This window comes from Venturia canescens, chromosome 2 (assembly GCF_019457755.1).
Source record: "Venturia canescens isolate UGA chromosome 2, ASM1945775v1, whole genome shotgun sequence".
In the NCBI taxonomy this organism is placed as follows: domain Eukaryota; kingdom Metazoa; phylum Arthropoda; class Insecta; order Hymenoptera; family Ichneumonidae; genus Venturia; species Venturia canescens.
The window spans coordinates 28645198-28717286 of record NC_057422.1 but is presented as its reverse complement, the minus strand read 5'-3'; the positions used below and the strand labels follow the sequence as shown (position 1 = coordinate 28717286).

Genomic DNA, 72089 nt, shown 5'->3' with positions numbered 1-72089 from the left:
ACCCAATGATCCAATTTATGCAGGATCGGGCGGCGGTACATACGTCTCGTGAGACGATGGCATGGTTTAACGAACACCCGGACGTTACCATTATAAATTGGCCAAGCAAATCTCCAGATATGAACCCCATCGAGAACTTGTGGGGTAGGTTTTCTCAGAATTTACTCCTATGTTTCTAGTCACTTGTGGAGGGGACGTTAAATATACGGATCTTGTTATTTATATTGTGAGAAAGGCTTCCTTAAATTTTTCTTTTTTTTCTTTTTTAAGCCGTCACCCGGCGCGGCCAGGGTCAGAGGCTGCCAGGGCTCATCCAGATATACTAGTACTTTCGATTTAATTTTAGGGCGCCAACTCGTTTGAGAGAACGAGTACTCTATATGTAATATGTTAAAGAAGCTAGCCCCGGTAGAAAGAGGGGAGGTTCGATTGAAACGACCCTATTAATTAATGTAACTTAGCGGGAATAAGGGGTCCAAGAGAAGCAAAATATAAGCCACACGGAAAGGAGAGAAAATACTCGCTGACAGACTTACATGTATTTCCTGTTAACCCACTTTATTCCGGAATGCACTATTTTTTCACAATGTTAACTGCACAAGACGCGACAGTTGCTGACAATAATCACTACTTATCAAGAGCACAATTCCTCGCTCGCGGACCCTACCCTCGGTCTTTACAAACAATAATTCGAGTCGAGATCCGGGGCAAAAGTGTCCTTTCGTATCGGTCCTCCGGGTAATCAGGCCGCAACGGAGAAGGATTATCCCTTCCCGTTTAGTACTAAAATTTATATACGCGCTGTCTCTTGTTTTCGCGCCCGAGGAATTGGTGCCTGTGTTGACGTCGAGGAAGAGCATTTCTCGACTGATTTCCTGTCACATTCTCCCCCTTCTGGCCTTGACGTCAACAGTAATGCATGAGTAGATTTTGATACGTTACCTGTCAGCTGATAGTCTCTCCCCCGGGAAATTGCTTAAATAAATTTTACATGAACATGGCATATTTATGCTTCTCTTGGATTCAAAGGTGAGCGGCCAGGGGTAAGACTTGTGTGTAGTTACTCGCTATCCTTTGTGATTAATAAATCAAATATGTACGCCAAAAAAGGTACTCCGCTGGCGTACTCAAGCTATTGCACGCCTAATTTTACTACCTAAGCTAAATTTTGTACATGCATAATTCTCGCGAGGTCATGCTCGTGAGGGTTTCTTGATTCTCTTTTTCTTCTCATTATTATTACTTATTACTATTATAACTGTTGTTATTATCAATTCTGTTTATTTATTTGTTAATTCATTTATTTATTATTATTATTATTATTGTTATTATATATATATTCACTGCTTTTACATGCATATATATATATAAGTATGAGTAGGAACGAATTCATGAAAGTCCGCTTCACAAGTTAACACATTTTTGTAAGAAAGTTCGACTATAGCTCTCGGTGGTTCGCAATTAACATGCGGTGGTATCACTGTAGTCTGGTGATGGCGGAAATGTGCGTTTGGTTGAACTGGACTGTTGTTTTCGTTCTCGGGCCTTGAGCTTGGTTTTCGTCTTACTTCCTACCACATACACACGGTGGGATTAATGAGTTTCCCTCCGAGTTTGGCGAGAGTAACAATCTTGCTTATCTAATTGGATGGATCGTCTCGTAATTGTTCTGATACAGGTCTTCCAAAATCGACGGGTTTAAGAATTCTTAACTGGAGGAAGACCTACAACAAAGTGCGCTGGGGCGGGTTGGTGTTTCTTCGAGTCGTCTGCTGACTTCATTTTATTTGTGCTCCAGAATTGCTTAGTGAACCAGTAGTGTTTCCGACTTTTTCTGCGTAGACCATAGACCTGCGTTGTTGTGACTGTGTTCGCATTGACAACACCAGCTGCGAAGCGGGCAGGATGATAGTTTCCGAAGATGAATAATAGTTGCTACGTGTCAGACAACGTCGTTGTCACCGGGGGATGCTCGATGTATTTTTCATTCCCTCCGTTGATATTTTTATATTATTGAGACTAAGATCCAGATTTAATCCCCGGGCCTTCGTATGTGTTAGGAAGTATTTAGCTTGTTGTGTATGTCCGGCTTCGCGTTGATGCATTCTTCTTCAGTTAGCGTTTGAACAGGGATGCGGATTGCGTTTTGTACAGTTCTGGCGTTGTGCTTGGGTTACTTACATCTAAGGCTTCTTCGTGGTATTTTGAGATCGGTGATATAATATTTTCCGACAGTTTTGTTATTTTTATCCGCTAGTTCTACAACCATTGGCCCATGGGTTTTTTTTACAAAGGCTGGGCCTAGATAACGGTGACCTAGCTTAGCTGAATAACCTTCGGATTTTTTGCTTAATTTTTTATTCGGGTAGTAAACTTCTGTGCCTATTTCAATTTCGACTTGGTGGGGTTTATCCGCATTGACTTTGGCAAGACGATTTGACGAGTACCTCTGTAGGCGTTTTTCTACCTCATGACGTAGTTCGATAATTTGATCAATCCGCTTTATCCAATCGTTTAACGCTTCATCCTGTGTCACCGTTTCAGTTCCGCCGTAACCCCGTGAAATATTTTTAAAGATCGCTTCTCTGCCATGATTTAAAAAGAATGGAGAAATCCTACTACCGGCATGCGGCACGGTGTTGTACGCTAATTGAAGCTTTGATAAATTTTTATCCCATTCATTATGTTTATCATTAATAAATGAGGCTATCATAGGCTTTATAGTTCTATTGGTCCGTTCGACCGGATTAGCCTGGGGATGCGCGAGCGGGGTGGTGATATGCGTAATATTTCTTGCAGTCAGGAGACTTTTGACATCTTTATTAATGTACTCAGTTCCATTATCTGTAACGATTGATTTCGCAGCTCCCCATCTATCGAAGACTTGATCGAGGCTTCCGGCAACTAGTCTACCTGTTTGTTTTTTTACTGGGAATATTTCAATATATTTTGTGTATAGATCCTGAATTATGATCGCGTGAGTATTACCCCTTTTCGAGCGCGCGAACGGGCCTATTGTGTCTACCGACAGTTGTGCCCAAGGTCGTATGAGTAGTCTACTTGACATTGGTCCCTTTAACGGTCGTTGGTTGTATTTAACTTTCACGCAGATTTCGCAGTCTTCAACGAAAGATTTTATGTCTTGTGACATACCGAGCCAATAGTAGTTCTGACGGATACGATCGTACGTTTTATCTCTACCTAAATGACCGGCTGCTGGGGATTCATGGTTTTCAGTGATAATTTCCATGATCTCTTCGGGTCTAACTACCTTTTTCCAGGGGTTTTCGTCGTCAATTAATGCTTTCGCGTAATCTGGTCTAAAATAGAATAATTCGCCACCCTCTATCTTCCATTCTTCGAATCTCTCCGGGTTTTTCTTTACGAGCTCGTACTTCTTACTATACCAATCTGAGTCACAAATTGTATTCAGTTGGATTCGGCTTTGGATCGCCTCTTCTATTGTTTTTTCCCACCCGAGGGGGTCGACATCTACGTCGAACATTCTCGACAACGCATCGGGTGCTTCATTTTGTGTTCCTCGCCTATGCTCTACGGTTACATTATGTTGTAGTAAATAGATAGCCCACCTCGCGAGGCGTCCTACCGGGTTTTTCAGACCATGTAACCAACGTAGAGCTTGGTGGTCGGTGACGACGGTAAACGGCATGCCTTCTAGGTAACATCGTAATTTTTCGACCGACCAAACGACTGCGAGACACTCTTTCTCTGTAGTTGTGTAATATAACTCCGCTCCTCTGAGCGGGCGACTGAGGGCTTCTATCAAGTGTTCCTTATCCGAATAGGGATCTTTTTGGACTAAGATCGCTCCAAGACCGAAATCACTCGCGTCAGTATAGAGAACAAATGGTTGTTTCGGTATCGGGGTGTATAACCGTGGTGCGTCAGCCAGCGCAGTTTTTACTTTTTCAAATGCCTCTTGTTCAATCTCGGTCCATCGCCACGGGACTTTTACGCTCGTCAGCTTGTTCAAGGGACCCTGTATTCTAGCGACATTTTTTAGATGGCGGTGGTACCAATTCACCAGTCCATTGAACTGTCGTAACTGACTTCTATCTTTTGGGACTGGATAATTTAGAATAGGCTCAATTTTTTCGGGGTTGGGTCGCATTCCCTTTTCATCTATTATGTATCCCAGAAATTTGACCTCCTTGCAAGCGAAGTGACTTTTTTCACGGTTAATGATTAATTTTGCTTCACGTAGTACTTCGAATAGTAGCATTAAAATAGATAGGTGTTCGTCTAGATCCTGGCTTACGACGATCCAGTCATCCAAATAGACAAAAACCTGATCAATCCATTTATTAGGCAACTTTCGTTCAATGAGTAGTTCGTTTATTCTCCGTTTCAACGAGTCCATCAGACGCTGGAATGTAGAGGGAGCTCCCGTTAGCCCGTAAGGCATTCTGAGCCACTCCAGCAGCCCTTTCCCCTCCACGACAAACGCTGTAAACTTCCTACTCTTTTCGTCCATGGGGATTTGGTGGAATGCCTCGCTCATATCTAAGGTTGATATTATTTTCGCTTGACCGAGCTGAGACAAAATCGAACCCATTTGTGGCAACGGGTAAGCTGGTTTCTTAGTTTTTTTATTGACTACCCGATAGTCGATACAGAACCGCAGGCCTCCATTCGCCTTTGGTGCAACTACGGGCGAACTTGCCCACTCGCTATTGCTCCAGGTGACGTATTTTTTTTTTAATAAACGCTCTACTTCTTCATTGATGAATTCACGAACCGCCTCACTACGCCGGTATAGTTTTTGGCGGTGGGGGGTTGGGTCGTCTAGTTCTATTATGTGTCTAATCCGGTCTGTCATGCCTGAAGAATCCCGATCTAGTTTTGCAAATTCTTCGTCCAAGAATTTCCTCAGCTTTTCAGATTGATCTATTGACAGAGCTCTCAATTCGCTCGGGAGAACAAATCTATGTGAACATGGGTACGACTCTCTGCTGTTCGCCAGACTCCACGTCCCAGAAATGGGGTCGACTTTTACCTTAAAAGCTAACCAGAAGTCCATACCGAGGATTACTTCGCTTGATAGACCCGGAAAGATACTAAACCATTGCGGTCCATAGACTTCCCCGATATCTATTATAAAACACGTCCCGCCTAAACTCTTCACGATAGACCTGTCACCCAATCGTACCCCATTCCTCGTCGAAGAATCTGGTATCAAGTCTCGTATTTGCAGTTCTCTGACGCGTTCATAAGCTGATTCGCTCAGGTAGGATCTTTCGCTTCCGCTATCTATTATTCCCTGAATTCGTTGCCCAAAAATACAAATTTCGATTGGTATTCTAGAGAATTTTTCTGGTTCTTTAGCTCCATTACCCGGGCAATAAACCCGACGTCGTGTTAGCCGGTGGACGAAGCATGGAGGGATAGAAACTGGCTGCCAATTCCTCAATGCTTCGTTATCTAAGTCGTCTTGTCCAACTTTACTGGCATTGTTTGATGTATTGCTGCTTATCATGTTTAATCCAGGGAGGCTCTCTGAGGCTAAGGATTGTAGGGGGTCACCTATTTCATCGTCTGACATCTCGAATTCATCGTCAGTTTCATCGACGACATCCAGTTTGAAGGAGGAAACGGTCCCGTCGGTCGTTAAATCGGCATCTAGTTGAGAAAAAGGGGTATTATGTGTACTAGAAGAGGGTTTATCTAAATCAAGTACTTGTGCGATTTTAAATTTTCCACTATCCTCGGGTAACCTATTGTTTTTGTTCTTTTTTAGTTCTTCGTCTTTGCCCTCCATGGCAGTAACTGGAAGCGAAGCTACTGCGGGCTTTTCTCGTTTCCCGGCCGATGCACCAATCCCTGTTCACAGTGTGGCCTAAATGCTCGGAGCTGGCTCGTTAACTCTTGAGGATTTTCCGTCACCTCGTTGGGTATAGTGAATTGACTTGATGTCTGATTATCCGGTACCCGACGATTTAGGGATTCAGCGCCCATCTCATCGGTATTCTCTATGTTTATAACACCAGTATTAAGTCCCGCTCGGTTTCTCCCTTCAGACGCTGGGTCTACCTGAGACGTGACGGTGCTAATATTGATACCCTGACTACCTTGTGTAGGGGGGGTTTTCTCTTTACTTTGCGTTAATTGTTCAATTGTTCCTTCGAGGGCTTCGACTCTAGCTAATCTCGTATTTATGTTATCGAATGCCTGGATCAAGTGATCGAGTTTCTTTTCAATTTCCGACTCTATCCCTCCCGGGTGAGTCGGAGTTGGTGTTGATCGCCTGCCTCTTCCCCTCCACATAATTGTTCCACCCGGTGAAGGCGTTACTATTGTATCTGTACGCAATGTCGACACAGAATGAGCCACGGAGGTTTGAGGGCCCGATATCTCCACCTCTTCTCGCGAATCCCCCAAATCAATCGCGGTTCGCGGACCAACCGGTTCAAGAAATTGTACACCGGTTAAAGAATCACCCACCCCTTGATCTCCCGGAATATTTAACGGGACGGCCGAACCGCCAGTGACAGGCGGATTTGTCGTTTTTGGTTTGTTTTTACTATCGCTCCTCGTCACCATTTTTTGTTGTGTTGGGAGAACCATAGGAGCTAAGATCTAGCGCGGGGTCGTGCCAAAATCACTCGGATATGTATATTTTCACATATGACATTCAAACGATTATACACTAACAGGACGAGATAAATAACTAGATAAGTAAGTAAATATCGGGCAGTCGATTAAATATCTTTACGAAACGACCGGCTACCTCTTATGAATAGTTTGTAACGTGTATAAATGTACGGCGATAAACGTTCACGAAAACGAAGATATTTGACGAACGTATAATGATGGAATGAATCATCTCAGGTAATGAATATATTTTCAAGAGCTCACCACCTTATCTGTGAAGTATAAGTGTTATGTGTAAGAGTATGCGGTATAGCATGTCTTGACCAAGCTCCGGTTTACATCGGACTCGCGAACACGCTGTTTTCATTTATGATGGTCAGTCACGGGCACAATAGGTTTTATGGCCCTCTCGATACTTTCATATCATCGACGGTTCATTCCCGAAGATTTCATGTTTTATTTAAACAAAATTTTCAACTTGCCCCACGTCGGGCGCCAAATGAGAAAGGCTTCCTTAAATTTTTCTTTTTTTTCTTTTTTAAGCCGTCACCCGGCGCGGCCAGGGTCAGAGGCTGCCAGGGCTCATCCAGATATACTAGTACTTTCGATTTAATTTTAGGGCGCCAACTCGTTTGAGAGAACGAGTACTCTATATGTAATATGTTAAAGAAGCTAGCCCCGGTAGAAAGAGGGGAGGTTCGATTGAAACGACCCTATTAATTAATGTAACTTAGCGGGAATAAGGGGTCCAAGAGAAGCAAAATATAAGCCACACGGAAAGGAGAGAAAATACTCGCTGACAGACTTACATGTATTTCCTGTTAACCCACTTTATTCCGGAATGCACTATTTTTTCACAATGTTAACTGCACAAGACGCGACAGTTGCTGACAATAATCACTACTTATCAAGAGCACAATTCCTCGCTCGCGGACCCTACCCTCGGTCTTTACAAACAATAATTCGAGTCGAGATCCGGGGCAAAAGTGTCCTTTCGTATCGGTCCTCCGGGTAATCAGGCCGCAACGGAGAAGGATTATCCCTTCCCGTTTAGTACTAAAATTTATATACGCGCTGTCTCTTGTTTTCGCGCCCGAGGAATTGGTGCCTGTGTTGACGTCGAGGAAGAGCATTTCTCGACTGATTTCCTGTCACAATTGATATTCAATTGATTTATTATTTGTACGTCAACAAAAATTTTTAAATCCCAAAAGGTATCATGGTTCGTGAGTGGGAATCCGGTCAAGACAGAAACCAGGATGCTCTCGTGGCACACGTGCATCATGTTTGGCGAGATATCGAGGCGAGACAAGACCTTTGTCTCAATCTCGTTAATTCGATGCCAAACCGTATGCAGTGTGTCATCGAGAACAACGGATTATGGATACCATACTGAGAATCTCCCCATGTGAGCATGACGATCGCTTTAGAAATATCTTGCCACTTTAAAGTTTCAGAAACTTCATCTGGTAAATTTATAGCAAAAGTAAATAATTTCCAATGAGTTTCGTAATAATTTTATTCGACAGGAAACAGATTATTATCCCACAAGTTCTTAATCGGATACCAGGCGGAAGGTTTGCTTGGCAAAGTTATTATTTCGATGACCGAGCGTTCGTCAAAACATCAATTTCTCTCCCGAGATGTTACTCCACTACGATCTTGTATGAATTGGATTCTCGGGTACCAATCGACAAGAAATTTTTCCATGGAGTCGGGAAGCATACAATTTTCTAGCACGTCAACCTAATAAATGGAATTAATTTTTTGTTATTCATTTAGCCCCAGTTTTCTATCAGCGGTGTGCGTGCCTAACACCGAACGAATATTCAATCACTCTGTTCATTAAGTACATAGCGTGGGTTCAGGCGAAATCAAACCTCTAGGACTTGAATGTTTCGTCGTTCCTCTCTCGTGTTTATTCGGCTCCAAGGATTGAAAGTCACGTGCCCATAAGTTACCATCGGGAATTCTGTTTAAACGATGATCTATCGGCGAGGCTTAAAGGTTTTTATTCACAAGTACGTTCCATCCCTTGAAGATGACATTGATAAATCTGTGTGGATCGGAAATGTCGTAGAATTTTTTAGCACTACAGTATTACTACATAGTAACGGATTTTGCCTGGGAAGCGGAAGAAAAAAATATTTATGTACTGATTTTATAAAAAAATATAAAAATTACCGAAATGTCAATTGAGCGCTTTTTAAAAATTTTTCTAAAGCGCATCTGCGTCAAGTTAGGAGAATAAAGTTTTGTGCAGGAGGTAGGCCTTGGAGTTGAGTCAGGCAACATTTTTAGGCGCATCGGAGGGCTTGTAGCATGAAGAAGGCTCCAATGAGGCTTAAATGGAATCATATGCCTTCAAAATAGGCTCGAAATTTCGACTCGGATAGTTGGGCATAATTATTTTTTTAATTCGTACTAACATTTTTCGTTTTTATATTTTTTTAACCACCGTAATAGAACATAAAATAATTACGCACTTTTCGCAGTCAGTTCTTCTAACTCTTTGTATATTGTTTTTTTGCGAACAAAATTCTTCAGCGTCGATCGATTATGGCATACGAATTTGCTAATATAACCTCACACTGTTCCGTTTCGAGGCTTGGAATAAACAAAGCTAATCAATTTGTCGACCTCCCGCGAAGTTATCCAATGTGTCTTCTCTTCGTTGAAAACTTCCACCATCCCAACAACGAGACGATCGAATATTTCTGACAAAAATGATACCACGCGTATCTAGTTGCCAAAACAATGACTCTCCTAGACGCATCAGGGAAATAACTGATCCCTCCGAGCAGCTCGTTTGCGAGGAAGGAAAATTTCCTAGACAGGTGTAATGCCTGATTCTAGAGGAAGGACACCGCTACAGAAAAAAAATTCTAGACAGGTGAAACCTGTGGCAAAAATGCAACCACGCGAGTATTTCCTGTATCTAGTTTCCAAAAAAACCTCAATATTACGGTTTTGTTTAAATCTGTCAACATCCCCGTTTTGCAAGAATTAATCGTTAACCGAGTGATGAAGATAGCAAATATCGATGACAATTTGAAAAATAATTTTATTTCAATATTTTATAATAGAAATTTTTTTATTCCTGCAGACGCTGCAGTTCTGTTTTACGCTTTTTGCGAGGTCGTCTAAAACGTAGGCATGGCGGCGATTCGATCGAATTCTGCGGCATGGAACCCTCATCATTCTGTAACAATTATCCATTACTGTCTACCTCTCTCTCGTTAGGATAATTTTTTTCGGTCATTCATTCATAATATTAGGAAAGTGTAAAAAGGCTTTTATTGATTCCTGTTGTATTTGTTATCAACAATTGTATAATACTTTGAATTTTCTTTTTATAATAATAAACGATTTGATCTTTTTTTTTAAAATTCATATTATACATTGAATTTTATTTTGGTTAAGAAATAGGTGATAAAACTCCTAACTTTTTTGTTTGATACAATTTTCTGAAGATCAAATGAACTCTCGACATTAATATAATTTTGTTAACATTTATCTCATGCGTCTGCGCACCAGAAGAAATTACCTCGAAATTTATTGCGGTAGACGTTCCGCCTTCAGCTTCGCCAGTTCTGGTTTCTTCGCTGGAAACCATAACAGACATTGTATTCGTTTGGTTATAGCCGAGACTCACTATTACATTTGGATTTCAAGAGTATTTTCAATTGTAATGTGGTCAATATTATTAAGAACTGTGACGTGACATTTTGCCCCGCCACTCGTGCGAATCGTGTCGACCAGTGGACCGGGTTTGCGGCCCATTTTGACGCCACTGCGACTCGTCGGGCGCTGTTCGGAACGAGACTCACCGCTACGTAATGTTAAGATTTATTTTAAGAATTCGCGCCTATTATCTGTTGCGCGACAATTACCTTTTGTTTTACCTATTCCCGGCCCGTGTTGGGAAGAGAGAGAAAGAGTTCAGTTTTCGCGTGTTACCTTGATTCCAATATTTCAGAAATCTACTGTAGTTTCCGAGGTTTGGCCTCGCCTCCGCCACGATGGACCGAGCGCATCGCTAATTTATACCACCCGCACTACCTCGCTGTTCAAACCGATCTCGCCCGCGGGGAGCACTCTTCTCACATCGTCTTCGAGCTTCGAACATCACTCTCGACCTGCGGACGGCTGAGAGGACACGCTGGCATAGGCCATCCGTTGAACGCCGCCCGTGCCTCTCCCGCCGTAGCAACCGAGAGTTGCACCGTCCGCACAGCTATGAATTCGGGTGCCACGGTCCGTGCAATACGGTGCCTCGGTCGGTGGGGTTCGGGGGAGTTTCCTGGAGGAGAGGTGCTGCAATTGCCTGGTGGCTTATCGTCGTGGGCCCACGGTGACTTCATGACGTCTGGAGTCATGAGGGAGGCCTCCCCTCTGCCTTTTCAGAGATGCCCGCCGGATCCCCAAGAGGAAAGGCACTCGGATCACAGCCACTTAGTCGGGAGGAGCGTTTCACGTGGGCGGAAGAGGCGAGAGCAGCGAAGAACATCATGCAATTAAGCATAGCGTAAAAGCGGTGCGGAAAGTAATTTCCGTACGCGCGTCCCTTTTCGAATTTACCACGAATGCGCGAGCCAGGAGGCCGAACGTTAGTTCGCGCCCGGCGTGTGAGCGCTGCGGTGCTGGGTCCGAGTGGTGGGGAGAGCGCCGAACACCGAGGACCGCTCGCACGCACAATTAGTCTAATTCCGAGCACCGTACTGACGAGTCTGCGTTCCGGTGAGTATCATCAAGCCTTTCCTTTGTGCGGCGAGTTGGATCCCTCGGTAAGTCCGTTCTTTATCTCCCCGAATCGTTTGTCTGGTTGAGCTTTTTCGTGTGTTCTTTTTCGGAATATAGTTCCGGGTTTTAGTAGCTCTATTTGGCGTTTTCGAGAGACTTACGAGTCGAAGTATCGTGCGAGATTGCGGCCGATACCTCCCGGGTCTCGAATTTTGAGGATGTAACGCTCAGCTAGACAAATCGATTCCTTTAAGTTGGTTCAATCATTTCATGCATTAAATTCCGTAAAATTGTCGTTATTAGAATTATATTCTTTGAGTTTCGTTGTGTAAAAAACGCTGAACATAATGCGCAATATCTTTCGAGTACCTCTGTCTCTCTCTCCTTGCACGTGCCGAGGGCTCTAGCGAGCGTGCCCGGTCGCGCGATGTTTTCGTGCTTTCTCTCTCGCACTTGTTGTCGCGCTATACGGACTATACGGCGGTTAGTAGCGTCTTCTTTAATATTATATTTTGTTCCTTTCTTCTGTATCGCGTATTATTATTCTCTCGTAGTTGAACCGGCGTGCAGCGTATTGCCGCTTTCCGATACCTCATTCTTTTATTACGTTAACTGTTACTTAAATTATTTATTATTCTTTCATTACCTTGTCGCTCGCATTCTCTCACACTAGTACTGTACCTGTGTTTTACCTACAGTCCTCGCGACTGATTAGTTGTACCTACAGTCCTCGCGACTGATTAACTTTACCTACAGTCCTCGCGACTGATTAGCTTTACCTACAGTCCTCGCGACTGATTAACTTTACCTACAGTCCTCGCGACTGATTAATTTTACCTACAGTCCTCGCGACTGATTAATCGTACCTCCAGCCCTCGCGGCTGATGAACTTTACCTGCGCATTACCTACGGTACTTGTTACCGGTTACCTTTTACCTACAGCCCTCGTGGCTGATTAATCGTACCTCCAGCCTTCGCGGCTGATGAACTTTACCTGCGCTTTACCTACGGCCCTTGCGGCTGGTTACGTGTTACCTGCGTTTACCTGAGACACTCAATTCGTGGGTGTCCAATAACGAATGTGAGGCGTGCGAATATGCGAAGCGACAGATCAGCTCTATTATTTTCATTATCCAGATTCTACCCGTCACTTGTATTATATCGCTTGAACTTATGTCCGATCATTAAAATTTACCGAATCTCGTATTTGATTAGTTTGTTCTCGATTGTTCACGGCGTTCAATATTAATGTCTTTCTTGTAACTTTACGCGTCGTCAAGGAGTTGAATAAATTGTGAATATTTTGCCCAAATTTCTATCTTGTTTCGATTATGTTATTTTGCGTTCCTGATTGCTACTTTTCCCCAAGGACCACCCCCTCTACCTTCTGTACCTCAGTTTGAGCTGAGTAGCCGGACCGTCCTCGGTCACTCGTGTCTCTCGCGCACTCTGAGTATCGTGATCTGTTGGCGTTACCATCGTAGAGAGTGAATAAAATTAAAGTCGAGTAATCGACGGTACTTCGTACCTGGCGCCCAATTCACTCTCGTGGCCGGAGAGTCGGGCGAGCAGACGAGACGGGTGAGCCGAGAAGGGACCAATCGTACCCTCGCGGGGAAAATTGCGTTACAGAACATAATAAGAATTTGACGAAAATATGTACCGAACAGGGGAAAAACTGCGCTCAGCAAGTGATAGCAATTCCGAGCGCGCTGCCTGCCCAATTTCAAAGAAGATTTCACTATAAAAATAACAAAATTTATATTCCTCAATATCAACAGAAATGTGGAATATTTTATGATCCTGTTACTAGTTATTCAAAAATTGATTAAATTTATGATTTTTTATTTTTATTTTTTATTGACAATAGATATTTAATCTAATTATGGATAACGATTTGCTTTCGCCGATATTAATCTTGTTACAAGGGGTCGATAGCCACAGCAAAGATTTTGCAAGACAGAATTTATTGAAGGACAATGTTTCAATGCCGAGACAAGGGTTGTTGAAAAAAAATCTATATTTTTTTTTCGTGCTCAAGCAGAACATGTTAATACATCATGGAAATCGAATTCTGCCCAAATTAATGAACTTTAAACAATTTTTCAAGATATACGCGATATAAACACGATATACGCCAATATAAATAAACTGCTGATCGGGCGTCATTGCCGTTGTGGTACCCAACCTATTATTCTACGGAAAATCATGAGCTATCAATGTGATTAATTTAAGATTTCATTCTTGAAGTTTCAGCTACCTAAGATTTTTATAACACTAATGACAAGATAAATTTTCAATGAATACGTAAATGATTTTACTTTTTTTTCCAGCATTTACGATCTCTTAAATTTTAATCGAAAGTCACGGTCCATTTGCTGCCACTAAAATGTCCAATTTTTAATAATCATTTTCTTATTTAAATGTTCGACAACCCTCCCTGATTTTTTGTAGAGTCTTTTTTGAATATTTTTCTATGCTGTGTAAAAAGATCTGATTTTTCTGCTGATTTTGAAATACTGTGCATGACCTTATTAAGTCTCATTCCTAAGTATGTTTGAGATAATGCAAGAATCGACATTCTAATAGAACATAAAATGATAACTCACTATTCACAGTCAGTTCTTCTAACTGGATGGATATTTTTTTTCCGAACAAAATTTTCCAACGTTGAACGGTTACGGTGGATGAATTTTCTTATATAATCCCGCCGCCCTCGGGGTAGGGCCTTGGAATATACCAACGTAATTATATCGTCGAGCTCCCGCGAAGTTGGATCATACCACTCCTCTTCGTCAAAAACTTTTACCAGCCCGACAATCAGACGACCGAATATTTCTGGGGTATCAGAAATATTCTTTTCAAATTTATAAACGGATCCGCGTATGTATCCTGTCATCTTGCTTTCAATGTCAGATTACGAATGAGAAAATGAGCAACGGCCGTGACGACTTCAATTGTTTCATCATCAGTAACCTAAATGCCGCTACACAAAAAAACTTCTACACAGGTGTAGAGTATTTCCTTTATTCAGTTTCTAAAAAAACGAATCTTTACGTCGGATTCACCCGCATAGACCCACCGGGGAAATTACTGTTCCCTCCGAGGGCTTCGCTCGTGAGGAAGGACACCGCTACAGGAAAAAAATTCTAGACAGGTGAAACCTGTGGCAAAAATGCACCCACACGAGTATTTGCTTTATTCAGTTTCTAAAAAAAAGAATCTTTACGTCGGATTCACCAGCATAGACCCACCGGGGAAATTACTGTTCCCTCCGAGGGCTTCGCTCGTGAGGAAGGACACCGCTACAGGAAAAAAATTCTAGACAGGTGAAACCTGTGGCAAAAATGCACCCACGTGAGTATTTACTGCATCTAGTTTCCAAAAAATCGAATCTCTACGTCGGATTCACCAGCATAGACCCACCGGGGAAATCAGTGTTCCCTCCGAGGGCTTCGCTCGTGAGGAAGCAGACAAATCATTGACCGTTAGATTGACTTCCAGTCGCCACTGTGTTCGACGTTTTGAAATTCTCATCAAATTATTTTGATCTCCCTGAAAATTCTTAATATTAAAATAAATAACTCGAAAACTGTAAACTTACATTAGCATATTTATTCATTTTTCACTATTTGTTACAGTGCTATAATGAAGATCATTCAACAACGATCGTTGGTTAGGGTTAGGTTTTGGTTATTGGTGTATGTGTGGCTACTCTTAATTCGAGACTAGAAATTACGCGTGACACATGGGTCTGAAACTCCGCCGTACTTCAAAGAACTTCGACAAATGACGATGCGCAGTCGGTAAAATCACAACATATTTCATCTGACCAGGCATTAATGCATAGTACTGTACATTGACAGCCCTGTCCTCTGCTGGCCTGAGGCTCTCGCCGAGACTATATTTTCTCTGAATAAAACGATTTGCGGTGGTGGGGGTAAAATTGGCATGTGACTTTCTTTAATTGCAAAGCTCATGAGTTATGTACGGCTTTGAAAATTGAACTTTTAGCTAATTAAGAAGTTCTCTGTCGAATGAGTTCAAAATCAGCATGCTCGGTGTCGTAATTTCTGAGAAAAAACTTTGCACGGGCTTAAGATTATGCAAAAGTTACTAACACATTCAGGATTTTACGTATCTGTATACGCGTACTCCAACCGCTACAAACATAGGCCTCTTGGCCCCCATGATCACCAATTCCTGGTGAGAGAAATTTTGTTTCAACCATTGAAGGGTGAGAGAATTTATAGGCCAATAACATTAAATCAAAAGAGCAAGGAAGTTTGGCGGAAAGCTAAGGAGCTCGGGAGCTCGACAGCACACGAAAGTCACCAGCCCAAGTTCACGTCATGTTGACGTTTGGGGTTATGATGTTATTAAGTGCGTGCGAGAAAATAAAAATAATTTTCGCGTCATCTAACGAAGTGCATATTAATATTTATTTTGTTAAAACTTGTGGAATACTAAACCGGTATAAAAGCGGCCGCGTAAATGTAGACTGTGATCTGTGTGTGAAAATAAAAAATATAAAAAAATGCGCGATGCATATGTCAACGAAACTTTTCAAGATTTCATTATTTCGTTTGATTGGAAATAAGTGTCAACTGAGATAATCTTTCAATTAAACCAGAGTGCGCGGAATATTGTACAGTGTAAATATATCATCAGTTGCGCGATTATATATCATGTGTAATTATGTAGGTTATATATACGAGTGCCCTTTGATAGCTGTGTGGTAATAACGAACCGGCCGGGGTTTGATGTTGTGCGGGACAAATGTAACAAACGTTCGCATAGTTAGTGAATAATATAAATAAGGCAAATCAGTGTATCAAAAATAGGTCTGGAAGTTGTAAGGAAAAATGTTCGTCAACCTAAAACGTCAAATTTTCTTTTTGCGATCTGAAATATTATGGTTGATAATTAATAAAACAAGAACACACGGAACTGTTAGTATATATAATGTGAGAAACTCCAATCGAATAAATGTTTTCTAATTTATTTTTTGTGTCATCATTATTTTTGAATATTCCCATATTTTTTTTCCTATTCAGTTTGGCTCCGCTCTTTCCGATCCTTGTTTTGACTCCATCGGTTTGCAGCGGATCGATACATATTATTAATTGGTTGCTTAATATGTGTCCTTTAATTTTCTACCATTTCTTCATGCTGATTGTGGTAACCTGATTCAAGTGGTTTCCGACTATGATCATTATTCGCACATTTTGTATATCAGATTCTCAAAACAGTTTCTGGTGTTGATATAAGTGTAGTTATACTTTTTCCACCTGGCCTGTCGAGTAATAAATTTTGAAACTTGTTCCAAAAAGTCTTTGGATGCTTTTTTTGCTGATAATATGAAAAGTTAAATCTTCGGAATGCGGTAGGCAAACACAAATTTTGACAACAACACTTATGAAATAACGTGTATGTTGAGTATTCCTATTCTGCATACTGCAAATGTGGAATTATTGGTGAAAACATTCATTATGACAAGTGTACAGTTGCTCAGTTTTCGATAAGATTAAGTATAATACCTGCCAACATCATGGAAACCTTCAGAATTTCTGAATGTTATGTGCGCTATGTCATTTTAATGTAACATCATGACTTCTAACAACTTTCCACTCTAATACTATAGATTTGGATCATTGATATACAGCAAAAATCTGCAAACTATAAAATTTATATACTGTGCCATTCATTTTATTTTTTGACTCGCACCGTAACATAAATATCAAGTGAAAAATTCATTACAAAAGTCTTCAGTTGCTCATTTATGGATGGATTTGAAATTGCTGTCTTCCAAACTCATTGCGCAGATACATTGAATCGCAGCAGATACCTGCGAGCTTGGAAATTTCTGTGGATAAGTATATGTGCTAAGTATCACCCCATATCTTTGATTATGGTAATATGTAATGGAACTTTGTTCAGCAAGTTTTAAAGTATTTCTTTTCAAATAGTATTAAAGTTTGTATTACTGCGGTATGGAGCGAATACCTTCAAACTTTGATATTTTTGTGTCGCAGCATGTGTGCCAATTATTTAAATTTTTTACTCCAACCGTAACATGTAATTTCAAAAATTCATCACAAAAGTTTTCAGCTTTACTAATTATCTTAATTTTCCTTTTTCTAAATACTATGCTAAATTTCTGAATTTCCTAATTTATTTCTAAATTATCCTGAAATGAAATTGTTTTCCTCCACAACCAATGCAGGTACCTTAAACGTCTTTGAATTCCGTTGCTCTGTTGAATCAAGTACGCTCAGTTTTTTTTACTTCTTTGAATTCTGACATAATAAATGTTTCCGGGTGCCTTTTTTCTGCAACTATCCAACTGTAGACAATTGGATCTCCGCGGCCACTTGCAAACTTTGGAAATATATTTCATCGGGGGCATGTTTTGGATGACACGAAAATGTCTAGATTCAGAATGCAAAAACGACATTTAAAAATGGTCAATTCTGTTGGATTCGTTGTGTCTTGAATTTGATCTATCTTTTCTCTTTTCCTTTCTTTTCACTAACGTTATAAGCCGGAAATCATATCTCAGCCTGCAACAAGCATTGCTACATGCTCTTGAGTTTCCAATGGACAAAACATATTAGAAGACAAGGAGAAAAATCACCAAAGTCCAAGAACAAACCTCTATCGAAATATTTCCAGTACAATTTTGACGAAATTTAGGTCTTTTTTCGTGGAAACCAACGTTATAAGCCGAAAATCATATCACGACCTACAACCTGTTTTTCACCGTGCTCTTTGGTTCCTAATTGACAAAACATATTAGAGTACAAGGAAAAAAATCGCCAAAGTCCAAGAACAAACCTGTGACGAAATATTTCCAGTTCAATTTTTACGAAAAATAAGTCTTTTTTAGTGGAACCCAACGTTATAAGCCGAAAATCATACCCCGGCCTCCAACCCGCTTTCGACCGTGCTCTTGTGTTCCTGATTGATAAAACATATTAGAGTACAAGGAAAAAAATCGCCTAAGTCCAAAAACAGACCTGTGACGAAATATTGTTAAAAGTACTCTAAGTGTTTGCCGAAAGATGGCGAGGCCAAGAGTCCCAACAATGTGTGTCGACGAATGAGTGTGATTGCTACCTCGATAGAGTGGGAACGATACCCTCGATGTCCGGGAATCGCGGCGGTCGCATCCGGGAGGAGGAACCCGGTAAGGTAGATAGGTAGGTAACCCTTTTATTTATTGATTGTTTGTTTGTTTTTTTTTTGTTTGGTTTGTTTTAGGTGGACCGGGCGGCCAGGATTGGTGAGGCTCGGTGGGCGATCTTCTGGCCTTTCTTCATGGCGACGCGGAATAGCGCGACGACGTCTCTGGGTCGGAAGCGTTCCCGCGCTGAGGGAGCTGCTTCCCTCTCTAATTATTTACCCTTGTTGGGGCGTTTGACAATGAGCAGAAGGCCCGGAGGGGGAGCTGATCAGCGCGGCAACACTCTCAAAAAGTGCGTCGAAATCCTCGGGTTTTTCGAGGGCCTTGAGTGCCACATGAGGAAGAGGAATGTCTGGGAGTGAAATAAGGGGGGCCGGAAACTTGAACTCAGTTGTATGTGCTTTTTTATTCGGTGGTGAGTTTTTGGTTACAAGTTCGGGTTGACGTTTTTTGAGAACCGGCGTATTCCCCGACGTGTGAGTCACCTCATCTTCCCCGAACAAAGCGGCGATTTTTTTTTGCTTTTTTAGCCTTTCGCGTTTCCAAAACCGCGACCCGTAACTCCTCTAATTCCTGTGTTTCGAGGATATCTCGATTGGCCTTCCGGAAGGCGTCCCCGTATGCCTGGGTACCATTGCGTTCCAACCGGGGGTCCGGGCCGTATCGGGTGACGATTGCGGGTGTTAGCGGGAGCGTAGCACGACGTCGCAAAATACGCCGGATGTCGCTCGGGGTTTTGCACTTCGGCATAAATATAGCTACAAATTAGTAAGACCAAAAAAAAATAAAATTTAAATCTGAAAAAAAAAGAAAACAAAAAAACCGGGAAAATTTCGAATAAGGCAAAGTTTTGAAAAAAAGGATACGAAGTAAGGGTGGAGTTCCCTCTTCGGGATTTGCGAGCGATGGATTCCCTCTTCGGGATTTGCGAGCGATGGATTCCCTCTTCGGGATTTGCGAGCGATGGATTCCCTCTTCGGGAGATAAAGTACGATGGGTTCCCTCTTCGGGAGATAGAGTACGATGAGTTCCCTCTTCGAGAGATAGAGAAACAACTCGAAAAATAATATCATCACTGCCCGGGTGGTCCGAGGTTATAGACCTCAGGCCTATGGAGCGCAAACGAGAATCTTTTTCTCTCGTCGCCCTCTAGCGGCGGTTAGCCGAACTATCGAACCCGTGAGTAGGCCCTAGGCTTATAGCCGCTGGCCGGCGAGTCGCGTATGCGAAACGACGCCATCTGTTGGCGGCGGGCGAACTACGGTTGCGCGATGTATTATAACGCGTGGAATTAATTTATGTTACAAGGGGTGTACGGTATTAAACTTATTAACGAGATAACTGTCTAGTAATAAACTTAATATTTACATAGTTTTACATTTCAGGGTTTTTTTTAGACGCAAAAAAGCATCGACGGAAAGAAGAAAATTGTCGTCGCAACGTGACGTACAACAATATTTCCAGTTCAATTTTTACGAAAAATAGGTCTTTTTTCGTGGAAACCTACGCTATAAGCCGAAAATCATATCCCGGCCTCCAACCCGCTTGCGGCCGTGCTCTTGGGTTCCTAATTGACAAAACATATTAGAGTACAAGGGAAAAAATCGCCAAAGTACGAGGACAGACCTGTGACGAAATATGTCCAGTACAATTTTGACGAAAAATAGGTCTTTTTTCGTGAAAACCAACGTTATAAGCGGAAAATCATAAATAATTCATAGAAATTTAAACTAAAATCCTATAGTCAACTGAACATAAATAAGGAACTTTTGAAAAAAAAGACGTGATATCAAACCATAAACTTCCCCTAGGAAAAAAAAGGTTGGGACAAGTACATTGATGGTCCCTCGTTTCCTGATAATTCCATCCATAAAAAAAACTTTGAAAATATTTTCTTTTTAAATTATCAAAAAAATGATTTTATAAAAAAAAATACAGAACAATTCGAAAAAATTTTCACAAATCTTGAAAAAACATTATCTGTAAAAAAAACTAATCTGTATCTATTTTTTAAAGTGTCAAAAGAATCAAATAACAAGTAAAAAATAAAAAACCGAAAAATCGCGCTTGAAATCATTTTGGAAACCGATGCCTCATTCATCTTAATTGATTCGAACAGCTAAATCAATTGAAAAAAATTCCATCTAATTTACGTGCAGCATTAAAATTTACTATATCAATTCGAGGCCAAGTATTTTCTAATGAATTGAAAAAAGTTACCACTTGAGTTACGTGCAGCACTAAAATTTATGATATCAATCGAAGGACAAGTAATTTATGAGTAACTCCAAATTTCAACATTATGGAATTGTTCTAAGAAGCTTTTAAATCCAAAAAAATCACATGCAAGCTAGTCATTTCTTACTCTATGGTGGCAAAGACTTATAAGAAAATCGATTCTTTTCAGACTTTCAGGAGCTTCTGATATTATTCACAATATTCGACGTCGATTGGATCGATACAAATTATGTTTAAATATGAGTTAAAAGTACTTGTCCGGCCCATCACTTTCCATTAAAATTGTTTATTCAAATAAAAATCAGGGCTTCTCTAGAACTGATCGAGCACAAATATTCATGCAGAGCGAATTTAGAGAGTTATCTTCAAGTAATATTCCCTTATGTTGTGCCCGTACATCGCACTCCTAAAATAAAGAGTATATAAATTAAGCGTTCTCAGCATAAATGCATTGACGGAGAAATATCGACGTTCCCGAACGAGCGCATCGACCCTCGATGTCATCACCGAAACTTCGAGAAAGAATATCACGCCATATTGTCGCGAGAGGGGGAAAAACCCCCAAGTCTATAAATTTACCAACTAACCAAAATTCGACAGTCTTTGACGAGAATTGTAACGATTGGTCTCGAGGCAATAAAACCTCGAATTTGTAACTTCTTAAATAAACTTATTGTTAACTTGTTGTAAAAGTATCGAGTTGGAGTTCAGCTCTTTTGGCCTAAATCCCTTAAATACTCGTCCTTGATAACTCGTCCCTTCGCGACGGTCTTCGCGGACACAACACTTAGGTGCACTAATTGAATAAGAATGGAAACGAATTGTCCTGTACTATACAAGGGATGTTATTGTGCATCAATAAATAAAAAACATTTTGCACATTAAATATGTTCAAGCTTCCAAAAATAACTCCTCAGTTGGTATTGGAATGACGGCAATATTTACTTCTCACTTTTTCCAGCGAACGAATTTCATTCGGTATAACTAACCTATACTATTATTAAGAACATTAAACTAATAATAAATCGCATGTCAATAAATTTTTAACCGGATTCTGCCGTACAATTTCGTTTTTTTATGATTGATTTTTATTTGAATGAATAGTGATGGGCCGGACAAGTACTTTTAACTCATATTTAAACATAATTTGTATCGATCCAATCGACGTCGAATATTGTGAATAATATCAGAAGCTCCTGAAAGTCTGAAAAGAATCGATTTTCTTATAAGTTTTTGCCACCATAGAGTAAGAAATGTGTGCAGGATTGAGCGAGGCCTCGACGGTAGCGCGAGAGAATTCGGGCCGGGCTCTCGCGCTCCGCCACTGGCGTCGCCAGTTCGCGGGTTCGGACATTTTGGGCGCGTGCAATTAGAGCAGCCGGGTGCTCGTTTCACGCGCTCACGGGGGGCGTCGCCACTTCCTGGGCAGTAATTAGCACGGGACCGGGGAAGCACACCGCGCATGTGCGCGGGGCTTCATCATCGATCTCCATGATTGATGCCTCAGTCTTGATCCGGTCGCTGAAGCGTGCAATACGGCTAATAACTGCATCTCACCTTCTCACCAGTTTTCGGTATCAAATTCGGGTTCTCTTATTCATTTTCGGTTCAAATCATTGCACGGACTCTGCGCATTTAACGGAACATTCTCTCGGACTCATTTTAACGGTATATCTCTAAAAATCATCGGGTTCTTTCTCACGAGCACGCTTCGGTCGTCCATCTTGTTCGTCTCGCACGTGCTCGACGAACACCGGATCAACTCGCCATTTTCATCATCGGGCTACTCGCCGGGCTCTTTCTCAACAATTATCGGGACTCATTGTACGGTATCATCGGGAGTTGCCTCACAAATAAATCTACTTACAATTTTTCGCTATTCTCCGCCGCATTTATTGTTTGCCACCTACACCAGACTCCTTGCACAAACAAAATGACTAGCTTGCATGTGATTTTTTTGGATTTAAAAGCTTCTTAGAACAGTTCCATAATGTTGAAATTTGGAGTTACTCATAAATTACTTGTCCTTCGATTGATATCATAAATTTTAGTGCTGCACGTAACTCAAGTGGTAACTTTTTTCAATTCATTAGAAAATACGTGGCCTCGAATTGATATAATAAATTTTAATGCTGCACGTAAATTAGATGGAATTTTTTTCAATTGATTTAGCTGTTCGAATCAAATAAGAAGAATGAGGCATCGGTTTCCAAAATGATTTCAAGCGCGATTTTTCGGTTTTTTATTTTTCACTTGTTATTTGATTCTTTTGACACTTTAAAAAATAGATACAGATTAGTTTTTTTTACAGATAATGTTTTTTCAAGATTTGTGAAAATTTTTTCGAATTGTTCTGTATTTTTTTTATAAAATCATTTTTTTGACAATTTAAAAAGAAAATATTTTTGAAGTTTTTTTTATGGATGGAATTATCAGGAAACGAGGGACCATCAATGTACTTGTCCCAACCTTTTTTTTCCAAGGGGTCAGTCTTTTTTCGACGAATCAGATGTTACAAGCCAAAATCATATCTCGGCCACTAACCCGCTTTCCACCATGCTCTTGGGTTCCCAATTGACAAAACATATTAGAGTACAAGGAAAAAATCGCCAAAGTCCAAGGACAGACCAATGACGAAATATTTCCAGTACAATTTTGACGAAAAATAGGTCCTTTTTCGTGGAAACCAACGTTATAAGCGGAAAATCATACCCCTAGGAAAAAAAAGGTTGGGACAAGTACATTGATGGTCCCTCGTTTGCTGATAATTCCATCCATAAAAAAAACTTGAAAAAAATTTTTTTAAAAATTGTAAAAAAAATTATTTTATAAAAAAAATACAGAACAATACGAAAAAAATTTCACAAATCTTGAAAAAACATTATATTAAAACAAAAACTAATTTGTATCTATTTTTTAAAGTGTCAAATGAATCAAATAACAAGTAAAAAATAAAAAACCGAAAAATCGGTCTTGAAATCATTTTGGAAACCGATGCCTCATTCTTCTTATTAGATTCGAAAAGCTAAATCAACTGAAAAAAATTCCATCTAATTTACGTGCGGCATTAAAATTTATTATATTAATTAGAGGCCAAGTATTTTCTAATGAATTGAAAAAAGTTACCACTTGAATTACGTGCAGCATTAAAATTTATGATATCAATCGGTGGACAAGTATTTTATTAGTAACTCCAAATTTTGACATTATTGAATTGTTCTAAGAAGCTTTCAAATCCAAAAGAATCACATGCAAGCTAGTCATATCTTACTCTATGGTGGCAGAGACTTATAAGAAAATCGATTCTTCTCAGACTTTCAGGATCCTCTGGTATTATTCACAAAATTCGACGTCGATTGGATCTATACAAATTATGTTTAAATATGTGTTAAAAGTACTTGTCCGGCCCATCACTTTCCGTTTAAATTGTTCATCCCAATAATAATCAGTGCTTGTCTAGAACTGATGGATCACAAGGATCCATGCAGAGGGAATTGAGAGAATTATCTTCGAGTAATTTTTACGTAATTGCACTAATTTAATAAAAAAAAGCAAAGAAATTGTTCCGCAATATAGAAGGGATATTATTGTCCATTGATAAATTAAAATAATTGTACACAATATATATGTTCAAGTTTAAAAAATAACTCTCCAGTTTGTATTCAATGACGGCAATTATTGCTTCTCACTTATTCTTCCAGCAAACGAATTCCATTTGGAATAAGAACTAACCTATACTATTATTAAGAACGTTAAACTAATAATGAATCGCATTTCAATAAATGTTTAACCGGATTCTGCCATACAATTCCATTTTTTCGTGATTGATTTTTATTTAAATGAATAGGGATGGGCCGGACAAGTACTTTTAACACATATTCAAACATAATTTGTATAGATCCAATCGACGTCGAATTTTGTGATTAATACCAGAGGATCCTGAAAGTCTGAGAAGAATTGATTTTCTTATAAGTCTCTGCCACCATAGAGTAACATATGACTAGCTTTCATGTGATTTTTTTGGATTTAAAAGCTTCTTACAAGGAAACATAGGGAGGTCGACCCCTCCGATTTTGATCTAATTTATATATGTTGTAGTACATCGAAAACTAAGAGACACGTATTTTTTCTTATCGGCCCATAAACGGTTTAACTGGGTGAAAACAACCCCCGAAGATGGGCACCTCACGGGGTGGTTTCTCAGTTTTGCATATAAGCACTTTATGTATTCGAATGCAACCAACGCTAAAATATTTATATTGATAAATCATCGAAAACGCGCCCAAGACTTTTTAGGGGAAAGGGTTTTTAAGGGGTGAACAACCTCTAATTCGAAAATTTTATTCTGTACGATAAAAACTATTCTTCCGATTCGAACGGTACCAACTGCATTTTGTAGAGGTCGAAAAATTAGTCGATACGTGTTTCGGGGTTTTTCGGAAAAATTCGCTTTTAAGGGGGTAAATCACCCCTTTCGTCGTAATACCTAATATCATTATAAAAACATTTTTATTCTCAATTATCAAGAGACGCGGTAGCGGCTCGACGCCAAGTATTAAAAGGAAAAACTGCAGCGCAAAAGAAAAGCCAGCGCGAGCCCTGCCGCTACTCTTATATACGCGAATATGCCGGTTTTATGACGTCACAGAATTTTCAAATGGCTCTCACAAATAAACCATTTCATAAAAGAACTTGAAAATTTGTGACGATTTTTTTTCGATTTTTCTCTTTCCATTGGTCTTTGTTGCAAGTAAATCCGTCCAGTAAATCCTGAGATATGTAACGTTAGGGATTTAAAATCCATCATTTCGGGATTTTCATTTTCTTAGAGACAGAGAGGCGTAAGTTACGCTTGTTTACATTTGGACTTACGTCCTTTGCACGATTTCTTACTTTTGTCACACTCTACGTCACGCACTACGCTGAACGCGGCTACCCCCTCTCCTTCTGCGTCGCCGAGCGAGAGAGACAGAGAATGGGCGCACAGCGGGGGCAATACCAGCTCCTGGTTTGCGCATAAAATATGTATATAATTATATAATATATATTTTATTTATTAATATTAATTAATAATAAAATATTATTATAATTAATATATAATATAATATATATATTATATTATACAATATATAATATAAAATGATAATATTATAATAAAATAAAAAAATTGAATAATACGAATAACATTAAATAATAAATAATAAAAATAAAAAAATATAAAATTCTGGTCGACGCCGCTGGATTTTTCGAGGATGTCTAGGGCGATAGCTCATGGGTTTTGGAGGACTAGGTTTAGGTACATTCTATCGGATTTTCGATTTCTAGGTGGACGACTCCATAGTTTTTTATGTCCAGATATATTCCTCCATGGCTTTCGTCGTCTAGGTATGTTTTTTCATGGTTACCGAGGTCTGGGTCGACGGCTCCTTAGTTTTCGATGTCCAGGTATGTTTCTTCATGGTTTTCATGGTTTCGGATAATTCCTCCATGGATTTCGATGTCTAGGTATATTCCTCCATGGTTTCTGATGTGCGAGTGTATTTCTCCATAGTTCTTGATGTCTAAGGTATATTCCTCCATGGTTTTCGTGGTCTAAGTATGTCTCTTGATGGTTTTCGCGGTCGAGGTCGACGGTTCCACAGTTTTCGATGTCTAGGTATGTTTCTCCATGATTTTCGTGGTCTAGGATAATTTCTCCATGGGTTTTGATGTCTAGGTATTTTCCTTCATGGTTTTCAATGTCTAGACGTTTTCCTTCATGGTTTTCGTGGTCCAGGTATATTCCTCCATGGTTTTCGTGGTCTAGGTACAATCCTCCATGGTTTTCGTGGTCTAGGTACGTTTGTTCATGGTTTCAATGTCTAGGCATGTTCCTTCATGGTTTTCGTCATCCAGGTATATTCCTCCATGGTTATCTCGGTATAGGTAGATTCCTCCATGGTTTTCGTGGTCTAGGTATGTTTCTTCATGGTGTTCGTAGTCGAGGTCGACGGCTCCACAGTTTTCGATGTCCAGGTATGTTTCTCTCGGGTTTTCGTGGTCGAGGATAATTCCTCCATGGGTTTCGATGTCTAGGTATATTCCTCCATGATTTTCAATGTCTAGGCATGTTTAATCATGGTTTTCGCGGTCGAGGTCGACGGCTCCTCAGTTTTCGATGTCCAAGTATGCTTCTCCATGGTTTTCGTGGTCTAGGATAATTCCTCCATGGGTTTTGATGTCTAGGTATATTCTTTCATGGTTTTGAATGTCTGGACATGTTCCTTCATGGTTTTCGTGGTCCAGGTATATTCCTCCATGGTTTTCGATGTATGGATATGTTTGTCCATGGTTTTCGTGGTCTAGGTACATTGCTCCATGGTTTTCGTGGTCTAGGTAGATTCCTCCATGGTTTTCGTGGTTCAGGTATATTCCTCCAGGGTTTGCGATGTCTGGATATGTTTTTCTATGGTTTTCGTGGTCTACGTAGATTCTTCCATGGTTTTCGTGGTCTAGGTATGTTTCTTCATGGTTTTCGCAGTCGAGGTCGACGGCTCTACAGTTTTCAATGACCAAGTATGAAGGACCACGAAAACCATGTTCCTTCATGGTTTTCGTGGTCCAGGTATATTCCTCCATGGTTTTCAATGTCTAGGCATGTTTCATCATGGTTTTCGTGGTTCAGGTATATTCCTCCATGGTTTTCGATGTCTGGGTATGTTTCTCCATGGTTTTCGTGGTCTAAGTTGATGGTTCCACAGTTTTCGATGGCTAGGTCTGAGTTTCCATAGTTTTCGTTCTCTAGGTATATTTCTTCATCATTTCCGCGATCTAGGTCGATGACTCCATACTTTTCGATGTCTAGGTATGTGTCTACATATTTTTCAATGTCTAGGTATATTCCTCCATGGTTTTGGATGTCCAGGTATATTTCTTCATAGTTTTAAATGTCTACGTATGTTCCTTCATGGTTTTCGTGGTCCAGGTATATTCCGTCATGGCTTTTGATGCTAGGTCAACATTTCCATAGTTTTCGACGTTTGGTTATGGTTCTCCATGGTTTTCATGGTCTAGGTCGACGGTTCCATTGTTTTCGATGTCTACGTCGACAGCTCCATGGTTTTCGATGGCTAGGTATATTTCTCCATGGCTTTCGTCGTGCTGGTATGTTTTTTCATGCTTTTCGAGGTCTAGATCAACGGCTCCGTAGTTTTCAATGTCCAGGTATGTTTTCCCATTGTTTTCGTGGACTAGGTTGACGACTTCATAGTTTCCACTATTCCGGTCCATAGCTCCATAGTTTCCGATGTTAAGGTGAATTTGTCCATGGTTCCCGATATGAAAGTCAATGGCTCCATAGTTTCCGATAGTGTGGTGAGTTTTTCTAAGGTTTTCGATATCTAGGTCGTCGGCTCTATAGTTTTCGAAGTCTAGTTTGGCGACTATAGAGTTTTCGATGTCTAGGTGGATGCCTTCGTATTTTTCAATATATATTCGACAATTTTATATTTCCCGATATTTAGGTAAACGGTGCAATGGTTTACGATATATTTCCTCATAGTCATCGATATCTAGATCTGCGATTTAATAGTTTACATTGACGAGGCAGGTTCAGACGTTACAGAAGACCATGAAAAAATATCACTGGACACCAATAACCATAAAGCTGTGGTCTTAGACATTGAATACCATGGAAACATCTCCTTGGACATTGCAACCATTGACAGTATCCATGTCAACATGGAATCCATGAATGAGATGAAGATAGTTTCAAAAATCATTTTTCCAAGTAAACAAGTGGAGCTTTTCAAAAAAAGGAATAGAAAATGAAAATATCATCCCATTGCATAGGAATTTCCCAATCTTTCATTGGAAAATTCGATTTGCTGAATGGATAATCAAAATCGTCACCATTATTGCTTGTAAAAGGTTTCAACTCACATGAACATAACCGCACAGTTTTCGTCCGTCTACATAGAAAAATTGGCTGTGTCGATTGCTTTTGGCACATAGAGAAAAGCACTCAACTTGAAACAAATCGTTTTAAAAATTTTCGTCGAAGACGAGGAATGTATTTTTTCTCTTAAGTAAATATTGTCACGCCTCTAAAATATCAGCTAAGTTAGAAAAAAAATAATTGACAAAGTAAAAAAAGAACGCCAATTATTAAAAGGTCGCGACCGTAGTTTCCAATAATTTTCTATATTTGCATTATCAATAAAAAACTTCAAAATATAAAAAAAAAATGAGATCGTTTTCTGAAGTTGACAAATATAGTGAATGAAATACGATTCCTATATAGTTGTCACGTCTCGCAAAAAGAAGTGAAATCAGTAAATATTAAAACTTCAAAAAGTAAAAAAGGCACGCCAAGTATTAAAAGGTCGTGACCGTCGTTTTAAATGATTTTCTATATTCGCATTGTCAATAAATAAATTTAAAAAAATGTTCAACTGTGAAAAAATATGAGATCTATTGTAACATATACAGTGAATGAATTACGTTTCCTGTAGGAATTCTGAATTTTGGAAATAAAAAAAAATGAGATCATTTTCTAACGTAGCCAAGTACAGTGAATGAATTAAGGTTATTGTGGAATTCATTCGTGTACACTTTTAGCCCTAATCCCTCACTTATTCAGAAAAATTTTCCAGCAAACGTCACAGAGCAACAAAGGTTTCTCGAATGATTCTGCAATTATTAAGAGATTATCATCTGTTTTTATGCTAGCTCGGATTATAAACTTAAAACAGTTTACGCGTACAAGTGCATGCATTGTATCTATACGATGAACTGCACAAATTCATTTTCAACATTACACACAAGCTTGGCGTGCATGGTTTTCAATCGGAAGCTCGGCGAAGGAATGCCTCATCCGTCCATATATTTGAAGAAAACTTGATGATCCTCTCATGTAATTGTTTTTTAATTTGCCATCCCTTTTCCATCCAACTATTTTATTGAGTAGTTCGACGTGAAATCCCGCGCTGTGTACACAAAGAAAAATATCTATTCTTGACTAGTTTGACTGATAAATTCATTACTCCAAATGTTTCGTATTCAACGCGTTTTCTTTTCTCAAATCAATGTTTACACAGCTTACTTCTTTGTTCATCCATTTCAATACTTGTGTAATTCATCCAATCATCTGCCCATTTGGTAAAAAAAGAGTGTACGGACAAACGAGTGAAAGTGACGCGTGGATAAATTAAAATGCGTATGGGCATGAAAGAATGGCCGTATCTATCCGTACAAGATAAAGGCATATAAAGGGATTGATTGATTTCATTTCTTTATCCGTTCGTTTAATTGTTCAATTTTATCCACAAATTTCACCCATCTGTATTGTTTACCAAATCATTATATAACAGGGCCCCTCTTATTTTATTGGGGGATCGGTTTTTTTCACACTCGTTCATACAATTCTAATTAATTTTTGTTTTCATAGTAAATTTGAACAATTGTATCTTCCCGAGCTTCCGATTGAAAACCATGCACGCCAAGCTTGTGTGTAATGTTGAAAATGAATTTGTTCAGTTCATCGTATAGATACAATGCATGCACTTGTACGCGTAAACTGTTTTAAGTTTATAATCCGAGCTAGCATAAAAACAGATGATAATCTCTTAATAATTGCAGAATCATTCGAGAAACCTTTGTTGCTCTGTGACGTTTGCTGGAAAATTTTTCTGAATAAGTGAGGGATTAGGGCTAAAAGTGTACACGAATGAATTCCACAATAACCTTAATTCATTCACTGTACTTGGCTACGTTAGAAAATGATCTCATTTTTTTTTATTTCCAAAATTCAGAATTCCTACAGGAAACGTAATTCATTCACTGTATATGTTACAATAGATCTCATATTTTTTCACAGTTTATTGTTGTACGGTAGCACAACCACTTATATATATTATTGGAATGTCTTCAAACTCGAAAATAAGTTTACCTTTGACCATATTTCTACGCGAGATCATCCCCGTATCGATAATTTCCACATCGCCCCTTTGTGAGTTACGATTTATTTATTATGAAGAAAATAAAGCATAGATTTAAATGTGATAAGCTATAGACCATAGAATGTTGTACATTCGAAAGGAATTCCTGCCGCAGAGTCCCGTTCAGAAAAATATAGAAAATTAGATTTAATTATAAAGTATAGTATGTATATCCATATTAAATGATGTGAACACTCCATGCTACGTTCTGTAAATTCATATAAAGAGGATGGATCAGTCGGTATATCGCATCCGTGAGTGCGAGAGAGATAGCTGCAAATTTCGAAATCGAAATTCTTTGACACAGTTTGACCGATTAAAAAAAGGCTCTGTCAGTCGATTTTTGCCATCGTTCTGCGTAGGCTGACAGAGCCTTTTTTTAATCGGTCAAACCGTGTCAGAGAATTTCAATTTGAAAAATTCCAAGTGAGGTTAGTCGACTGATCCATACTCTTAAATGATACATCAGAGTACAACGGAATAAAAATATCACGGCCTTGATATCCAGCGCCGATTACCAAACTCCAAAGTGTCTTGATCGTGATTTTATCGTGATATGACTATTATTCGGAAGATAGATATGTGCGTAGTTATAGTTGTGCGTAGGTTGTAGCCTTGTGCCATCTGTCTCCTTGTTTATCTTTCTGCCCAGCGTGCTTATCTGGCTTGGGTGTTACATATATTTTCATATTCCTCAAAGCAATTTTTGGAGACAAATATCAGTTCGTCACGGGATATTCAAGTGAAATATACACCGCTATTGCACGCGTAATACAAAATGATTGTAAATCCATTAAATGTTATACGACTTTTATTGATCACGTTTGAAGCGATGAACATTGCTGAAAGCCCAATCAATAATGAAGAGCGGGAATTGAAAGAAAATATCGAAAAATTTGTACTGCAAAGTATGCAAGATTTTACCGGAATGGAATATATTGAAGAAAATACTTTAGATTTTCAAGAGCCTAATAAAGAGTGTGAGGCGAATCCTATAGAAGATAATGCGATGGAATGGAGTCGTGGAACACCATACGATACATGTTCGACCGACGAAGAAGATTTGAGCTATAAAAGAAGAGCAGTTGAATTTTGGAGGAGCGGAAAGAAAAAGAACTTGAGCGTAGACACTGTTAAACACCGATTCAAAAAAGTGACATCTAAAAGTTAATTAAAACGTTGGGCTCATCAATTCAACAAAGGTGGAACATACATGGAAAAACTAGCTCGCATTTCTCAATATACATTGGAAAATATGAAGAGTGCTGTTGATGCCGGCTTAATTGTTCATGTGGATCTTCGGAGGTGGGCCCTACAAGCAGAAGACATTCGGTTCAAGGCTTCCGATTGGTGGTTGTTGAAATTTAAGAAAGCTCACCGTATAACACCTCGAAAAATTAACAAATTTGTAACCCGAAAAACTGTAAAGGAAGGAGCAGATTTGCAAAGAGATGCAGATAACTTCGTTAATGAAATTAAATCTCTTCTTGAACAATATGGTTTACAAAACATATACAATTCAGACCAAAGTGGGTTTCAATTAGAAATGCATTCAGGATGAACATTGGCAGTAGAAGGCACAAAACAAATCGAATGCCTTGTGCAGTCAGTGTCTTCGACAACTCACAGCTACACTATACAGCCCACAATATCTGCAGAGGGATAATTATTATCGCCACTTTTCATTGTTTTGAAAGAACCTTCCGGAACATTTGGACCAATTATAGAGACGACCTTATTCAAACCAAGTAATATCTTTTTGACTGCTTTCAAGTCAGGAAAATTCACTTCAAGTATTTGTATACCCTACCTTCTTTTGTATTTTCAGCTATAAGAAAAAAAAATTGTTTCAAAATCTGTCAATCCTACATATGCAAAGAAAAATTAAAACAAACGTTATCTTGAATTTTGCAGATCACTTTAAGATGTGGCTGGAAAAGGTCTTTTTCCCTAACATCGGTTCAAAAAGCGTACTTTTGATAGATTCATGGAGTGGACATTGCACACAAGTAGTCAGGCAGGTTATACCGATTGGAAAAAGCATCAAAACAATGATCATACCAAAAGGTACAACCGGAAGGAGTCAACCACTCGATGTATATGGATTCAGAATATGGAAGAATTTTGTTCGACATTTTTCAGACGCTGTCTTGTTACTCGATTATGATCTCAAACTACTTTTAAGAAATAATATAATCAAATTGCAATCTTTATCTCATAATCAGTTATCTTCTCCAAGGTATCAAAACAAACCCAAACAAACCCTGTCAAATTTTCTTTCGGACAATCATCGAGACCTCAATGTGATGTTCAAGGTTGTGAGAAATTGGCAATAATAAGATGTTCGTGGTGTAAGAAATTACTTTGCTTACAACACTTTTTTGATGAATATCATTACTGCACGGACTATAAAAACTAATAATAATCTGAAAACTATATTAACGTGTTATGATGGTAGTTGAATATGTATTTTTGAGTTTGAACACATTCCAATAATATATATAAGTGGTTGTGCTGCCGTACAACAATATAATTGAGAATAAAAATGTTTTTATAATGATATTAGGTATTACGACGAAAGGGGTGATTTACCCCCTTAAAAGCGAATTTTTCCGAAAAACCCCGAAACACGTATCGACTAATTTTTCGACCTCTACAAAATGCAGTTGGTACCGTTCGAATCGGAAGAATAGTTTTTATGGTACAGAATAAAATTTTCGAATTAGAGGTTGTTCACCCCTTAAAAACCCTTTCCCCTAAAAAGTCTTGTGCACGTTTTCGATGATTTATCAATATAAATTGTAACAGAACAACCAGACACACGCACGAGCGCCGCGATCCCCACCGCCGAACACGCACATACCCTCCCGTACGCGCTATGCTCAGCGCGGCAGCTCATCGCTGCCTAGCAACGAGAGAGACGAAAGATCCGAAAATCCAGATCGATCTAGATATCCCCGCCAAGAAGACACTCGATGTTGTTCGTCACGGATATAAAAGGCGAGCAAACTGGACATACAGGATCACAATTCCATAATTTCAAACTACATAGTCTCTTAACGATCACTACGTATCAGCATTGCGCCTGACGCCTAGTGAGAGATTCCTCGAGTCCCAAGCGTCGAGTGATCGTATCGCACGATTGCCTCGCACCGTCCCGTCCTGTAGCATCACCGAGCATTGTACTAGCATCGCGTCTAGCGCACATTCGGTGCTCCTAAGAAAAAGAAGCAACGTGATCGTATCGCACAATTGCCGCGCTCTGTCCTATCCCTTTTAGCATCACCCGCATGTGCAAGCAGTGCGTCGAGCACATACCGGGTGTCCCGAAAGTGATAGGGTGCACGTGAACGTGTAAACGATTACGAACACCGACGTTTTTTCCCAGGATACGGATTTTATCATCTTGTAAAGTGATAAAGGATCCGAGGGCCCACCTGTGTTGTCCCCTGAGCACGCCCGGCTCATCAAATCGAAAGAACTCACGTCCGTGTACTGGCATAGCGCCCGGCGCAGGAGGAAGGTTCTAAACGATATAACTTAGAATTAACGAGGCCTAGAGGACAGCGATTATCCTGTAGAGATACACGGTAAAAAACTCGACCTCGGCCCTTGTGCAACTAACCAAAAGATATCATTTTCTGACGAGAGTATCTCCGTCTTTGGCCGCCACGGACCGGCGAAGTCCCGCTTGGATGAATTTGGATCCTAAATCCCCAAAGAAAAATACTCCCACCTCTTTCTTTTGACATTTTGTCTTTGGCCGCAGTGGACCGGCGAAGTCCCCACTTTTAAGAAGCGATCGAGCTAACAATCAAATTTTCTACGAGGCTCGCCTTCCGCAGCCCTCGCACTTAATATTCAATTCACATCTTTTTCAGATAAAAAAAAAAACAAAAAAAAAACAAAAAACAAAAAAGAAGCCGATGATGAAACTACCCAAAGAAGCGTGTATTCGTGGAAAGGGAATCTGAGGCATCAAAAAAAAAAATATTATTAAGTTTATTATTAAACAAACTCAAATACTAAATGAGTCAAAATCTAACGAAATACCCCCAGTCATAACGGCAGAGTCCAGCACACGAAATCCCGTACCTCACTTTCACTCATAAACTCAAGAAGAACCTAAAACGTTTCAAAATATTTTAGCGTTGGTTTCATTCGAATACATAAAGCGCTTATATGCAAAACTGAGAAACCACCCCGTGAGGTGCCCATCTTCGGGGGTTGTTTTCACCCCGTTAAACCGTTTATGGGCCGATAAGAAAAAATACGTGTCTCTTAGTTTTCGATGTACTACAACATATATAAATTAGATCAAAATCGGAGGGGTCGACCTCCCTATGTTTCCTTGTCAGTCGATGAAAACTTAATTTTAACTCTCATCAATATAATTACGCAGCAACTTATCCCGGCCTTATCCTCTCTCGGTTTATCTGAATCAGCATCTCCTCTCTTTGCAACTTTATTGAACTCCCTGTCTTCGCTTTCATCACGTCCCTCTTATGGCTCACAATAGGAAATTAAAAATTCTCCAGTGGAACTGCCATAGTCTCCGCAACAAAACGGGTCTCTTACTTGACTTCGCTCACTCTTACGACTTAATTATCCTATGTGAAACCTGGCTCACCAACTCTCTCACTCCCAAACTGAATGGCTTTCATCTCCTTACTCATAACAGAGTCAACCAAAGGGGTGGTGGTCTAGCCATCCGCATTAGGAAAGATATCCTTTTCCAGCAAATTCATAATATTTACAATATCCCGAACCACTTAGAAACGCTCGCTATATCTATATCAACCTCCTTGGGTCCTCTAACGGTGGTTGTCCTATATCGGTCACCGTCTACTCCAACGCGCGCTACCGATTGGCAAAAATTTTTTGACTCTCTTCCAATAAACGCAAATGTTTTCGTCGGAGGCGACTTCAACTGCCACCACACCTCTTGGGGTTGCACAGCGGACAGCCCCTCAGGCACGTCTCTGTCTGACTCCCTTATCGATTACAATATCTCCCTTCTCAACGACGGATCGTTTACCACTAATCCTACCAATCTCAACCAGAACCCATCCGCTATTGACCTCTCTGTCGTCTCACCGAACCTTCTTCCATTCTGTGAATGGCATGTCGAAGAGGACTCCCTTCTCAGTGACCATTTCCCTATTTCCATATCTATCGGCATCTCACATTCAACTTTATCTTTTTCCTCAAATCGTTATCCTTTGAAAAAAAATTGATTGGCAACGCTTTAGAGAATCCCTTAATTCGATGGCCTCAGATATAACAGACCCTTCTCCCTTAACTCAATACGACAAAATCAAGAATGCTATAAAAGACTCTATCCTCAATTCTTCCCCCACCTTACCAACAGCTAATAATATCCGCACCTTCAAATCACGTCCAGCCGTATGGTGGAATCCAGACTGCAATGCTGCCAACACAGCACGCAAACAAGCCTGGGCATCCTTCCGACGCACAGGCAGCATGGAGAATTTTATTAACGCAAAAAAACTAGATGCTCTCGCCAAAAAAACCTTTAAAAAAATTAAGAAGGCCTCTTGGACCGAATTCACCAAAACTATCGACTTTCGATGTCCCGTGAACAAGGTCTGGGCTAAAGTCAAGAGCCTCCGGAACAGAAACCTCTTCAACCCTGAATCTGCCACATCTAACGCGATTAACCAAGAAAAAATTCTCTCTCTCATCCCTTCCATTTGCCCACCCTCTTGTTTCCAACCTAGCTTCCCGCCAGATGAATCCCCCTTTGCAACAAATCTATCTTTAGATCGTCCTTTCACACTTAACGAACTCAAATCGGCCATTGCAAGATGCAACACGAAATCTGCGCCCGGCATGGACAAAATTGACTTCCTTATTACTTCCAATCTACCCGTCTCTATCCTCGAACTGCTCTTAGACACTTTCAATAAAATTTTTCACTCTCACTTGTTCCCCGAATCATGGCATGACTTCCTTGTCTTTTTCATCCCCGAGTCAACCGCCGGCAAGTTCCGTCCCATCTCGCTGGCCTCTTGCTTTCTCAAACTTATTGAGAGGCTCATCCATTCTCGCCTCATCCAATGGCTCGAAAGCAATCTTTTACTCTCTTCCTCTCAATTCGGATTTCGCAAATCTAAATCTTGCCTCGATAATCTTTCCATTCTCACCACGGAAATCTATAAAAGTTTCTCGTCCCGTCAATACACAGCTGCTATATTCCTGGATGTGTCCAGTGCTTTCGACAACGTGGTTCCGGGTATTCTTATCGAATACCTCAGAAACATCGGTCTCCCCCGTTCCTATTGCAAATTCATTTATAACCTTACCTTACAAATATCAGCTTATCTCCCCTCGTATGTCGCGCTGCTAAGAAAAACCATAGCATCCGGGAAATTGCCGGTTCACATACTCATGTCGAAAGAAATTTTTTGTCACAAATTTTTTTTTGCATGATATTTATGAATATTTTAAAATTATATTGATAACTATAGCTTTTGTGACCATAGTTACTGTTTCATAAAACCTTAACATATCAAGCGGCCCGGATAAGCCAGTAGCATTTTCTGCCGTTTAGGATATCATTAGCTTACGTGGTGTAATGGTTCAATGACGGGCTGATACTCGTGGAGTCCGCGGTTCAAATCCTCCTTTGTTTTATTTTTTTTTCATCATAGATAGTTATTGTTCTGACTATAGCAGAAATTTAAAAAAATCAATTGATTTTGTTGAATTATGTTTTTTTTTATTCATTCATATAAAAAATGACTGCAATATGTTAATTTATTTTAAGAGCAATAGCCACTGTGTCAGTGTATTCCATTTTACAAAGATAGGTTAGACCACGGTTAGACCCACAAAAACCATCAACAGTGTCAGCTGGCAGCAACGCATGCGCGTATATAACGCGTACATAATGCGCATGCGTTAACCCGTACACTACCTGCAACAGCGCCGCTCGAGAGGAACCCTCTTTCCCGACACTTTTACGGACGTGCCCGATTGCCGAGATTGGACTCCTTCCCTATAGTCTCCTTGCTTACCTCCTTCCGTTCCCTTCACTTCAAAATTGCCGGTATTACCCACGGTCCCTTCAAAGCCTATAAGGGCGTTCCTCAAGGCTGCATTCTAAGTCCTCTCCTATATATTCTCTACACTAATCACCTAGACCAAAATCTCCACCCCCAAAGCTCGTGCCTTCAATTTGCTGATGACGTCGTCCTTTTTTCTTCATCTCACCAACTCACTAATTGCATTTCCTCAATCCAATCCTCTCTCGACCAAGTCTCAGTCTACCTTAATCGCAATGGTCTTTCCATCGAACCATCAAAATCAAAACTAGTCATCTTCTCGCGTAATAAATTTGACCCCTTACAACCATCCGTTCTCATCGACTCATCGAGAGTATTCAGGTGCCTCCAAGCCAAATTTCTCGGGCTCACGCTCGACCACCGCCTATCGTGGAAACCCCATTTCATGCATCTTATCTCAAAAAGTAAAAACCTCTTAAACGTCATAAAATGCCTCCGCTCCACTTGGTGGGGCGCAGACCCTTCATCGCTTATCGCAATTTATAGAGCGTTAATACGCAGCTCCATTGAATATGGCTCGTACTTGATAAGTACTTGATAAGTCTCGTATCGTACTTGATAAGTCAGGTGTAACGAATACAAAAAAACAAAGCGCAAAAATTGATGAAATGAGCATGGGCTGTACGAAACAAAAATACAGAACAAATAAAAGAAAGAAAACAATAATATACAGTTTAAACATTAAATATTTTTAATGATCTTGTACTTATGGATAAACATGTAAATACATTAATAGATTATCGTATAAATATGTTGGAGTCTCTATAATTTTTTTTCTTCATTAAATGCTCATTGATATTAGAAATAAAATAAGTTTATAGCACCGTATGAGCTAAACCCGGTTTTATGTCATATGGGCTATAATGTACTATTATATTATTCCATCCCGATCCCACATATTATGAAGCAAAAATAATAACAAAAAAAATTAAGGGAACTTTTCCGCTAATTCACTCTTGCATATGAATGATACGACGTGTTAAATACGTCCTCACTTATTTAGAAAGATCTCTGAAATTGACTAGACTACCGATCAGTTTCATCAACGAGACCGCACAGACTCGAGACGAATCTTCATCCACGGAATTCCTTGAGGTCTCACTGGAATCATCTTCAGCATTTGGAGTCTCCTTGATCGTCACAGCTTCGATCTGATTGTTGAGAGTCCTCCATCCATTGCGTTGTTTTGTTTGCTTTTGGCAAAAAATGATCGTATAAGCTCACTAATTCCTGATGTCTGCTACGCCGATGGCAAGAAATTGAACGGTATTTTCTCCTTGGAATTCACACGTTCGAGGAGAAGACCGCTCGTGTCGATGCTCACCAAAAAACACGCTAGTGCTAATTGTGTCGGCACATTTTGTCTCGATAATTTTTGCCAAATCTACCAAAATCAATCATGCAAATTGAAAAAGATGTAGAAAAAATATTAAAAGGGAGTAACGAATAATCTTACAACTATTCATAAATTTCTCAATATTCTTCAACCGTCAACATCTTTTCCGAAATTTAAGGTACCGGTTTCTCTTAAATATTGAAGCAATTATATGAGTTTGAGGACCTGCGAAATTTTGATAATGTAAATTCTATTTGTTTTTTACTTGTAAATTTTGATAAAGCCAGTTTGAGATGTCAAAAACATTTTTAGAATTTGAAATGAAATTGAAATGAAAAACATTTAGATATACGTAAATAATTAAAAAGCGAAAAAAATGTAATCATTTTAAGGTCAAAATATACAAAAATTTGTCCTGTAGTTTGAAAAATTGCGTTGTTTTTTTCCCCAAATTTATTACTAATGAATGAAGTTTAAGCAGTAGAAATTTCAATTTTATTCGGTCATTTTTCAAGTAGAAAAAAAAACAAAAAAAATTTTTCCCTTTCAAATTTAAATTTCAAAATGTTGATTTGAATAAATAAAAAATCATTATACCTGACAGCGATGGGAGCTTAGAACCTTTAGAAGTATGTGACAAAGTGTGGACATCGCTCATGTTATACTGAGTACAAAGATCATTGTCGAAGCACTGAGCGCATTTTCATCTGATGTCGACAATGCCATGTTCCTTGCACCCATGCAGACAATGCTATTGTGTTGAATACTAGCTGTGGCATAGTCAAATACCAAAAGATCATAATAACCCTGATGGTAGTTGGTACGAGATCCATGATCCCACTGTACTATATCCATGATCCATGATCTCACTGATTCCACTATTGTCTTGTCAGGAATATTGTCAGTTCCTTTGGAAGCGCTAACTCCATTGTCCTACAGGAAATACAAATTTCTTTTTTTTTATTCAAGAACTTCAAATATATTAGCACCATTTTTCCCAAATAAAATTTCTGAGTTGCGTAATTTCCAAGTTTAGCAATGCCAGAATTGAGCAACGTCAAAGGGTTTGAGCATTTAGCCCATACTATATACATCCAATTCTTTCCAGGTATAATATGTATATATTTAAGCAATGAAAACATTAAATTTCTATTATTCATTCTGGAACTTTGTTACCAAAATATGCCAGTATCTTTTCCAATTCTTTGATTCCATTTTCATCAAGGGTGATGAAGATGAGTGTAATAATGATACGCAATAATGCAATAGTGTATGTAAAACAACTTATAAAGTAAGAATTTTCGGCAAAAAAGTATTTACAAATAAAGAAATTGATTTTTTCTTCTTAGAGTGTGCGGATCTATCAACCAATAATGTAAAAAATTCACAAATTGCTTGCATGTGTTACGTCCCAGGGGGGAGGATTAGTTGGGGGCGCACAGTCGCCGATTTAGAGAAGCAGAGTGTACGTGAGTACCTCTGCCAGTGAGTCTTCTTTGGGACTTGTGCGAGGCCCGAGAACATATACTATATTTTCAGGTATACGTGACCTTTTATTGTGGTTGTGCCCGCGAATTGGAAGGATTTTCCAATTGTTGAGCGGTGTCGAAGGCTTGATGAAATAAGTACACTCGATGATATTTTGTTTATTACAAAATATTCTGATGTGTTTATTGAGACACTTATGCACTTATTTACTTTACAAATTAAGAAATTAAACTGTTAAACAAAGAGTTAGCTATTATTCGGAGCTCTCTAAGATGAATTAGGATTTAGAGAGAAGAGAGTTCTCCGATGTTAATGTCTTTATAGTTCGATGCTAACTGACTAACAACTAAGATTCTTAGCCTAGTTAGAGTTCGAGAGGAGGATGTGTTTTTTGGGGGTAGGATGCTGTAGAGGGGGTTTGTTCTCTGTGGTTTTTTAGTTTGGATTGGGTAAAAAGTATCGTCTGATTTGGTGATTGGATTTGAATATGGGAGAGACTTTTCCGGAGATATGATTGGAGGAAAAGTCGCTCGAGATTTCTTAGAATTAGGGAAAGTGTGTTGAGCGGAGTTCTGAGATGTGCACGTGTTGCACTTGAGATAAGAGCATCTGTTTTCGGGACTCGTGGGAAACGCGAGTTTCGGAACGCGTCTCTGGAATTTTGTGTGGATTTAGGAAATGCTGCATTGATAATAAATTCAAGGATAGGAAATCGGTCTTGGACTGTTTATTTCTGGTTTTCCGTGCTCGTCTTGTAGGATTATTTATGGCGCCGGAACGTCGGGGAGAGTCTAGGGCACGCGTTGTGAGTGTTTAAAGAATGGACAGTTGAGGAAAAAAATATGTGCGAGCGCCGAGTGTCTCGCAGGATGTATTTGTTATGGATGGTCTGGATACGCTCTGTGTTTATATATATTCTTAGATACGAACTATGTATCGACAAATGATGATAAAGGTTAGGAATATACTCGTGATAGCGTTTGAGTTGAAGAGAAAAAGTGAGGGGCGTTTAGCGTAATGCTAGGACGCAACACATGTACTCATTTCATCTAATTTTATATACTCAATTACGCTTTTATATCGATATGTTATTTGTTTCATACTTTGAATATCTTCGTCTTGGCAACACTAGTCAGCAACTGATGCATTAATTTTCAATGAAAAAGTATAAAACAAAGAAAATTGCTGTTTAAAAATTCTCCGAGTTAGTGCTCCAAAAATATCGGCCGTACGGTCGGCATTTTCGGAGCACATGTGTCTGGAAAAAAAATTTTTTAAATCGCGCATTTAATTAGAAATCATAGCAGATTAATAGCATACATACATTGCACAATTATTATTTTTTGTTGGTTAGAGCTCGAGGTTATTATATAGCTACAGATCAGACAATATTATTTGATATGGTTATAAACATTTGACGCGCTCAACAACTATACGACTGAACGTTTTCAGATTATCATTTACAGCACGGTCTACACGTCTACACTCACGGTATTAAAACGTCAAATGTAAATTAATAATAGCATTAAATAGCAAGTAAAGCATACTAGTGCACGCACGCATCCTGCATGTACAGCATGTGTACACAATGAAGATGGAAGATGATGATTAGATGGGGGTCAGCTGTCAGCTGGGTACACCAGGAAAAATCCATTGATTCAATTTTCGCGTTATTGTGATAAAAAAATCACTTCGTAAATTATTCAATATTACACATGCATTTCCCAGATAATTTCTGGTTGATTTTGTAAAAAATAAACGATTTTCAAGTTACTTTCCGCCAACTATACGCTCAATCTTTTTTAATTTACTATTAATAAAATAATTTTTTGAACATTATAATAATAACGGCGAAAAATTGCGAGAATAATTCCCAAGATATAGCAACAATAAAAAATAAGAAATGTTGTTTTATTCCCCTAACTATACAGAATTCGTATGGTCTCACAGCTCTTGAAGCTTAGACCTGAGCCAACCACAAAAAGAAGAAGAAGAAGAAACAACACCGCATACGTGATGAATGAAAAAGAGCGTTTGCGTCGTTTCAAGGCCAAGGACGAAGATAGTTATGGAAGCACATTGATTGAAAAAAGGCAAACGTTTGGCTTTCCTATTCTCACAAACCGACGAGTACATCAGCAATCTTATGGAAATGGTTGAAGTTGAACAGCACAAAAAATGGAGCAGAAAAGAAAACGAGTTTGGAACAGAAGCGTAAAAAAGGTAACAGTTAGGTATTTTTTCTCTATTTAAAGATCCGATCTGTGGCACAACAAAAAACAGTTTTAGATCGTAAAATCATATTATTGCAGAGAATCATTTTTAATTTGCTTCGCGAAGCGAAGGTCTTGGTCGAAGTCTGTACATCTGATGTGTGAAAATAAGAAATGAGTGAAAAAATTAATGGAAACTGTTCAGCTCACAATCTCTACATTAACGTTAGAGAAGATCGGCGAGAAATCTTAAGCAAGGCACGAGCTGAATTAAATATAATTATAAAAAAGGAAGCTACTGACAACATTGAATTTGAGGAATCTCTAAAATCAAACGCAACATCGTCAGTCTTCGGGTCGGATGCTGCTGAAACTAGCCAGGATAATTTGATCGAATTGAATTTGATTTTATCAGAGGAGGATTGGGACGTTATCAAACCATCTGAGCCACATGGAAAACGTCAAAGATGGTATTTTACGCAAGGTGAATGGACCAACGGCACAGAAGCATCAATGCATCAAGAAGCATTTATTATGGTCAATGGAAAACTCGAAGTATATCAAATTGACGTAAGTTTTTCGAAGGCTTAAGTCATGGGGAAATAAAGTTTTATTGGCGTATATCATAAAATTTTAAAAAATGTTTAACTGTGAAAAAATATGAGATCTATTGTAACATATTCAGTGAATGAATTACGTTTTCTGTAGGAAATCTGAATTTTGGAAATAAAAAAAAATGAGATCATTTTCTAACGTAGCCAAGTACAGTGAATGAATTAAGGTTCTTGTGGAATTCATTCGTGTACACTTTTAGCCCTAATCCCTCACTTATTCAGAAAAATTTTCCAGCAAACGTCACAGAGCAACAAAGGTTTCTCGAATGATTCTGCAATTATTAAGAGATTATCATCTGTTTTTATGCTAGCTCGGGTTATAAACTTAAAACAGTTTACGCGTACAAGTGCATGCATTGTATCTATACGATGAACTGCACAAATTCATTTTCAACATTACACACAAGCTTGGCGTGCATGGTTTTCAATCGGAAGCTCGGCGAAGGAATGCCTCATCCGTCCATATATTTGAAGAAAAATTGATGATCCTCTCATGTAATTGTTTTTTAATTTGCCATCCCTTTTCCATCCATCTATTTTATTGAGTAGTTCGACGTGAGATCCCGCGCTGTGTACACAAAGAAAAATATCTATTCTTGACTAGTTTGACTGATAAATTCATTACTCCAAATGTTTCGTATTCAACGCATTTTCTTTTCTCAAATCAATGCTTACACAGCTTACTTCTTTGTTCATCCATTTCAATACTTGTGTAATTCATCCAATCATCTGCCCATTTGGTAAAAAAAAGAGTGTACGGACAAACGAGTGAAAGTGACGCGTGGATAAATTAAAATGCGTATGGGCATGAAAGAATGGCCGTATCTATCCGTACAAGATAAAGGCATATAAAGGCATTGATTGATTTCATTTCTTTATCCGTTCGTTTAATTGTTCAATTTTATCCACAAATTTCACCCATCTGTATTGTTTACCAAATCATTATATAACAGGGCCCCTCTTATTTTATTGGGGGATCGGTTTTTTCCCACTCGTTCATACAATTCTAATTAATTATTGTTTTCATAGTAAATTTGAACAATTGTCTCTTCCCGAGCTTCCGATTGAAAACCATGCACGCCAAGCTTGTGTGTAATGTTGAAAATGAATTTGTGCAGTTCATCGTATAGATACAATGCATGCACTTGTACGCGTAAACTGTTTTAAGTTTATAACCCGAGCTAGCATAAAAACAGATGATAATCTCTTAATAATTGCAGAATCATTCGAGAAACCTTTGTTGCTCTGTGACGTTTGCTGGACAATTTTTCTGAATAAGTGAGAGATTAGGGCTAAAAGTGTACACGAATGAATTCCACAAGAACCTTAATTCATTCACTGTACTTGGCTACGTTAGAAAATGATCTCATTTTTTTTTATTTCCAAAATTCAGATTTCCTACAGAAAACGTAATTCATTCACTGAATATGTTACAATAGATCTCATATTTTTTCACAGTTAAACATTTTTTAAAATTTATTTATTGACAATGCGAATATAGAAAATCATTTAAAACGACGGTCACGACCTTTTAATACTTGGCGTGCCTTTTTTACTTTTTGAAGTTTTAATATTTACTGATTTCACTTCTTTTTGCGAGACGTGACAACTATATAGGAATCGTATTTCATTCACTATATTTGTCAACTTCAGAAAACGATCTCATTTTTTTTTTATATTTTAAAGTTTTTTATTGATAATGCAAATATAGAAAATTATTGGAAACTACGGTCGCGACCTTTTAATAATTGGCGTTCTTTTTTTACTTTGTCAATTATTTTTTTTTCTAATTTAGCTTATTTTTTAGAGGCGTGACAATATTTACTTAAGAAAAAAAATACATTCCTCGTCTTCGACGAAAATTTTTAAAACGATTTGTTTCAAGTTGAGTGCTTTTCTCTATGTGCCAAAAGCAATCGACACAGCCAATTTTTCTATGTAGACGGACGAAAACTGTGCGGTTATGTTCATGTGAGTTGAAACCTTTTACAAGCAATAATGGTGACGATTTTGATTATCCATTCAGCAAATCGAATTTTCCAATGAAAGATTGGGAAATACCTATGCAATGGGATGATATTTTCATTTTCTATTCCCTTTTTTGAAAAGCTCCACTTGTTTACTTGGAAAAATGATTTTTGAAACTATCTTCTTTTCATTCATGGATTCCATGTTGACATGGATACTGTCAATGGTTTGCAATGTCCAAGGAGATGTTTCCATGGTATTCAATGTCTAAGACCACAGCTTTATGGTTATTGGTGTCCAGTGATATTTTTTCATGGTCTTCTGTAACGTCTGAATCTGCCTCGTCAATGCAAACTATTAAATCGCAGATCTAGATATCGATAACTATGAGGAAATATATCGTAAACCATTGCACCGTTTACCTAAATATCGGGAAATATAAAATTGTCGAATATATATTGAAAAATACGAAGGCATCCACCTAGACATCGAAAACTATAGAGCCGACGACCTAGATATCGAAAACCTTAGAAAAACTCACCACACTATCGGAAACTATGGAGCCATTGACTTTCATATCGGGAACCATGGACAAATTCACCTTAACATCGGAAACTATGGAGCTATCGACCGGGATAGTGAAAACTATGAAGTCGTCAACCTAGTCCACGAAAACAATGGGAAAACATACCTGGACATTGAAAACTACGGAGCCGTTGATCTAGACCTCGAAAAGCATGAAAAAACATACCAGCACGACGGAAGCCATGGAGAAATATACCTAGCCATCGAAAACCATGGAGCTGTCGACGTAGACATCGAAAACAATGGAACCGTCGACCTAGACCATGAAAACCATGGAGAATCATAACCAAACATCGAAAACTATGGAATTGTTGACCTAGCATCAAAAGCCATGACGGAATATACCTGGACCACGAAAACCATGAAGGAACATATGTAGACATTTAAAACTATGAAGAAATATACCTGGACATCCAAAACCATGGAGGAATATACCTAGACATCCAAACCCATGGATGAATTATCCTCGACCACGAAAACCCGAGAGTAACATACCTGGACATCGAAAACTGTGGAACCGTCGACCTCGACTACGAACACCATGAAGAAACATACCTAGACCACGAAAACCATGGAGGAATCTACCTACACCGAGACAACCATGGAGGAATATACCTGGATGACGAAAACCATGGAGGAATATACCTGGACCACGAAAACCATGAAGGAACACGTCTAGACATTGAAAACCATGAAGGAATATACCTAGACATCAAAACCCATGGAGAAATTATCCTAGACCACGAAAATCATGGAGAAACATACCTAGACATCGAAAACTGTGGAACCGTCGACCTCGACCGCGAAAACCATGAAGAGACATACTTAGACCACGAAAACCATGGAGAAATATACCTTAGACATCAAGAACTATGGAGAAATACACCTGGACATTAAAAACTATGGAGAAATACACCTGCACATCAGAAACCATAGAGGAATATACCTAGACATCCAAACCCATAGAGGAATTATCCGAGACCTCGAAAACCATGGAGAAACATACCTGTACATCGAAACCTGTGGAGCCGTCAACCTCGATCGCGAAAACCATGGAGGAATATATCTGGACATAAAAAACTATGGGGTCGTCCACCTAGAAATCGAAGTTCGCGATAGAATGTACCTAAACCTAGTCCTCCAAAACCCATGATCTATCGCCCTAGACATCCTCGAAAAATCCAGCGGCGTCGACCAGAATTTTATATTTTTTTATTTTTATTATTTATTATTTAATGTTATTTGTATTATTCAATTTTTTTGTTTTATTATATTATTATCATTTTATATTATATATTGTATAATATAATATATATACTATATTATATATTAATTATAATAAAATATTTATTATAATAATATTTTATTATTAATTAATATTAATAAATAAAATATATATTATATAATAATTATATACATATTTTATGCGCAAACCAGGAGTTGGTATTGCCCCCGCTGTGCGCCCATTCTCTGTCTCTCTCGCTCGGCGACGCAGAAGGAGAGGGGGTAGCCGCGTTCAGCGTAGTGCGTGACGTAGAGTGTGACAAAAGTAAGAAATCGTGCAAAGGACGTAAGTCCAAATGTAAACAAGCGTAACTTACGCCCCTCTGTCTCTAAGAAAATGAAAATCCCGAAATGATGGATTTTAAATCACTAACGTTACATATCTCAGGATCTACTGGACGGATTTACTTGCAACAAAGACCAATGGAAAGAGAAAAATCGAAAAAAAATCGTCACAAATTTTCAAGTTCTTTTATGAAATGGTTTATTTGTGAGAGCCATTTGAAAATTCTATGACGTCATAAAACCGGCATATTCGCGTATATAAGAGTAGCGGCAGGGCTCGCGCTGGCTTTTCTTTTGCGCTGCAGTTTTTCCTTTTAATACTTGGCGTCGAGCCGCTACCGCGTCTCTTGATGATTTGTTTCAGAGTCTTGACTGGTTGGTGTCCTCATTCAACAATAATTCGAACGGTATTCTTGCGGACGAGATGGATCTTGGCAAAACAATCCAAACGATTGTCCTTGTTATTTATCTGATGGAGCTGAAGGAAGTGAATGGACCGTTTTTGATTATCGTCCTACTTTTGTAAGGAACCAAAATTCTTCTCATATTTCATGTCAGAATTTCTAAGCCGGACTAAATAATGGTACCTTTAATATAAATGTGGGTGATATCTGTTACATTCGTTTGAACTCGTTGATGTTTCAACTTACAGAACTTTGTCGAATTGGGTACTCGAGTTTGAGAAATGGGCACCGAATGTCATCTTAGTTTTCTACAAGGGTTTGTCGATAGTGAGAAGGGCAATTCAGGCGGCGCAAATGCGTACAACAAAGTTCAACGTTCTTTTGACAACGGACGAATATATGGTTAAGAACAAAGGCGTTTTGGCAAAACTTCAATCGAAATACATGATAATTGATGAGGATCACAAAATGAAGAACCATCAATGTAAGCTCGCGCAACTATTGAATATTCATTATCTCGCGCCTCATCGGCTTCTTCTGACTGGTGACCGCTGCAGAAGAAATTGCCTGATCAGCTTCGGGCCCTTCTGAACTTTTTCTCTACGACTGGCGGAACATTCGAGCTCAACAAAGAAAAAACTGTTCCCATTATTCGCCATTTGCATAAAGTTCTTAGGCCTTTCTTGTTGCGTTGTTTGAAAAAAAAATCGAGGTGCAACTGCTTGACAAAGTCGAGTACATTATCAAGTGCTCGACATGTCTGGACTTCAAAAAATTTTGTATAAGCACATGCAGAGCAAGGGTGTTTTGTTAACCGATGGCTCAGAGAAGGTAAAGGTGGTGCGAAAGCTCTGATGAACACGATAGTACAAATGTGAAAACTCTGTATTCATTTCTTCATATTTCAAGTTATCGATGAAAAGCATTGCGAACGCATTGGAACCGGGGGCACATCTTTTGTATCAGGTCCCGATCTTTATCGGGCTTCTGGTAAATTCGAGCTTCTCGATCGTATGCTGCCCAAGTTTATAGCAATCAACCATTGAGTACTGTTGTTCTGTTGAATAACACAATTAATGAACATAATGGAAGATTATCTTAGCCGGAGAGGATTCGTGTAACTTCGTCTTAATGGTACGACGAAAGTCGAGGACAGAGGTGATCTTTTAAAGAAATTGACGATCCTGAATTCTCCTACTTCCTCTTTCTTCTGTCCACGAGAACCGATAACCTCGGTCTTCAATCTTCAAGCTGCCGATACCGTTATTATTTTTTATTCTAAATGGAATCCTCATCATGATTTGCAGGCGCAGAATCGAGCTCACAGAATAGGACAGAAATACGAGGTCCGAGTGCTCCGGTTAATGACCGTAAACTCTGTGGAAGAATTCTGGCAGCAGCACGAGATACAAACTTATCATGGATGCTGAACGTTTTATTATTCAACTCTTTGAAACCTCCGTTAAAGGCAACACGAATGTTGAAAAGGTATTGATCGTTGTTTTGTCGTTTCCTCGATTTTTTCGAGCATATTCTTTTCGAGTCTGCATGCTGATTGTTTAGGATTTTTTTATGAAATATCTTGCAATCGTTTATGTGAAATTGGTCATCATTAGAACCAACCGTTATTATCAACGATCGAATGTATTATTTTTTCTTTCTTCGAATATTCTTATTTCTCAAAATGAATTTTGTCCCTGTGATTTTTTAACGCGTGTACAGTTTTTCATGAAATCACGAAGACGTTATTGCGAACCGCGATCTCATTTTGATGCTATTTAGTGAGAATAAATTAATCCAAAATTTTAATGTACATAGGAACCGTATCATTTAGCAAACTACATTTGTATTTTCATGTATATTTTCATAAAATGGAAAAATGTACTATCCAAGTTGCATGCAGTATAAAAATGTATGATATCAATTGGAGGCCAAGTTTTTATTGATAATTTGGAATATTTATCCAACAAATCGGAAACTTTAATTGAAATTTATGATAATTATTTTCAAGAAAAAAGTTAATGAAAAAAAGTCATAACGGAAGTTACGTGCAGTACTAAAATGTATTATATCAATTCGAGGTCAAGTATTTATCAGTTATTCGAAATATAATCTCCGGCGACAAATGAGCGTTGAGAATCCTTGTCGGGCTCACAACGTTTTATCAAAATTACTAAAAAATGAATGAAAATAAAATCATTAAAAATTCACATGAAAATCATTCGTTACTTCAATAAGGTACACACTTTAAAGAATCGATTCCCCTCCGACTTTCACGATCTCCTGGTATTATTCACAACATTCAACTTCGATTGGATCGGTACAAATTATGTTCAAATACGTCTTAAACGTACTTGTCCGGCCCATCACTTTTTATTCAAATTGCTCAGTCGAAAACAAATCAGGACTGTTCTATAATGACAAATATAATAAAATCGATAGAAATAAAAATAATATCTCCAAGTAATTTGAACTTGATTGTTCGCAAGTTCGTATAGCAATATCCACTTCTCATTTTCTTCAGTGAACACATACCATTCGGTAAGAACCAATGAAAATGAGAAATAATCAGGCACATTACTAGAAATTTTCGAACCTACTCAGCCATGAAATGTTTTTTTTTCTATAGTCACGTACACATTTTGATAAATATCACTAGTCGAGTACGACACGTGGATTCCTGGAATTTGGAGAAAAATGATTTTGTTGTGAATTATGACTCCATACAATATAAATAGATTAATCAACTTCATCTTTCATTTCCGTTTCATTTTGACAAGAGTGATTCGAAGGAAAATTATTTTCTCGGGAATTACTGTTCCTTGATATTAACACATGCATTAACATCGTTTTTGATTTGTTTTCGAATGATTAATTTGAATAAAAAGTGATGGGCCGGACAAGTACGTTTAAGACGTATTTGAACATAATTTGTACCGATCCAATCGAAGTTGAATGTTGTGAATAATACCAGGAGATCGTGAAAGCCGGAGGGGAATCGATTCTTTAAAGTGTGTACCTTATTGAAGTAACGAATGATTTTCATGTGAATTTTTAATGATTTTATTTTCATTCATTTTTTAGTAATTTTGATAAAACGTTGTGAGCCCGACAAGGATTCTCAACGCTCATTTGTCGCCGGAGATTATATTTCGAATAACTGATAAATACTTGACCTCGAATTGATATAATACATTTTAGTACTGCACGTAACTTCCGTTATGACTTTTTTTCATTAACTTTTTTCTTGAAAATAATTATCATAAATTTCAATTAAAGTTTCCGATTTGTTGGATAAATATTCCAAATTATCAATAAAAACTTGGCCTCCAATTGATATCATACATTTTTATACTGCATGTAACTTGGATAGTACATTTTTCCATTTGTCCAATATTTATGAATTTTTTGAAAATTTTTTATTTTTCTTTACAGAATTTTTTTCGATTATTTTTTATTTTTGTTGAATTTTTTTGAACTTTTCAATTTTTCGTTTATTATTTCTATAGAATTTTTTTCCTGGTTCTGAGTCTTTTTTCTATGTCATCTAGAAACAAGAGACCATCAATGTACTTGTCCCAACCTTTTTTTCCCTAGGGGAAGTTTAAGGTTTGATATCACGCCTTTTTTCTCAAAAGTTCCTCATTTATGTTATGACGGTTATAGGATTTTAGTATAAATTTCTATGAATTATTTGCTTAGTATATTTTTATAGATTCCATTCTCATACGAACAATTTTTATGGGATAATCTTTTTCATGAAATTATCAGCAAATAAGGGACCATAAATGTACTTTTCCCAATCTTATTTTCCCTCGGTATGATGTTTGGCTTATAAAGTTGGTTTCCACCATAAAAGACCAATTTTTCGTAAAAATTGTAGTGAAGATATTTCGTCACAAGACTGCCCTTGAACTTTGGCGATTTTTTTCCTTATACTCTAATATGTTATGCCTATTAGGAACTCAACAGCATGGAGGAATCCGGGATGATAGGCCCGAGAAATGAATTTCGGTTCATAATGTTGGTTTCCACGTAAAAGACCAATTTTTCTTCAAAATTGTACTGAAAATATTTCGGCACTGGTTTGGTCTTGGACTTTGGTGATTTTTCTCCTTGTCTTCTAATATGTTTTGTCTATTGGGAACCCAAGAGCATGAAGAAATGCGTGTTGTGGGCCGTAATATGATTTTCGGCTTATAACGTTAGTTTCCACGAAATAAGATCTATTTTTCGTCAAAATTGTACTGGAAATATTTCGTCACCGGTCTGTCCTTGGCCTTTGCCGATTTTTTCCAAGTCTTCATACCAAGAAACAACTGACGTAAAGATTTCCTTAATAGAACAGATTTCATTTATCCCTTTTCTTCAAAATTCAAATGAAAGATAGATCAAATTCAAGACACGAAAAATCCAACAGATTTGCCCACTTTGAATGTCGCTTTTGCATTCTGAATCTAGAGATTTCATTTCATCCAAAACGTGCCCCCAATGAAATATATTTCCAAAGTTTGCAAGTGGCCGCTGAGATCCAATTATCCACAGTTTGATAGTTGCTGAAAAAAAGTACCTGAAAACTTCTAACATTTATTATGCCAGAACTCAAAGCAGCAAAAAAAACTAAGCGAACTTAATTCAACAGAGCAACAGAATTCAAAGACGTTTAAGGTACCTGCATTGGTTTTGGAGGAAAACCATTTCAGGACAATTCAGAAATGAATTTAGAAATTCGAAAACTCACAATGGAGTAGAAAAAGGAAAATTGAAGTATTTAGAAAAGCGGAAGACTTTTGTGATAAATTTTCTAGATTACATGATACGGTTGGAGTAAATGATTTGAATGATTGGCACACATGCTGCAACACAGAAATATCAAAGTTTGGAAGTATTCACTGTGTATCAGTCATACAAACTTCAATACTATTTGAAAAGGAACACTTAAAACCTTGCCGAACCAAGTTCCATGACATATTACCATAATCAAAGATAAGAGGTGATCCGTCGCATATATATTTATCCACAGAAATTTCAGAGTCAATGTATCTGCGCGATGAGCTTCGAAGACAGCAATTTCAAATCTATCCATAAATGAGCAACTGAAGACTTTTATAATCAATTTTTTACTTCATATATATGTTACAGTTAGAGTCAAAATGTAAAATGAATGGCACAGTATTTAAATTGTATAGTTTGCAGATTTTTGCAGTATGTCAATGATCCGAATTTACAGCATTATAATGAAAAGTTGTCAAAAGTCATGATGTTACATTAAAATGACATAGCGCACATTGCATTCAGCAATTCTGTAAGTTTCTGGGGATGTTGGTTGGCATTATATTTGATCGCATCCAAAACTGAGCAACAGTAGACTTATTCGAATGAATTTTTTTTATAATAATTCCATATTTGTAGTTTGCAAAGTGGAAATACTCAACATAAATGTCATTCCATAAGTTTTGTTATCAAAATTTGTGTTTGCATACAGCATTCCCAAGATACGACTTTTCATATCATCAGCAAAATAAGCATCCAAAGACTTTTTGGAAGAAGTTTCAAAATTTATTACTCGACAGACCAGGTGGAAAAAGTATAACAACACTTATATCAACACCAGAAACTGTTTTAAGAATCTGATATATAAAATGTGCGATTGATGATCATAGTCGGAAACCACTTGAATCATGTTACCACAATCAGCATGAAGAAATAGTAGAAAATTATAGGACACATATTAGGCAACCATTTAATACTATGTATCGATCCGCTGCAAACCGATGGAGTCAAAACAAGGATCGGAAAGAGCAGAGCCAAACTCAATAGGAAGCAAAATGTGGGAATATTCAAAAATACCGATGACACAAGAAATAAATTAGAAAACATTTATTCGATTGGAGTTTCTTACATTATATATTGTAACGGTCCTTTTGGTGACAGAACACCACGTTACGCGTAGATTCGAGCTTAGTGTAGATTACGAAGCAGGTATGAAAGCAGAACAAGAGTGATGTGAGAAGATGTTGAAGGATAACAAAAGAAATTTTTATTCAGAGTCCGTGTTTGTTTTGTGTTGGTGTATAAAAACAAATTTGACACTCCGCACGTTCAATCCCAGCAATTTTCGAATTATAACTTAAACGCTCGCATAGATTCTATAAATGACAAGTTTATGATGACTCAAACGCTCGCAAAGATTCTATAAATGATAAGTTTATAATGACTCAAACGCTCGCAAAGATTCTATAATTGATAAGTTTATAATGACCCAAACGCTCGCAAATGAATAAAGTTTCGTAAAATTATGAAAGTTCGCAACTATAATAGGTTTCGCAAAAAAAAAAACAAAATAAGAGAGTTCACAAATATAATAAAATTCCGCAAAATTATAAAGATTCGCAAATATGATAGAGTTTCGCCAGATTGAGAGAATTCGGGATTGATAATCTTTCGCACTTTTTATGACAATTCATAAGGATTCGGAATTTTGAAGAAAATTCATAATTGATTGAGTTTCGCAATTGTATGACATTTTATAATTGATAAAGTTTCGCAATTTTAATTTATAAGGTTTCGCAATTTTGATTGATATTCGCAATTTTAATTCATAATCGATAAAGATTGGCAATTTTAATTTATAAGGTTTCGCAATTTGAATTGATATAGTTTCGCAATTTTAATTTATAAGGTTTCGCAATTTTAATTGATATTCGCAGTTTTAATTCATAATTGATAAAGTCTCGTAATTGATAAACTCTAAACTCAGGAAGCCAAGATTTTTGACGAATGGATTTGAACCCACCCAGGATTCATAGAGTAGTACGCATCCGCACTACCCGGGCCCTCCTGGGATGAGTGGTAAGGAGTCCACCAAGAATCTTTTGATCGAACGTACCCGCTCGATCGCAGCCCTCTTGATAGACAAGGATGAGTAATCTAGCCAGAAATCTGGTTGTGACACGTATCCACGCCACACCCGCCCTCCTGACTAGATCGGAGACTCACACTAACAGTCCTGATCCCAAACGTTCCCGAATGGTGCCTGCCGTGTTAGCGTGGGTTGGTGGTATGAGAATGCTTCCTGAGTGTTTTCTTTATATTTTGCGTATGCGGACTCTGGTTTTCCAGGCCAGAGTCGGCGTAATTGCGTGTGCGGATCTGAGTTGCTCAGTCTCAGATCGGCGTGCGGAAGCGAGTCAAGCGTGATGAGGGCAAGACTGGCTCCTGAGGCCAGTTTCCATGGGCTTTTTATACTCACGCGAAACAACGACCAACTATCATAATAATTTTGTCGCATTGCGACAATTACGCCCATTCACCAATCAAGTTCATCTCAAACCTTCTTAAATTTCCCGATTGGTTAAATTTTGTGTCGTATGTTCTTTGCTATTGGTTGATTGGCTCGGACCTCTTGATTGGCGAATGTGCGCTTGTTGCCTGAGGCGCGCGAAGTACATTTAAATTTGAAAGGATCTGTGATAATTTCATTTTAGAATTTTTCTTAATTTTAATCTCATTTTCTGTAAGGAGGTTCCATCATTTGAAATGGGTATAGTTTCGCAATAACTTGGATGCTTATTTGTATTGGGTTTGCTTTTGTTTTATTGAAATTTAAAGAAATTGTTTTACGCTCGAATCTATGCGAGGATCCCTGTGCTGATGGGTCGATAACGCGCCCAGGCGCTGTCGCCTCTATTGATTAATTGTCGTACCGCGCTCTAGCGCGTCGGTACAATAGGTTGCGGTGTGATCGATGGGTGTGGATCGTCTCAATATATACTAACAGTTCCGTGTGTTCTTGTTTTATTAATTATCAACCATAATATTTCAGATCGCAAAAAGAAAATTTGACGTTATAGGTTGACGAACATTTTTTCTTACAACTTCCAGACCTATTTTGATAAACTGATTTGCCTTATTCATATTATTCACTAACTATGCGAACGTTTGCTACATTTGTCCCACACTTCGTAACGTCAAACCCCGGCCGGTTCGTTACCACACAGCTATCAAAGGGAACTCGTATATATGACCTACATTATTACACATGATATGTAATCACGCAACTGATGATATATTTACACTGGACAATATTCCGCGAACTCTGGTTTAATTGAAAGATTATCTCAGTTGACACTTATTTCCAATCGAACGAAATAATGAAATCTTGAAAAGTTTCGTTGACATATATATGAATCGCGCATTTTTTTATATGTTTTATTTGCACACACAGATCACAGTCTACATTTATGCGGCCGCTTTTATACCGGTTTAGTATACCACAAGTTTTAACAAAATATACATTAACCAATTTTCACTAACCATTTTCATTTATTAATTAGAGTCCGCACACAACAGCACTTTGGGGATCATAACCTCACCTGTCAAAATGACGTTCAGTATGAAAACAAGTCTCGGGTGTGGTTTCGGATGTGCGTATCGATGTATTGATATCTTATAACCTATATTCACAAAAGATATAAATGATAAACTTATTTTCAATCAAACGAATTAATGAAATCTTAAAAAGTTTCGTCGACATGCACCGCGTATTTTTTTATTTTATTCTTTTTCACACACCAGACTACATTTACGCGACTGCTTTTATACCGGTTTAGTTTAGCATTCCACAGGTTTTAGTACTATGCACTTGGTTAGATGACGAAAGTTTTTTTTATATATTCCACACGCATTCCATAATGACAAAACTCCGTTTGTTTATACGATGATCGAAAACTGACACATGGTTTATATATATATATATAATATTTACGGAGTCTGAGCGCGGTCGGGGTAAGACTCAAAAGTTAGAAGGCCTAAAATGGCGAACAGGCATTCTGTATAACGCATATATAGATATACAGAATGCCTGTTCGCTATTTTAGGCCTTCTAACACTTGAGCCTCACCCGCGGTCGGCCTAGCAGCTGGAGGAGCCGACATCTAGTCCAGTCAAAATGCAGGAATGGAGCAACTTTCGAGGGGAAATCTGCAAACTTGATCTAAGACTAATTTGATGACGCTGAATCGAATGGTGTAAATTATTTTGCGATCAACCCCCGGCAACATTGAGAAAATTAGGGTTAAAAGTTTAAAACGCTTATAACTCGAAAGCTATTAAATTGATTGAAAAAATACTTATACCATCGTTTTCGGACGACAAAAATACGTAAGAAAGCACCCTATTAATTTCCGATAATTAAAAAATAAGTGAGAAAAATGGTTTTTAAGACAAAATTTGGCATATCGAGCACCACTGGGGACGTAAAGAAGGATGGAGGATAGCGTACATCTCTGTCGCACTCTGTTTTCTATAGCACATCAGTTTTGAGTGCTATAGAAAACCAAAACAAAACGCACACATACTCACACAGACTTTACGTACTTGTGTTACCGAGCCTACCGTATTTTAACGCATGCGCCGGATGATAGAGAGGACCTCTCTATAAGTGCGAACGGCAAAGCATACAGTGCGTCTCTTTCTAAAAGCGGTTCTCAACGCGTATTTTCTCAATATTCAATTGCATTTTTTCCATATTTAAACAATGTATAAAAAAATAATTTTTTTCTGCAAAGTTCAATTAAACCCTCCTGAAACGCGTAGAATAGAAAGAACCCGAGTTATCTACAAATTTAATATGTTTTGAAGCCTTCGAAGTTTCGAGGTTTTCACCCCGAGCGCACTGTTGTTTTTTACTATTTAACCATTAATTTTTTAGTTATCGGAAATTAACAGGGTGCTTTCTTACGTATTTTTATCACCCGAAAACGATGGTACAAGTATTTTTTCAATCAATTTAATAGCTTTCGAGTTATAAGCGTTTTAAACTTTTAACCCTAATTTTCTCAATGTTGCCGGGGGTTGATCGCAAAATAATTTACACCATTCGATTCAGCGTCATCAAATTAGTCTTAGATCAAGTTTGCAGATTTCCCCTCGAAAGTTGCTCCATTCCTGCATTTTGACTGGACTAATCGTTGAGCCAATCAGAATGCGTAGAGGCAACAACTCTACTACCACTAACTACGTCAAAACGCGTATACGTATACGTCGAACTCGTGATGTGTCAGTAACTTTTGCATAATCTTGAGCCCGTGCAAAGTTTTTTCTCAGCAATTACGCCACCGATCGTGTTGATTTTGGGCGCAATCGAAAGAGAATTTCTTAATTAGCTGAAAGTTCAATTTTCAAAGCCTCAGATGACTCATAACTTCGGTAATTCAAAAGAATCACTTGCCAATTTTACCCCCACCACGGCGAATCGTTTTATTCAGAGAAAGTATACTCGGCAAGAGCCTCGGGCCAGCAGACGACAGGGCTGTCAATGTACTTGTCCCGAGACTCTACCGAGTCTCTTGATAAAAGTATTCAATCATGGTTCGTAGCCGTTTAGATGCTGTTTATCGAACTACTTCGCGTACTAAGATTTTCACCAAAGCATGGGGAAATCCTGCATGACAGTTTGAGATGGTAACCTCAAATTCCTTTTAACCCATTTTTCTGTATTTTGTGCATTTTAATTCGCATACATAAACATTTGTTAGGAATACGTGCTACCATTAATTTTGTTTTGATTTGAAAATACTGCCACATGTAGAGAAAAACTATCGATTTTCTAGTACTTCGGAATTAAAATATAACCTCACTTTTCCGTACTGTCAAATGCTCAAGAATAATGTGTAAAGGTGATTATTCTTGTTTTCTCCATCAAGACTTTGTCAATACAAGAATCAATTATTAGTAGTAAATTATTATTCTGAATATTTCTACGCAATAATGATTTTGAGATTTACATTTTTTTTTCATAACAGTATCTTGTGTCGGAGTGATAATGTATCAAGGTTATTGTAGCTGATGAAAATGAGGCTTTTCCTCGAAGTATAGTTATGGGTTTTATAGATTTGATTGACCGTAATATTCTGGCTCCAAATGGGAACAATATTTCTTTCAGAAAAAAAAAGTTCTTTTTTGACTTGTCGATCACTGTTGGTTGACCTAATTTTCATTTTTTATAGGTGCCCAAATAGTCAAATGTTTATACCATTGATTAAACTTTGTAGAAAATTTTTCCAAGATCTCATTTCATTTAGTTGATTTTCAATTCTTGAATTATTTTTACACATATTTACTTGGCAATAATGATTAAAAATTTTTGTTTCGATTTTTTATATTTTTATTTTTATGCCGACGAGTTCAAATTTTGAATTCACAAGTGTTTTTTGAAAAATTGAAGGCTGTACCATTTCAGTGTTTCGTAATATTGTTTTGTCCCAAATTTATTGTAAAAAAAAAATATTTTTTACGTGGTATTTGACAAATAAGCATGGCTGAATGTTTCACAGATGGCTTCATTAGCTGCAACAAATTGGCCAAAGCCAATAGCGCTACTTCCATGCTTATCCTAATGAACGGCTTCCCCAGTGTTTACCCAGGATGTTATGAGCACTTCGATTAATTGGCAAGTATTGGAGTCGTAATATTTTTCAAACGAGGTCTATCAGAATGATCTTGTTAAAATGGTGAAAATCATTGTCGACCAAGACGTAAACACAAACATCTTCGGAAAGATTTCTTTATTCGAATTAATATCGAAAAACGCAATATTATTATAATTTTTATTCGTTAAAACGCAAAGAAGCGAAAACAAAGGCATCATTTGCACGCACAGTTTTGAGTTCTTTCATCGCTTGATTAACATAACAATTTTTTTTTATTTATCCCTTCGCAAATATTCCTTGTATTTAGAAATGATGAATAACACAATTTTATAATATTTCCATTACAGGATGTATTTTTAGCTGGTCAACACTTGGTCAAATAACATTACCCTCTGCGACTTTGAAAAGAATGAACAAAGCGAGGGAACAGAAGTTGATAAATCGATGGAAGTTGGCAAAGTTGATAAAGTTGGGACCGAAAATAATATGAATGCTTGAATCGATGAGGAGAGATGAGTTGCAGCCAAAATGTTTTCTCTCAATCTTATATATACGAAAGATTCAAATCGAACGAGCCTGATAAACTGAAAGGTGAAATCCGCTATTTTGAGCCTTTATTCCCTTTTCTTCTTTAGAAACATGCTGAAAATCGACAGAAAATTTAAATAAATCATGTTATAAATTTAATTTGCTCAAAAAATATAAAAAACTGGAATTTATAAATCATCTTTTTCTTTTGTTGTTTTGCTAGAAGTTTGGGTTCAGGCGTGGAGTGATGGAGGAATGCACGCATCTTCGTAATTTCGAGGTTCCTGTCGGTACTTCTTTCATTATTGCTATGTGCGCTAAGGACGACGCTTGCGTGCCATGCGAGAGCTGCATGAGTTTCGAAGAAATTTGGCCTGGTGCTGACATTCGTTACATCGATGCTGATCACGTTACGGAATATTTGTTACACTAGAAATTTTTTAGGTGCGTCATGCCATTGTATGAATGTGATTAAGTATCGTAATGAAATTGTGATTTAGACAGAATAGTAGGGGCAATCCATACCAAATTCACCTATCAACTGATGTGTTGCATCGGAAATTTTGCTTAAGTTATTGTGACATGTTTTAGTACTTATTCGGAGAATTCGGTGATTTTTTTATTTTTTTTTTGGCTGATAGTTTCTGGGATATTAATTTTTTTAATGATGGTTTTGGTCACATATTTTTTGATTTTTCATTTTTCAACATAATTTTCGAAAAAATGGAATAAAATTCTTTTTTTAGGTCAACTCAATCGCGTTTTTGATGATTTGATTTTTTTCTTTTTAAGAAAGTTCTCACAAAAACTCGACTATATTTAAACAGGACCAGTCTGTACTAATCTGAAAAAATGTTTTACCCTTGACGATAATGTGTCTTTTGAGAAGAGTTATGGGAAATTCATTCAAACGAGCAAAATTATTGTGTTCTATTTTCCAGATCGATGACAGCTGAAGCTTCTGGACGCTCGTAAAGAAAAATATACGATCTACGAGCGTAGCTGACAGACAAACGAGCCGTTAACCACAGATTTGCAATAGAGGATGAAAGTTGATTTTTTCAATCGTCCTGAAATTAAAGTGTAAAGTGGAATCGTGCAAAAAAAGGGGAATCTCTTACAATTTTAGCACGGTATTACGAACAATGAAAGAGAGGAAGAAGCGTCAATCGATCCAGACGAACAAGATCGTGAATCTAAGAAAGAGCACAAAGCAGGATGGATTTTGTGTTTGTCCACTGGGAACCGCGAAAGAAATTGGGACGGTGGAACTTTGAGTCAATGAGTAAAAAAACGGCAGGAAATTTAATTTCGATAATAGCTTTTGGTCCTTGTCAAGCCTAGAGAAACAGATGGGTATATCATATATATTTCTCTCTAAAAATAGACCAGATAAATCAATAATTTATTAAATTATGAAATTAAAGTGTAATAAAAATTATGTAGCTGGAATAAACTCAACAAAAATACAACAATAGTTTTCTAATTGGATATTGCCACGGATACTTTCACGCCTATCATGTATACTGTCACGGATACCGGTCACATAGGTATACTGCAAGATGCGGTTCGACACTCGTGGCCAGTGGACTCTTGCCAATTTTAAAAGTCATATCGTTGAATATTTGCCACGTTCCAGTCGATCGGCGACAGTGCGCTACGAAGTGAGCATTACGGAAGGTCGTAACTCCAACCAATCTGTGAAAAGATCGATATTATTTGGTAATTACATATTTTATTTCACTCGACAGAATAAGGTGTAACAGAATGAAAACAGCAATCAATTTAATATCATTTATTACAGGTTTTAATTTAGTTCGAGTCCATCTATTTTTAAAGTTTTGATAAATCTGGTGAAAACGAAATTATATTATTGAACTTTCATTATAAAATTTTGATCAGAGCATTCTTACTATATCAATTGAGAGCAAAACAAACTCACCTGTACAGTAATCGTAATTCGTTGTTTATTGGCAGACTGATAGAAGTTGGCAATTGCGTCAGTTTGCAAGTCATTCCAGTCTGAGTCATGCCTGATTTGTCACAATAAGAACGTATGTCGAGATCGATGAAAACATGGACATTCGCCTTCGTATAAGTCGTTGATTCTGATCCACATTTTCGGCATTGCATATTGCACACAATGGGTTGAAAGTTAACAGCGGATTCCAATTTTTCAAACCCGTCTTTTTCAATCTTTCTGTGGTTAGGGCTCAGGTAAGGCTTCACATATGACGTGCCAGTACATTTAGTACATTTTTCAGTGACGTATACACTTGGAAATGATTCGAGAGTCTTCTTTACAACATTTGCAATGCTGTCCCAAGCATCCAAGAAATATGAGAAAACTCTTTCCGATGTACATGGTCCGGGTGAACAGGTGTATCCTAAATGTTTTAGAAGTTCTGCTCTTTGACGTAAGACCTCTTTTGTGACTCCATTGTTCATGAACAAATCTCAAGGTTTTGTTATTTGATTTTTCCAGGATACTGGCATATTCAGAACTGTCTAGAGCAGCGGTCATCAAGATGTGTACGAGCGAATCAAATGGACACGTGGCTTTTACAAAAACCTTAAGACCATCCACTTTAATCGGTTGATCGCAGATACTACCATTCGGTAAGAGCACAGGTTTACTTGTACTTGCAGTAAGAATATTACGCTGACGGATATCCGGGTACGGTTCGTAATATTTAGACTTCTTTTTTTTTATTTCATTTTTCCCATGATATCCATGTACAATTTCTTCAGTCGGAAAAGTGCAAACATCTGTGACTGTTTTGGTATTGAAAAATGTTTCAGGAAGAGGACTAGACCTGCCTGCGATCGAATTCTTTACTGTCTCGGATGGGAGAAATTGAACTTCTTTAATTCCTTCTCCTTCCAGAATCACTCTTATTGAATCTTGTTTGCAATAATCATGATCGATCGAAGTATTGAGCATATTTGATGCCAAAATAGGACTTGCCATCGAATTCTCCACTTTCTCGGATAGGTGAGATTGAACTTTTTTAATTCCTTTTTTGTCCTGGACCACTGTTATTGAATCCTGTTTGCAGTAATCATGATCGATCGAATTATTGAGCGTATTTGATGCCAAAATAGAACTTGCAACAGGCAAGTCACTGTTATTGACATTGTGAGATGAGGATAGTATTGGCTCACAAATATCAGTAAACGAGTCGTCCGTTAAATTATATATATATTTTTTCCCATGCGATGCTTTATTTCTCCAGTTTTCTACAGAAATCAAATCTGCTGCACTGCGATTCGAAATATTTTGTTCGATGCATTCTTCTTTTTCTACAGTTGCATCCTCTGTTGTTTTCACTTCAAGCTCATGAATGTTCTTTCCTGTTTCTTTTAACGCGTGATTTTTTCGATCGAACATGATCATATTAGAGGCAAACAGTAATGTTTGACCAGAAATATCGCGAATGTGTATTTTCAGAAATTTATCTGCTCGTAGTGGTGGTGGTGTGTTTTTGAGCACTCTTGTCTTCAAATCACCAAAATGTCCTTCGACATAGCTAGAGGAGGCATGGTGTGGAATCGGGCGTGGAATGAGAATCGAAATGATCGCAGCAGTCCAGAGTGGAAATTCCTTAGCTAAAATGAAGAGCCGTTCAACAAAATCTGGAAGGTAAAACGGATTCAAGTTTTCACCAACACTTAAAGTTGTCTCTGCTTTTTTTTTTTGCACCATTAAATTTTTTGCACTTCATTCAAATTCATTGTACTATCTTCGTAATTTTGCAGTCCTACTGCACAGGTGAGGACGAAAATTTCCCGAAATTCTTCAAGCGATGTCGAATCAACCATAAGGGCTAAGCAGCGAACAAAGAATTCCTTAATGCAACGTCTCACTGGCTTAAAACATTTCCAACGACAAACCATATGGGTCACATGTGAAACGTCAATCCGATAAATCGTGCCCGGCTTTCCAAATCTAATCAATTGACCACCGATGGCGATGGAGAAAGTCCATTCACAGTACTCCTTCACTGTGAACCCGGTGTATACCTTGCATAAGCTTGCAAGGAGAGCTCTGGAGTAATCGCAGATGACAACCTTTGGTTTTGGTGCGTCGGCACGATCCCAGTGGTTCAAGAAAAACATGATGACATCTGTTCCATTAGCTTCTGAGAGCATTTGATATACCGGTGAAGTTGTATTTTCAAAATTGATTACAATCGAGTACAGAAATATATGACCACTGAGATCTCCATCGCCATGGTCAATTTTTTTTATTAGACTGCCAGTTGCATCTAATGAAATTGTTGCTGCGTCTTTTGTAATCCGGCAATAATCTTTGTAGGCATTCATCTCAGCAGGAGTGCAATAGAATACAAAAAAAGGGCTTCCACTGATCCACGATATTATGCCTGCGTACTCTGGAGTCCTCGACATTTTCAAAATGGTTTGTACAACATCTTTTCCATGGGTTTTTTGTACGTTGAGATCCATGTTAATTTTTTCTTTTTTTGCATTCCGCAGGACATTGTCGTTTGGTATAAAAGGAGGCACCGTGTCACCATCCTTCATGTACAAACGTGCCTGCTCTCGTTGACAGTTTTTACAACCTTTTGCTTCTAATTCGCGTTGCACCTCACGTCGACGGTTTCCATTTAGATGTCTCTTGACCGGTTCGTGGAAGACCGCAGGTACCTCGCTTGTTTTGACTTTTAAACGTAGACCCTTCTGATCGGGGTGTTTCTCGCCATACGCGTAAATTTTATTTTTGCATTTTTTACTGGTACATACGCCAGTCATTTTTATAACGTATGTGGTATCATTTGAAGTTAAATTTACATCAGAACGTTTGAATGAAAAGGCGCAGGGCAGTTTTTTCTGTTCCCATAACGCTATGCTGACCACGTTGGTCCACTCGCCTTTCGTTAAGTACAATCTCTGACGTTTTCCACGTGGCTCAGATGGTTTGATAACGTCCCAGTTTTCCTCTGATAAAATTAAATTAAATTCGATCAAATCATTCTGGCAAGTTTCAGCAGCATCTGATCCGAAGACTGACGATTGCTCTTCATCTGACGACGATCGCTCAAATGTTGCGTTTGATTTTAGAGATTCCTCGAATTCAATGTTGTCAGTAGCTTCATTTCTTATCATTATATTTAATTCAGCTCGTGCTTTGCTAAGGATTTCTCGCCGATCTTCTCTGACGTTGATATAAAAATTGTGAGCGGACCAGTCCCCATTAATTTTTTTACTCATTTCCTTCCAGACATCAGACGTATAGGCTGGAAGCTCTGGGGTGGTGAAATGTGAAGCAAATGCTTTGATCGCCTCAACTGCGTCTTCAACCGAGACCTTCGCTTGGCGAGGCATATTGGAAATGATCCTGCAAATGTATAATACAGTGATTAATATGATTTTACGTAAATTTGAAAACCGAAATAATATCGAAATATTGTTTTTTTTTGCGTTTTTCATCTTTATTGAATAAAAAGTTTTGAAATATTGTAAAACTTGGCTTCGAAAGCTGTAAAAACTTAATATCATAGTAACACCTAATTTTGCACTGCGAGTGGACAATTTTTTCAGAATCTATGCCTACGGAATGCAATTTCACTTGTGAACTGGAAAAAATTCTTGAATTCTCATGCTTTTTACTTCAATCACTGTTCTCACCTATCTTACTTAACTTTAATTACCGCAATTATTAGAATAGAAGTTTAATCCAAATACATGTTCATGTTGTTTTGAATCTTCGATGAAAATTATGCAAATTCAATTAAAATTCTTCTCTTCATGATTATTAAAACCTATGTACAGAATTTATATCTGGAAGTTTGTATTAAGTTCGACAGAGTGTACTAAATATTTGATGATAAATAAATGTTGATAGTAGATGGCAAAACATGATATTTTAAAAACGAACTCAACAAAACCTACACCTCAGCTTCGCAGTGATCTTTAAAATGACTGTAAAAACCATTGCTTTTCAAAGCATTTCATCAATTTCTTTTTTAATTTTTTTTATGAAAGGAATATAAAATCAGAAGCTTTGGTACAACATTACATAAAGATTCAACCAAAATAAACTAATTTTTGTCCCGATAAGATTGTATTCAATTAATCGATAGATAAATTAATTGTTTGACGACTTACTTGTTCAGAAGAAATTTGTACTTTTTCGAAACGACGGCATAGCCCACGAATTTCACCAACTTCGGATGTACACAAAACACGCTTGTCCAATATTAAATAAACATTTCTTTTTTCATTTATGGTAAAAAAGGACCGAAGAATTGAAAAAGGATCAAAATAAAAAACACTTCAATACCGGTCACTAAAAAATTGAATGAATTAATCCATGACACTTTAGATTTCAATGTTCTGCCGTATATTTTATCAAGCCTATTATTTTTTGAAAACGATGGTATAGCCGGCAAATTTCATCGACTTTACCGAAACCAAACTCAATCAAATAATCACTGCTATCCCGCCCCTATTCTGCATGAAAAATGGAATCACGCGATTGGTTACGAAAGTTAGTCTTCAGCCAATCCCGTTGTAATGTGGTGGAATGGCGGAAAGTAACTAACGCCTTTCTCCAATAGGCGTCGTCAAATTTCGAGTAAATCTACAGTATTCCAAAAATGTTTTGTTGCTTATCGCGCCCTGGAAAAATCTCAGCATTCGGAGAATTTCCCGTCGATTCCTCGGATTCGCGTCGGTGAAAAATAGTATATTACACACCTAGGGAGGGAAAATAGACTACTTCAAACCGCGGGCAAAAAAAAAAAAAAACCGGGTGACAATTCTGCCCGCGGTTTGAAGTAGTCTATTTTCCCTCCCTAGGTGTGTAATATACTATTTAATGCAAGTTGTATATGTAATGTTATGTAAAATCATTTATTTTAAAATATATGTACACGCGTGTGTTTAGGAAAATAGCATCAATTTATTATATATTCATAATTTATTCATATTACTAAATAAAGAAAATTTTTCCAACAAATTCATTTTGGAAGTTTGTTTACATGCATATTCCAAGTCCTCTATTTACTCGGTGAATCATAAAATAAAAGTGTGTTTATCGATTTGTAATTATCTTTAGTGTCTTAGTAATTTTAGAGACGAACATTTCAATCTCAGCTTTACGAAAAGGACCGATTATCGTTTCTCTTTCAATTCCATGTTTATCTATAACCATTTAGTATTTTTCAATATTCATTTCTATTGCTCTAACAATCTCCAAAGATTTTTTTGATATTAATATCTTGCCAGTTCTGAGGTTTTAATTGCTTTTGGCTTTTTCTTTAAGAAATCGTCAATCTCTGGAAAATTTTATTGGCATAAAGCAAAGGAATATGGCTCAAACATTGATACCCTTCGGAAGTTCATTCAGTGACATTTATCAATGATTTCTTATCTCATTCTCATAATGTAAGATTATTGATTTGATGAAAAATCATAAAATCATGAAAAATATTACTGTAAGGCTCCTTACAATTATTCTGTCGCATATTTGATTACCATACTTGTCGACATGTCACACTCTTTAAAGATATGTAAGCGGCTAAATACTGGAACGCAGTAGGAATAGTAGTAGCAATCGGTGATAATAATTGAAGGGGATGAAATGATTTTCTCACACTGTTTGGTATTCCCGTGGTGGGTTGGGTCTGAGGGGCCGAGTGAGCATGGATATCGGACGATCTGCTACCCTAATTATTATCACAAATTGGTCCGCAACAGCCTCGATCGAACGTACCGGTTCTTTTTGTTTGGGAGTAAAAATCCAACAACACGGTACAATCTATTTCTCAATTTCTTTTTATTTGTGTATTTCAGTTTATCAGGCTCGTTCGATTTGAATCTTTCGTATACATAAGATTGAGAGAAAACATTTTGGCTGCAACTCATCTCTCCTCATCGATTCAAGCATTCATATTATTTTCGGTCCCAACTTTATCAACTTTGCCAACTTCCATCGATTTATCAACTTCTGTTCCCTCGCTTTGTTCATTCTTTTCAAAGTCGCAGAGGGTAATGTTATTTGACCAAGTGTTGACCAGCTAAAAATACATCCTGTAATGGAAATATTATAAAATTGTGTTATTCATCATTTCTAAATACAAGGAATATTTGCGAAGGGATAAATAAAAAAAAATTGTTATGTTAATCAAGCGATGAAAGAACTCAAAACTGTGCGTGCAAATGATGCCTTTGTTTTCGCTTCTTTGCGTTTTAACGAATAAAAATTATAATAATATTGCGTTTTTCGATATTAATTCGAATAAAGAAATCTTTCCGAAGATGTTTGTGTTTACGTCTTGGTCGACAATGATTTTCACCATTTTAACAAGATCATTCTGATAGACCTCGTTTGAAAAATATTACGACTCCAATACTTGCCAATTAATCGAAGTGCTCATAACATCCTGGGTAAACACTGGGGAAGCCGTTCATTAGGATAAGCATGGAAGTAGCGCTATTGGCTTTGGCCAATTTGTTGCAGCTAATGAAGCCATCTGTGAAACATTCAGCCATGCTTATTTGTCAAATACCACGTAAAAAATATTTTTTTTTTACAATAAATTTGGGACAAAACAATATTACGAAACACTGAAATGGTACAGCCTTCAATTTTTCAAAAAACACTTGTGAATTCAAAATTTGAACTCGTCGGCATAAAAATAAAAATATAAAAAATCGAAACAAAAATTTTTAATCATTATTGCCAAGTAAATATGTGTAAAAATAATTCAAGAATTGAAAATCAACTAAATGAAATGAGATCTTGGAAAAATTTTCTACAAAGTTTAATCAATGGTATAAACATTTGACTATTTGGGCACCTATAAAAAATGAAAATTAGGTCAACCAACAGTGATCGACAAGTCAAAAAAGAACTTTTTTTTTCTGAAAGAAATATTGTTCCCATTTGGAGCCAGAATATTACGGTCAATCAAATCTATAAAACCCATAACTATACTTCGAGGAAAAGCCTCATTTTCATCAGCTACAATAACCTTGATACATTATCACTCCGACACAAGATACTGTTATGAAAAAAAAATGTAAATCTCAAAATCATTATTGCGTAGAAATATTCAGAATAATAATTTACTACTAATTGATTCTTGTATTGACAAAGTCTTGATGGAGAAAACAAGAATAATCACCTTTACACATTATTCTTGAGCATTTGACAGTACGGAAAAGTGAGGTTATATTTTAATTCCGAAGTACTAGAAAATCGATAGTTTTTCTCTACATGTGGCAGTATTTTCAAATCAAAACAAAATTAATGGTAGCACGTATTCCTAACAAATGTTTATGTATGCGAATTAAAATGCACAAAATACAGAAAAATGGGTTAAAAGGAATTTGAGGTTACCATCTCAAACTGTCATGCAGGATTTCCCCATGCTTTGGTGAAAATCTTAGTACGCGAAGTAGTTCGATAAACAGCATCTAAACGGCTACGAACCATGATTGAATACTTTTATCAAGAGACTCGGTAGAGTCTCGGGACAAGTACATTGACAGCCCTGTCGTCTGCTGGCCCGAGGCTCTTGCCGAGTATACTTTCTCTGAATAAAACGATTCGCCGTGGTGGGGGTAAAATTGGCAAGTGATTCTTTTGAATTACCGAAGTTATGAGTCATCTGAGGCTTTGAAAATTGAACTTTCAGCTAATTAAGAAATTCTCTTTCGATTGCGCCCAAAATCAACACGATCGGTGGCGTAATTGCTGAGAAAAAACTTTGCACGGGCTCAAGATTATGCAAAAGTTACTGACACATCACGAGTTCGACGTATACGTATACGCGTTTTGACGTAGTTAGTGGTAGTAGAGTTGTTGCCTCTACGCATTCTGATTGGCTCAACGATTAGTCCAGTCAAAATGCAGGAATGGAGCAACTTTCGAGGGGAAATCTGCAAACTTGATCTAAGACTAATTTGATGACGCTGAATCGAATGGTGTAAATTATTTTGCGATCAACTCCCGGCAACATTGAGAAAATTAGGGTTAAAAGTTTAAAACGCTTATAACTCGAAAGCTATTAAATTGATTGAAAAAATACTTGTACCATCGTTTTCGGGTGATAAAAATACGTAAGAAAGCACCCTGTTAATTTCCGATAACTAAAAAATTAATGGTTAAATAGTAAAAAACAACAGTGCGCTCGGGGTGAAAACCTCGAAACTTCGAAGGCTTCAAAACATATTAAATTTGTAGATAACTCGGGTTCTTTCTATTCTACGCGTTTCAGGAGGGTTTAATTGAACTTTGCAGAAAAAAATTATTTTTTTATACATTGTTTAAATATGGAAAAAATGCAATTGAATATTGAGAAAATACGCGTTGAGAACCGCTTTTAGAAAGAGACGCACTGTATGCTTTGCCGTTCGCACTTATAGAGAGGTCCTCTCTATCATCCGGCGCATGCGTTAAAATACGGTAGGCTCGGTAACACAAGTACGTAAAGTCTGTGTGAGTATGTGTGCGTTTTGTTTTGGTTTTCTATAGCACTCAAAACTGATGTGCTATAGAAAACAGAGTGCGACAGAGATGTACGCTATCCTCCATCCTTCTTTACGTCCCCAGTGGTGCTCGATATGCCAAATTTTGTCTTAAAAACCATTTTTCTCACTTATTTTTTAATTATCGGAAATTAATAGGGTGCTTTCTTACGTATTTTTGTCGTCCGAAAACGATGGTATAAGTATTTTTTCAATCAATTTAATAGCTTTCGAGTTATAAGCGTTTTAAACTTTTAACCCTAATTTTCTCAATGTTGCCGGGGGTTGATCGCAAAATAATTTACACCATTCGATTCAGCGTCATCAAATTAGTCTTAGATCAAGTTTGCAGATTTCCCCTCGAAAGTTGCTCCATTCCTGCATTTTGACTGGACTAGATGTCGGCTCCTCCAGCTGCTAGGCCGACCGCGGGTGAGGCTCAAGTGTTAGAAGGCCTAAAATAGCGAACAGGCATTCTGTATATCTATATATGCGTTATACAGAATGCCTGTTCGCCATTTTAGGCCTTCTAACTTTTGAGTCTTACCCCGACCGCGCTCAGACTCCGTAAATATTATATATATATATATAAACCATGTGTCAGTTTTCGATCATCGTATAAACAAACGGAGTTTTGTCATTATGGAATGCGTGTGGAATATATAAAAAAAACTTTCGTCATCTAACCAAGTGCATAGTACTAAAACCTGTGGAATGCTAAACTAAACCGGTATAAAAGCAGTCGCGTAAATGTAGTCTGGTGTGTGAAAAAGAATAAAATAAAAAAATACGCGGTGCATGTCGACGAAACTTTTTAAGATTTCATTAATTCGTTTGATTGAAAATAAGTTTATCATTTATATCTTTTGTGAATATAGGTTATAAGATATCAATACATCGATACGCACATCCGAAACCACACCCGAGACTTGTTTTCATACTGAACGTCATTTTGACAGGTGAGGTTATGATCCCCAAAGTGCTGTTGTGTGCGGACTCTAATTAATAAATGAAAATGGTTAGTGAAAATTGGTTAATGTATATTTTGTTAAAACTTGTGGTATACTAAACCGGTATAAAAGCGGCCGCATAAATGTAGACTGTGATCTGTGTGTGCAAATAAAACATATAAAAAAATGCGCGATTCATATATATGTCAACGAAACTTTTCAAGATTTCATTATTTCGTTCGATTGGAAATAAGTGTCAACTGAGATAATCTTTCAATTAAACCAGAGTTCGCGGAATATTGTCCAGTGTAAATATATCATCAGTTGCGTGATTACATATCATGTGTAATAATGTAGGTCATATATACGAGTTCCCTTTGATAGCTGTGTGGTAACGAACCGGCCGGGGTTTGACGTTACGAAGTGTGGGACAAATGTAGCAAACGTTCGCATAGTTAGTGAATAATATGAATAAGGCAAATCAGTTTATCAAAATAGGTCTGGAAGTTGTAAGAAAAAATGTTCGTCAACCTATAACGTCAAATTTTCTTTTTGCGATCTGAAATATTATGGTTGATAATTAATAAAACAAGAACACACGGAACTGTTAGTATATATTGAGACGATCCACACCCATCGATCACACCGCAACCTATTGTAC

At 37.8% G+C, this 72089-nt stretch overlaps 1 protein-coding gene, 1 long non-coding RNA gene and 1 pseudogene across 2 annotated transcripts; 2 read left to right on the top strand and 1 right to left on the bottom strand.

Annotated features, from left to right (window-relative positions):
* Positions 1 to 42617: 42617 nt before the first annotated feature.
* Positions 42618 to 65859, top strand: LOC122407176 (ATP-dependent helicase brm-like; annotated as a pseudogene).
* LOC122407177 (uncharacterized) lies at positions 61549 to 63706 on the bottom strand. Its single transcript, XM_043413207.1, has 2 exons — positions 61924 to 63706; positions 61549 to 61679 (listed from the first exon to the last, which is right to left on the bottom strand). The coding sequence occupies exon 1, from the start codon at positions 63685 to 63687 to the stop codon at positions 62242 to 62244; it is 1446 nt and encodes a 481-aa protein (XP_043269142.1). The 5' UTR covers positions 63688 to 63706; the 3' UTR covers positions 61549 to 61679; positions 61924 to 62241.
* Positions 65860 to 67004: 1145 nt separating the features above from the next.
* LOC122407182 (uncharacterized) lies at positions 67005 to 68263 on the top strand. Its single transcript, XR_006260167.1, has 2 exons — positions 67005 to 67391; positions 67513 to 68263. It is a non-coding gene; the product is annotated as an uncharacterized lncRNA (long non-coding RNA).
* The last annotated feature ends 3826 nt before the right edge of the window (positions 68264 to 72089 follow it).

Bases quoted from the DNA above. Each gene is read 5' to 3' on its own strand.
- LOC122407177 (XM_043413207.1), bottom strand. From the start codon at position 63,687: ATGGTGCAAAAAAAAAAAGCAGAGACAACTTTAAGTGTTGGTGAAAAC.